General features: G+C 43.2%; 1 long non-coding RNA gene across 3 annotated transcripts; it reads right to left on the bottom strand.

The window, feature by feature from the left end:
- Positions 1-19,409: 19,409 nt before the first annotated feature.
- LOC143773557 (uncharacterized) lies at positions 19,410-47,926 on the bottom strand. 3 transcript variants are annotated; one of them, XR_013215231.1, is made up of 5 exons: positions 47,542-47,926; positions 25,756-25,819; positions 25,538-25,671; positions 25,358-25,438; positions 19,410-19,498 (listed from the first exon to the last, which is right to left on the bottom strand). It is a non-coding gene; the product is annotated as an uncharacterized LOC143773557 (long non-coding RNA). The 3 variants fall into 3 exon arrangements; XR_013215232.1 differs by lacking the exon at positions 19,410-19,498 and having other exon boundaries at positions 25,212-25,674; XR_013215230.1 differs by lacking the exon at positions 19,410-19,498 and having other exon boundaries at positions 25,212-25,671.
- Between the last annotated feature and the right edge of the window lie 13,022 nt (positions 47,927-60,948).

Raw genomic sequence — 60,948 nt, 5'->3', positions numbered from 1 at the left:
TCCTCTTTTTCTCTGAAGAGGAAATTTGCATATTATACTTCCAATGATTCATTCTAGATGGAAAATGCCTGTGTTGGTTTTATTCAAATTGGAGTAAAGTGACATTGTGTTCAAGCTTCAATTCTATAACACTGGGTGCAACATTTCTCATCTCCTATTATTATTATTATTATAAATTTTTATAGCACCGTTTATTCCATGGCGCTTTACATGTGAATATGGGGCAAATATAGACAAATACATTAAACATGAGCAAAAAACAAGGCACGCGGGTACATAAGGAGGGAGGACCCTGCCCGCGAGGGCTCACAGTCTGCAGGGGATGGGTGATGAAACACTAGAAGAGGGTAGGGCAAGTTGTGTGGCAGTTCAGTAAGTTCAGGATCACTGCAGTCTGTAGGCTTGTCGAAAGAGGTGAGTCTCCAGGTTCTTTTTGAAGGTTTCTATGGTAGGCGAGAGTCTGATGTGTTGGGGTAGAGCATTCCAGAGTATGGGGGAAGCATGGGAGAAGTCTTGGATGCGGTTGTGGGAAGAAGAGATGAGAGGGGAGTAGAGAAGGAGGTCTTGAGAGGATCGGAGGTTGCGTGTAGGTAGGTACCGGGAGACCATGTCACAGATGTATGGAGGAGACCGGTTGTGGATGGCTTTGTATGTCATTGTGAGGGTTTTGAACTGGAATCCCAATGGCCTCTATTATGGCCTTCATACAAATAGGGAGCCTCAAACCATGACTTTGCGGTTTGTCAAACGTCATGTTAGAGCTGTTAAGCGCTTTCACTATATAATAAAAGCACTTTCAAACAATCCACTGGGTCAGAAATTTCTTACTTTGAGATTACTGATCATGTGTCAGGCTACATCCTCAAAGCAGACAGAAATTGCAACTGCGCTGAGCCACTGCAATATTTAACTGCTTCTTAAACCATTATTTAATTTTGCAGGAAGCCTCTGTTCCGATCAGCCACAGTTTTGTAGGGAATGGTAGTTTCACCCTCAAAACCAAGTAATTAAGGAGCTGTTAGCAGAAGCACTGAGCCACTGTACTCTGTTGTTTTTCTCTTTTTTTCCCCCTTCACAAATGCAGTGTAATCTCAGCCTTAATAAAAAAAACTTTTTTTGAGAACCTCTACTTTTAAAATCAAAGTTTTGAGATGGTGCTGTGGTACACATATCTTTAATACATGCATACTAGTTTTCCACTTACGGATGACAATGTCCCACCTCTGTTCATAAAGATTTATGGTTTATGCTCACGGAGTAAGCCGATGCCGCACTATGGTCTTTCTAAGATCCCCATTTAAGTTATTCTTAGAAAAGGCAAATTCAAGAAAGGTACATTTTTCTTCTTAATGGACTTGTAGCAAAAGTGGCATTGAGCCTCCTACTACTATCAATTTTCTTTATGAACCTATTTTATAATGGATATGGCTGCAAAACTTAGACTCCATAAGAAGGGATATCTACATACTTTGGTCCATATGACCAGGGCTGCTATCAGGAATTTCAGGGCCCCATATTGGCAATTTTTTTGGGCCCCCCCTTGAGACTCCTCCCAGGCTCCACCCCAGCTTTACCTCCTCTCAAACATTCCACAGTCCCACCACCTACACTCGGAAAAACTCCACTTCTGCACCATGTAGTTCCCATTCACACATTAACCATTAACAGTTCCAGTTAAACACGATACCACATACATGGTCATCAGCTTTTGTTTTGGCCAAAAGATTTTTTTTTTAAACCGCCACCATGAAAAGGTAGACTCTTTTGGCAGGGTTCTACTCTACTCTATTAAAATTTTCTTAATATCCAATATTCTTTGACTTTTATTTTTCTTTAAGGGAATGTGCAGATTTTGTTTAAATGACCACTGATGCCACATACAAGGGACAAATACAGTCAAACCATGGCTGGACCACATGCTCCCACCACATAGCGACTGAATAATACCACATACAAGGAACAAAGCGACTGAATAATACCACATACAAGGAACAAATACTCCAACAACATGACCGGATCACATATTTCCATCACATAATAACCAAACAATACCATATGCAAAGGAACGAATACTGCCACACCATGACCAAACCACATATTACCTCCACATAGCAACTGAATAACACCACATACAAGGAACAAATACCGCCACACCATGACCAGACCACATATTTGCACCACATAGTGTCCAAATACTACAATACTGATCATTAATTAAAAAAACCCCACAATATAAAGTGCCATTATACACAGGACCTCTGTATATATTTTCAGTGTACAAGTAATACAGTGATCACCAGTGACATCATACACAGGAGCTCTGTACACAGTATAAAGAGTATAGTATAAGTCTACAGGTAACACACTGACTCACTAGTGACTTCTGTAGTTGAAGGCCTTCATCTTTGCTTTTCTTTTTCATCCAGCGCAGACTGCCATCACATTCAGCCAGGACTCGTTTCCAGAGCACATTCCATCATTTTTGAATTTCTTCTACACTACACAGCTGAATACAGATGTGCACCACCATTAATGTATAATTAGTTATAATGCAACCCTCCATTCCAAACCTAAATTGTAACCCACCACTGTCTCCACCAACTATAAATAGCATCTTTCTCCATCTAATAAATGTATAAATTAATTAGCACCCGTACTTTCCCCCAATTCAATACCAGTTACACTTCTGCTTACTCAACATCCCCACTATGTACCTCCCACTCCCCCGATTCATTATATTTACATGCCCCTTCCACCTTAATTCATTGTCATGTCTTCTCTCTCCCACCCCGACCCTCAATAAATTAACTGCTACCCCCACATTCAATAAATCATTTACTCTCCCACACCCTCAATTCACCATCATTTAAAGTCCCCATCCCCAGTCTCAATACATCATTTACTCCCCACCCTCAAAATTCATCATTATTTACTCTCGCCTAACCCCCTACAAGTCATTTGCTCTCCCCACCTTCAGTTCATCATTTTCTCTCTCTACCCCACCTTCAATTCATCATTTGCTTTCCCCACCTTCAATTCAATTACTGTAGCTGTCCTCCACCCTCAATTCATCATTTGCAGTGCTCCATCCCCCTTTCTTCATTTGCAGTCCCCTCCCCCTCACATCATAATCCGCAGTCCCCCCTCCCCTCACTTCATAATTTTCAGCTTCCCAACTTCATCATTTGCAGTCCGCCTCCTCACTTCATTTTTAGTCCTATTCCCACCTTAGGCTAGTTTCATACTAGCATTCAGCAGGGCTGCGGACTTCCTTCATAAAGCCCCACCCACTGCTGTGCATGCATTGTTTTGATGGTGCAACAACCTGTGCCGAACGCAACAAGTTGCAATTTTGTGCGGTCGTCACACCGTCAAAATGACGCATGCGGCAGTATCCGCATGCATCCTCATGGCCTGCATACCCAATGTTAAAGATAGGGTACGCATGCAGCCATAGGTGGAGTTGAATGAAGAGGCATGTGTTATGGTTACCCCAATGACCATGGGAAAAAAATGCAAAACGGACTAGCTCTCGGGTGATGGAAACTAAGGTCGACCGTGACCTGAACCTGACCCAACACTTACAGTAGCCGGGGGATGTACCTACGATGCCCTAGACACCACGCGCCAGCCGGAGATCTAACTACCCCTATAAGAGGAATATACAGGCCTGCCTTACCTCCAGTGAGGAACCCCAAAAGATGATAGTAGGCCCCCACAGATATTGACGGTGAGTTCAGAGGAAATGACATACGTAGGATGAACAGCAGATTTAGCACAGTGAGGTCCGCTTACTAGATAGCAGAAGGACAGGAAAGAGTTACTTCACGGTCGACCTAAAAATCACTATTCAAAAACACCATCCAGAAATTACTTTAAACTCCAGTGACAACTCATGCCACTGGAGTAGTAATTTTCTGTCCACAAGAGCTTCCAGCACTGAAGAGTCACATAGCAGATAGCTGGACAAAAATAGCAAAACAAGAAACAAAATTCAACTTAGCTGAACTGGAACTTGAGGCAGGTGAATGCAACAGAATGCTACTAGCACATTGTTGGCCGGCATGTGACTAACAGCCAAGCAGCCTTAAATAGGAAACTCCCCAAGAGGGTGGCGACAGGTAATCAGAGATGGAGGAAGGCACATAAGAGACACTACCATAACAGACCACCGGGGGAGCCCACAAACCGAATTCACAACAGTACCCCCCCCTTAAGGAGGGGGCACCGAACCCTCACCAGAACCACCAGGGCGACCTGGATGAGCACTATGAAATGCACGAACCAAATCGGGAGCATGAACATCGGATGCTGTCACCCAAGAATTATCCTCCTGGCCATAACCTTTCCACTTAACCAGATACTGAAGTTTCCGTCTGGAAACACGGGAGTCCAAGATCTTTTCCACCACATACTCCAATTCACCCTCAACCAACACAGGAGCAGGTGGATCAGCAGAAGGAACAACCGGTACCTCATACCTCCGCAATAATGACCGATGGAAAACATTATGGATATTAAAAGATGCTGGGAGGTCCAAACGAAAGGACACAGGATTAAGAACCTCCAGAATCCTATAAGGGCCGATAAACCGAGGCTTAAACTTAGGAGACGAGACCTTCATAGGAACAAATCGAGAAGACAGCCACACCAGGTCCCCAACACAAAGACGAGGACCAATACGCCGATGACGATTAGTGAACTGTTGAGTCTTCTCCTGGGACAACTTCAGATTGTCCACAACCTGTCCCCAAATCTGATGCATCCTATCAACCACAGCATCCACTCCAGGACAATCCGAAGACTCCAATTGACCGGACGAAAACCGAGGGTGAAACCCTGAATTACAAAAAAATGGAGAAACCAAAGTGGCAGAACTAGCCCGATTGTTAAGGGCAAACTCTGCCAATGGCAAAAAGTCAAGCCAATCATCCTGATCAGCGGACACAAAACACCTCAAGTAAGTCTCCAAGGTCTGATTAGTACGCTCAGTCTGGCCATTAGTCTGAGGATGGAATGCAGACGAAAAAGACAAATCGATACCCATCCTGGCACAGAACGTCCGCCAAAATCTAGACACAAACTGAGTACCCCTGTCAGACACTATATTCTCAGGAATACCATGCAAACGCACCACATTCTGAAAAAATAGAGGAACCAACTCAGAGGAGGAGGGCAATTTGGGTAAAGGTACCAAATGAACCATCTTGGAAAAACGGTCACAAATCACCCAGATGACAGACATCCTACGAGAAACCGGAAGGTCAGAAATAAAGTCCATAGAGATGTGCGTCCAAGGTCTCTTAGGAATAGGCAAGGGCAACAACAACCCACTGGCCCTAGAACAGCAGGGCTTGGCCCGAGCACAAACATCACAAGACTGCACAAACATGCGCACATCTCGAGACAAAGAAGGCCACCAGAAGGACCTAGACACCAAATCCCTGGTGCCAAAAATTCCAGGATGACCTGTCAACGCGGAAGAATGAACCTCCGAGATAACTCTACTGGTCCAATCATCAGGGACAAACAGTCTACCAGGCGGACAGCGATCAGGCCTATCCACCTGAAACTCCTGCAAAGAACGCCGCAGGTCTGGGGAGACAGCTGACAATATCACCCCATCCTTCAGGATGCCGGTAGGTTCGGAATCACCAGGCGAGTCAGGCTCAAAACTCCTAGAGAGGGCATCCGCCCTCACATTCTTGGACCCAGGCAGATATGACACCACAAAGTTAAATCGGGAGAAAAACAACGACCAGCGCGCCTGTCTAGGATTCAGACGCCTGGCCGACTCAAGATAAATTAGATTCTTGTGGTCAGTGAGGACCACCACCTGGTGTCTAGCACCCTCAAGCCAATGACGCCACTCCTCAAACGCCCACTTCATGGCCAGAAGTTCCCGATTTCCCACATCATAATTTCGCTCAGCGGGCGAAAACTTTCGGGAGAAAAACGCACATGGTCTCATTACTGAGCAGTCAGGATCTTTCTGCGACAAAACTGCACCTGCTCCGATCTCCGAAGCATCCACCTCAACCTGGAACGGAAGTAACACATCAGGTTGGCGCAACACAGGAGCGGAAGAAAAGCGGCGCTTAAGCTCTTGAAAGGCCTCCACAGCCGCAGAGGACCAATTAGCAACATCAGCACCCTTTTTGGTCAAATCAGTCAAAGGTTTAGCAATGGCAGAAAAACCCGCTATAAATCGGCGATAGAAATTAGCAAAACCCAAGAACTTTTGCAGACTCTTCAAAGAAGTAGGTTGCATCCAATCACAAATAGCCTGGACCTTGACAGGGTCCATCTCCATAGATGAAGGGGAAAAAATATATCCCAAAAAGGAAATTCTCTGAACTCCAAAACTACACTTTGAGCCCTTTACAAAAAGAGAATTAGCTCGCAAAACCTGAAAAACTCTCCTGACCTGTTGAACGTGAGATTCCCAGTCCTCCGAAAAAACAAGAATATCATCCAAATACACAATCATAAACTTATCCAGATATTCACGGAAAATATCGTGCATAAAGGACTGAAAAACGGAAGGGGCATTTGCGAGACCGAAAGGCATTACCAAATACTCAAAATGGCCTTCAGGCGTATTAAATGCGGTCTTCCACTCATCCCCCTGCTTAATCCGCACCAAATTATACGCACCACGTAGATCGATCTTAGTGAACCACTTAGCCCCCTTTATACGAGCAAACAGATCAGTCAGTAAAGGTAACGGGTACTGGTATTTAACTGTAATCTTATTCAAAAGTCGATAGTCGATACAAGGTCTCAATGAACCATCCTTTTTACCTACAAAGAAAAATCCTGCCCCTAGTGGAGACAACGAGGGGCGAATATGACCCTTTTCCAAGGATTCTCTGATATACTCCCGCATAGCAGTATGTTCAGGTACAGACAAATTAAACAAGCGACCCTTAGGAAACTTACTACCGGGGATCAATTCAATAGCGCAGTCACACTCTCTGTGGGGAGGGAGAGAATCAACTTTAGGCTCTTGAAAGACATCATAAAAATCTGACAGAAATGCTGGGATCTCAGAGGGAGTAGATGAAGAAATAGGAACCAAAGGTGCATCCCCATGAATACCCCGACATCCCCAGCTCAACACAGACATAGATTTCCAGTCCAAGACGGGATTATGAATCTGTAACCATGGTAATCCAAGCACTAAGACATCATGTAGGTTATATAATACAAGGAAACGAATAATCTCCTGATGGTCTGGGGTAAGACGCATAGTCACTTGTGTCCAATATTGTGGTTTATTGCTAGCCAAAGGTGTAGAATCAATACCCTTCAGGGGAATAGAAACTTCCAACGGCTCCAAATCAAACCCACAACGCTTGGCAAAGGACCAATCCATGAGACTCAGAGCGGCGCCAGAATCCACATAAGCATTCACAGTCACAGATGATAAGGTACAAATCAATGTCACGGACAAAAGAAATTTTGACTGCAAGGTACCTGTAGAAAAAGATTTATCAACCTTTTTATCAACCTTATTTATACGTTTAGAGCATGCTGATATAACATGAGCTGGATCTCCACAGTAGAAGCACAATCCATTTTTGCGCCTGTAATTTTGACGTTCGCCTCTAGACAAAACACGATCGCATTGCATATGCTCCAATGCCTTTTCAGAGGTCACCGCCAAATGGTGCACAGGTCTTTGCTCAGAAGACACCGCCATATGGTGCACAGGTTTGCGCTCCCGCAAACGCCGATCAATCTGGATAGCCAATTTCATGGCATCATTCAGACCTGTAGGCACAGGGAACCCCACCATGACATCCTTCACGGCATCAGAGAGACCTTCTCTGAAATTAGCTGCTAAAGCGCACTCATTCCATTTAGTAAGCACCGACCATTTACGGAATTTCTGGCAATATATCTCAGCTTCATCTTGCCCTTGGGAAAGAGCTATCAAGGCTTTCTCAGCCAAAATCTCTAAATTAGGTTCTTCATAAAGCAACCCCAAAGCCTGAAAAAACGCATCTACATTTAACAACGCAGGATCCCCTGGCGATAATGCAAATGCCCAACTTTGTGGGTCGCCGCGCAGTAGAGAGATAACAATTTTAACTTGTTGAGTCTGATCACCAGCAGAGTGAGATCTCAGAGACAAAAACAATTTGCAATTTTCTCTGAAACTCAAAAACCGGGATCTGTCTCCGGTAAAGTATTCAGGCAGAGGAATCTTAGGTTCAGACATTGGAGCACGTATAACAAAATCTTGTAGGTTCTGTACTTTTGTCGCAAGGTTATTCAAACCCGCAACTAAACTCTGTGGATCCATGTTTCAGATGGGTGTAACCCAAGCATTCAGAGGTTAAGAGGAGAGGAGAAAAAAAAAAAGGCTGAAGACTGCAGTTTAAGCAAGGAATACAAATGATCAAACTAAGGTGCACTTTCAAACACAGAAAAAAAAAAAAAACCTTTTCTTCTCCTTCCTACTTTAGTGCATATTTTAACACATAGATTTTTTATAGGCCGGCCAAACTGTTATGGTTACCCCAATGACCATGGGAAAAAAATGCAAAACGGACTAGCTCTCGGGTGATGGAAACTAAGGTCGACCGTGACCTGAACCTGACCCAACACTTACAGTAGCCGGGGGATGTACCTACGATGCCCTAGACACCACGCGCCAGCCGGAGATCTAACTACCCCTATAAGAGGAATATACAGGCCTGCCTTACCTCCAGTGAGGAACCCCAAAAGATGATAGTAGGCCCCCACAGATATTGACGGTGAGTTCAGAGGAAATGACATACGTAGGATGAACAGCAGATTTAGCACAGTGAGGTCCGCTTACTAGATAGCAGAAGGACAGGAAAGAGTTACTTCACGGTCAACCTAAAAATCACTATTCAAAAACACCATCCAGAAATTACTTTAAACTCCAGTGACAACTCATGCCACTGGAGTAGTAATTTTCTGTCCACAAGAGCTTCCAGCACTGAAGAGTCACATAGCAGATAGCTGGACAAAAATAGCAAAACAAGAAACAAAATTCAACTTAGCTGAACTGGAACTTGAGGCAGGTGAATGCAACAGAATGCTACTAGCACATTGTTGGCCGGCATGTGACTAACAGCCAAGCAGCCTTAAATAGGAAACTCCCCAAGAGGGTGGCGACAGGTAATCAGAGATGGAGGAAGGCACATAAGAGACACTACCATAACAGACCACCGGGGGAGCCCACAAACCGAATTCACAACAGGCATGGCAGTGGGTGGGGCTTCACGGAGGAAGTCCGCAGCCCTGCTGAACGCTAGTGTGAAACTAGCCTTAGTTCATAATTTGCAGTTCCCCCACTTCATCATTTGCAGTTCCCTCTGCCTTCATTTCATCATTTGCAGTCCCCCTCACCCATTTAATTAATCTTATAAAGAAAAAAAAACATTTTTCAAACTTACCTCACTGATGATCCCCTGCAGGTGCAGCTCTGCTTCTGGTGTCCTGGGAACGGCCAGTGGCGCTGGTACAATCAAACAAAGCAGCACTCTGTAGTGCTATAGCATGCCAACATGAAATATGAAAATTGAATTGCATTACTGCACTAGAAATATGAAAAATTGAGAATGCTTAGATGCATAAATTGGCCAATTCATGTGTACCTGGCAGCCATGATAAGGCGATTCACGTTGCCAGGACCTAATGCCTCTCTTAGACAGTCTACATCTCTTTGGGAACCTAATGTGAATCCTATCTATAGATGGGTAGGATCCTACTGCAATTAAAAACACCTGAGGCTAAGGGGCGGAGTGTTCAGTCAGAAGGCTAATACATACAAGTATCAAAAAAACTGACAGTCAAATCTAAACATAAATTAGTTCTGTACACGTGCTTACCTAGAGTCGCCAACTCATGTACAATCAAACAAATAAATCAGCACTCTGTAGCGCTATAGCATGTAAACATGAAATATGAAAATTGAATTGCATTACTGCACTAGAAATATGAAAAATGGAGTGCTTAGAGCATAAATTGGCCAATTCATGTGTACCTGGCAACCACGATAAGGTGATTCTCGTTGCCAGCACAAAATGTCCTTTCAAACCAAGCAGTCGTTTAGCGCACCCTTGGCGTGAGCAAACAATTCAGTGCATCTACCCAGGAGATGGATTAGGGTAGAGACGGATGAGAGACAAGTAAGTGGGAAAGTGTACTGAACTCTTTGGCCATGCCAAATGTGCCTGTGCTTGGTTTGGGCAGTCATTTTGTTTCAATAGATACCCCTTATAATTAGGTTTCTCCACACTGGTGCTCCTGATTGTATTTTAAAGGGCGTGGATGGCTGAAATTTTTTTTTTTTTTTTTTTTTTTATGATCATTCAGATGGGTGAGCAAAGGTTTAGCCCAACTCTGTGGCCTCATTCTAAGAGTTCAAGAGTTTTTCTTTTTATTTGCTTAATTAAGTCAACTTTCTACAAATACCGTTTGAGTGAAGATCATATAGTTGCACATATTAAAAAGGAAAGAATCACATAGCCTGTACTAAAGAAACATTTGTATGCCATGATGCACTACGCTGTTTGAATAGCTCGAACACAATGAGACAAAGTTAATGGGTGGCCTAGCTATGCAAATAGAGGAAGTACAATATGATTATTTATTTTGCACCAAAACTCGTTCGGCAATTGGAACCATTTAAAAAAAAAAGTACATTACGAAGTTAGAGTATGCTTAGTGCTGGCACTAGTTGCACCATTAGATGGGTTTTTTCTACAGAAAAAAAATATTTCCTGTGCCACTAAAAGCATTTTTCATCTTTAGATATTGAGCATTTCATAATAAATATTTTAGTTATGAACTGTTTCCAGGAAATTAGTGGTGGCATAAAGTATATTCAGCACATTGTTAAAATGTTTGTTTAACCTTAAAGGAAAACCACTTTAATGGCAGATTTTCTTTCCATGTTACGTCTAGATGTGACCTTTTCCTATTTTGAATGTGATTTGAAGTATTTGAGTCTCTTGTTGTTGTGAGACTTTTTACTTTACTTTGGCCTCTATGGCTTATTGGGGAATCAAAACTATTATTTTGCAAAAAAAAAAATTTGCATTTTATAGCAAATTAAGGCTATGTGCACACGATGCAGATTTGCTGCGGATCCGCAGTGGATTTTTCCTCGCAGAAACACTGCAGATCCGCACTGTGATTTACAGTACAATGAAAATCAATGGGTAAAAAAAAAAGTTGTGCAGATGGTGCGGAAAAATCAGTGTGGAATTGCTGTGGATTTAAAAGAAGTGTATGTCACTTCTTTTGTGTGGATCTGCAGCGTTTCTGCACCCCTCCATGATAGAAATCCGCAGTGGCAAAAACTGCAGAAAATCTGCACAAAATCCGCAGCAAGTCTGCACAAAATCCACATAAAAACCGTGGCAAATCCGCATCTGCGGATTCTGCCAGGAGATGCGGATTTTGTGCAGAAAATTCTGCACCACATTTTCTACGTGTGCACATAGCCTAATGAATCTTTGTAGAGGGTCTTCCAAATGAAGATTGTATTTGGTCTATAATGTATCATTGATTATATTGTCATTACAGACATGGTTGAATTTATTATTTATTGCATCTGTTATGGTCTATACATACTTGCATGTGAAATCAACTGAATTTTTGGTCTTTCAAAAAATATATTGTATTCTAAAATGAATAAGGCCGGGATCACACATACTCGAGATACGGCTGAGTCTTGCATGTTAAAACCAAGCTCTGGCGCCGGCACTCCGGAGCAGAGCATGCAGCTGCAAAGCAATACATGGAGCCGCACGCTCCGCTCAGGAGTGCCCGGCGCCAGAGCTGGGTTTTCACCTGCGAGACTCAGCTGTATCTCGTGTATGTGTGTTCCCGGCCTAATACTTACAAAATGTGAAAGTTAAAGGCATCCTGACACCTGATGCATGCTGACCCAATCCATGGACAACATCAGGCACTGGTCGTATGAACCCAACCAGGTAATGATGAGGGGGACACCCGACTGGCTGTCAGTCACTATGTACTGAGCAGTGTGTGAAGCTGCACTAGCCTACCCCTATGACTGAAAGCCAGAGGCTGCCGGCATTAATACAGTTAATTTCCTCCCAAAAGCAGGGTTTTCAGTGCAGCGGCTAGCATCTTCAGAACACTATTAACCTGCAGATTAACCCAATATCTACTTGTTAATAGCATTTTTTTTTATATGACAGGTTCACTATCCCTTTACAACTCACCCAGTTTGCTGTAAATGCTGGGTATTTTTCAGTTGTGTTAAAATTTAGGCACATTGAAGACTGTTCTGATCATTTTAATTTAAGTGAGATTCATAGAATTTCATGCATATGCTGCAATAACAATGAAAATTGGCTTTAGCTGCAGATATTTTAAGTGAACAACAATTAAAAGCAGACATTTCTCCCATTAGTAGCATAAGTATGAATAATAATTTCACTCCTCAACATTGAAATTGCAACAACAAGACAGAAAAGTCATGGAGTTATGCAACTGCTAAAAAAAAATAAATGGACACAATTCTAAAAATCTATTTATTCAGTATTGAGCATAAGCTCCATGCACTGAGATATAAACTTACCTGCCTGGGAATGCTATCAATTCGATTATTATAGGGGTGCTCTCAAGTTGTTAAATTGCTTTAATTAGCTAGAGAGCATGAAAATAAATTAGCAATAGGCTGGCTTTTTCTATCTACTGTTATTCTACTGTCATGAGAGATTTTCTCTGTTATTGTGTACAGCCCAGCCTCTAGCCAAGAGTGCTGCAGTAGTTACATTCCAGGAGGAGGGTTAACTCTTAACATACCAGTCACTTCTCTCAAGCCCATTGATTTACAATGGGAAAAAAAGTATTTAGTCAGCCACCAATTGTGCAAGTTCTCCCACTGAAAAAGATGAGAGAGGCTTGTAATTGACATTATAGGTAGACCACAACTATACTGAACTTCTTCTGCTCCCGCCTTCTACTAACCTCCCTAAATCTGACATTTCCCTCTCCGTGGGTGGCACCATAATAACACCTAGGCAGCAGGCACGCTGTCTGGGTGTCATGTTTGACTCCGATCTCTCCTTCACCTCCCACATACAATCTCTTGCCCGCTCGTGCCGCTTACACCTAAAGAACATCTCTAGAATCCGCCCTTTTCTCACCATGGAGACAACAAAAACTCTCACTGTCGCCCTAATCCACTCCCGCCTGGACTACTGCAACTCTCTTTTAATTGGCCTCCCCCTCACGCGACTTTCCCCTCTCCAGTCTATCCTTAATGCAGCAGCCAGGGTCGTCCATCTGGCTAATCGTTACTCGGACGTGTCCGTTCTTCGCCAGTCATTACACTGGCTGCCCATTCATTACAGGATACAATTCAAAGTACTTGTTCTCACCCACAAAGCTCTCCACAGTGCGGCACCCCCTTACATCTCCTCCCTCATTTCTGTCTATCGGCCTAGCCGACCGCTGCGCTCTGCAAACGACTTTCGACTAACCTCTGCACTAATCCGTACCTCCCACTCCCGACTCCAAGACTTCTCCCGCGCTGCGCCAATCCTCTGGAATGCTCTACCCCAAGATATTAGGACCATCCACAACTTGCATAGTTTTAGGCGCTCACTCAAAACTCATTTGTTCAGAGCGGCCTATCACGTTCCCTAATCAGTCATTTTATGTTTGGGTGTGTGTGTGTAGCCCATTCACTATCTCATCTACCCCCCACCCCCTGAAGATGGCTGCACCATCATTGTAAATACATCATTGTAAATACACACCTGTACTTTGTATCTCCCCACCTCATTGTAGATTGTAAGCTCTCACGAGCAGGGTCGTCTTATCTTGCTTTATTATTGTATTGTTAACGTTGTTACCTATGACTGTTGTTTGAAACTGTTAAATTGTAAAGCGCTGCGGAATATGTTGGCGCTATATAAATAAAGATTATTATTATTATTATTATTATAAGAGTCAAAATGAGGAAACAAATCCAGAAAATAATTTGTTTTGCAAATTATGGTAGAAAATAAGTATTTGGTCATTAAGAAAAGTTAATCTCAATATTTTGTTATATATCCTTTGTTGGCAATGACAGTGGTCAAAAGTTTTCTGTAAGTCTTCACAAAGTTGGCACTCACTGTTTGTGGTATGTTGGCCCATTTGTTCATGCAGATCTCCATTAGAGCAGTGATGTTTTGGGCCTGTCACTGGGCAACCCGGACTTTCAACTCCCTCCAAAGGTTTTCTATGGGGTTGAGATCTGGAGACTGGCTACGTTACTCCAGGACCTTCATATGCTTCTAACGAAGCCACTCCTTCGTTGCCCTGGTGGTGTGTTTGGGATCATTATCATGATGAAAGACCCATCCATGTTTCATCTTCAATGCCCTTGCTGATTGAAGGAGGTTTTCTCTCAAAATCTCACCATACATGGCCCCACTCACTGATTCATATACACGGATCAGTCATCCTGGTCCCTTTGCAGAGAAACAGCCCCAGAGCATGATGTTGCCACCCCCATGCTTCACAGTAGGTATTGTGTTCTTTGGAAGCAATTCCAAAACACAACGAGTTTTGTTTCTACCAAACAGTTCTACTTCACTAAGGACAACATCTGCAAAGAGTTTGTATGTTCTCTCCGTGTTTGCGTGGGTTTCCTCCGGGTACTCCGGTTTCCTCCCACATTCCAAAGAAATACTGATAGGGAATTGAGATTGTGAGCCCCAACGGGGACAGTGATGATAATGTGTGCAACCTGTAAAGTGCTGCGGAATATGTTAGCGCTATATAAAAATAAAGATTACTATTATTATTATTACTTTGGTTTCATCAGACCATATGACATTCTCCCAATACCCTTCTGGATAATCCAAATGCTCTCTAGCAAACTTCAGATGGGCCCGGACAAGTACTGGCTTAAGCAGGGGGACACAACTGGCACAGTAGGATCTGAGTCCCTGGTGGCGTAGTGTGTTACTGATGGTAGCCTTTGTTACGGTGGTCCCAGCTCTATGCAGGTCATTCACTAGGTCCCCCCATGTGGTTCTGGGATTTTTGCTCACTGTTCTTGTGATCATTTTGACCCCACTGGTGAGATCCTGCATTGAGCCCTAGATCGAGGGAGATTATCAGTGGTCTTGTATGTCTTCTATTTTCTTTTTATTGCTCCCACAGTTGATTTCATCTTCCCAGCCTGGTGCTGGGCTACAATTTTGTTTCTGGTGTCCTTTAACAGCTCATTGGTCTTCGCCATAGTGGAGTTTGGAGTGTGACTGTTTGAGGTTGTAGACAGGTGTCTTTTATACTGATAACAAGTTCAAACAGGTGCCATTACTACAGGTAATGAGTGGAGGACAGAGGAGCCTCCTAAAAAAAAAGTTACAGGTCTGTGTGATCCAGAAATTTTGGATGTTTGTAGTTGTCCAAATACTTATTTTCCACCATAATTTGCAAAATAAATCTTGCCAAATCAGACAAGGTGATTTTCTGGATTTGTTTTCTCATTTTGACTCTCATAGTTATGGTCTACCAATGATGTCAATTACAGGCCTCTCTCATCTTTTTAAGTGAGAGAGCTTGCACAATTGGTGGCTGACTAAATACTTCTTTCCCCACTGTATACAGCAGAGAAGATATGGCATTGGTCTTGTCAGATTGAAGAATGTCATGTACTGATCCATTTTGTACTGCAAGTGAAATTAGATGTCACACACACACACAAGTGAGAAGCATCAAACAGGGTCTATACAAACCAATAGAAGGTGTTTACACAACATTAGGCAATGAGTCAGATGTCCAGAAACATTTGTTGCATTGAACATACATCACAGCTCACAAAGGTTATCATTATGCAGAGCAAAATGCCAAAGGAGGCTGAATGGAGGTCTTTCGCATTTTGGAGGTTTTGTCCCACTTTTGTTTAGGACAAAATTGTAGCATGAAATCGGTCAAGTTATTATGTGGAAAAAGCTATGAAGGGGCATATACAAGAGAACATAAATGTTTTTCAGCATAACAACTCAAGGATGCATATTGCTCATGCAATTGAACACATGGAGTGGCAATAATGTGCTGTCATGGCCTGCATCGTCTCTGGAATTATATCCCATTGAGCACATCTGGGAGATATCATTGGTCTGCAATTGCAAAGGTAGCTGCCAGGAGTGGACCTTGATGATTTGCACTCCGAACTGCATTAAGCACAGCAGAACATTCCTCTGACAAATATTGATAACCTCACTAATAGCATTGCCAAGACATTTAACATATATTTCTGGGAACAATGCTTAACAATTCGAGATGTTTTGAAAATATTGTTTCCATTTGTTCATTATTTGCATATCTTTAACTTGTCTATTGATCTTGTGATTTTCATAATTCCGTGACTTTTCATTCATGGTGCTGCAATTTCATTAATGAAGGGTGTAGATATGATGAGATATGTCAGTGTAGATTTTCATAAATGAATGGAACAGATTGTATGTTTCATTTATTCTGCTGATCAAGTCTATTTTCCTAAAGTGGACTGGATAACTGTTTTGATTACATAACAACTCAGTGTGATGAATAAGCGATAACATGAGACATGGCAAGTTCCTTTTTCATAGGAAACCATCTAGATATGTTATGTGTCATTTATGCATCTGCATACTGTACATCACGAAAACTTGGCTACTTATAGGCTTATACTGACATGTAAAAGCCACCGGCAACGGAAATTAAGTGCAAGCAAAACACTAAAAACAGACTGAGAATTTGAGCTGTATTTTACTGTTTTTATTAATCTTATACTAGAAAAATAAAAAGAACCAGATCTGGAGAGCTTTCCAAGGCATAGTAATTTCCACCCTATAATATTATTGTGTAAAAAATCAGCGCTTAGCAGTAATTACACTCAACAACAATTGTTTTAATACTCAATTGAGGAACTTTAATCTAATAAATTGGGATATAGAGTTCCAGCAGGGACGTTCTTTAACAAATATTCTTTTCAGCGCTTGGATCATTTTACGTGAGTTGTTTAGTGTTTCTTGGTGAAGTTTTAGTATTTTAGTTAGATCAAGCAGAGGTTAAGTCACAAAGAGCTAAAGAGATGGCAAATCATCCTATGGCTCTTATCCCCATAGAGCAAACAATCACATAACCACGTCAATGCCAAAGAGTATTACATTGCATCACTTTAATCTTTCTTCTGTTACTCCCTATGTTTTTCTCTGGTTTCCGCAGACTTGTTCTGTTAGCAGCTGATACATTACATTCTTAACTCAAGTAACATTTTATGTTTTTATCAGACTACCATGGCAACCTATATTTCGGGTCCAAATGGAATGTTTTTCTTCTCTTCATCTGCTTTATTCCTCTAAGCTCTAAAATCTATTTCCTTGCATGCAACTAAATTGTTTTTTTTTTTTCTTCCTTTCATTGAATTTCTGGCGCTTGTGTGCAACTTTTCATTTTATCATGCTCACACTACATAGGATTAAGTATACTTTAAGAATGGCAGATCACTGTCCGTCTTATGTCACTTAGTTTATCTGTTTAGCAGTGTAGAGTGAATGTCGGTGGTCGCGAAGCCACCTCAGGAAAAAGACCTCCGATGTTCACCATAGAAAACTTGGCAGCTGCACAGGCATTTAAATGATGCCACACATTCCCTAGGGTAAAGTACACACAACTGTTTTGCTTTGTTTCTGGAGTGGAGAATGCCAAGTTTTTGAGGAGTTCTACATTTTTTAAGAGAATTTGGAAAGTTTCTGTTCAATTTCCGCTTCAGAAAGATGTTCAAGTTTTTAAGACGTACATTTAGAATTTCATTATTGTATGAAATATATTAGTTTGATTGATACTGTGCATTTTGCAAATTTGAAAGAGAAATGTACTGTCTGAATAGTATCTATTTTGGCTGCTGCTATTTAGGTGAAATATCTTTTTTGGCCAAAGCTACCAGATTATCTGTACACTTTTTTAATGCACTGTAGCCTCATGCCTTTTTGTTTTGCAAAGCAAAAGACCATTTTACATTTATTTATTTGATCCCTTTATATTATTCAGCATGATATTGTCCATTTTTTTTACCGCCTTCAACAAAAACTGAGCTGTTTTCTTTTTTGATAAAATCAGGTGTCTTGTTTGAGGCCATAAAATACTGTGTCCCAAGTATAACATATGTATGTTGTAAACTACATGTTTAAGAAAATCCAAGCTTCATTTTATTTTGTTCTTGACACTTCAGGTCCATGCCCACCCAAACCTGGTACAGTGACCAGACCCAAAGTGATGAAGGGTGGACAGCAGTGTGTCAGGTACTGTAGCTCGTGTGGTGTGGGTACCAAACATCAGCAATGGGTTATTGATATGTTATTATTAACTTATTTGTCCCATTGTTTTATTGTTTGCTTTTAATTTGGAGACAAAAGACCTTTCAAATTTTACAGCCTTTGCTTTTCCAAACAAATCAAGCAAACACCATATTAGGAAAGATGGACATGTTTTGTTTGATCTACTATCAATAAATTATCTGGATCTGTAGAATGATTTCATTTGTTTGGCCATCCAATTGTTTATTTTGATAAAAAACTGTGTTTTGCCAAGACTTTTGTGTATGCTTGAATAATTCTTGGGTATTTCTTTACATTTTATATGGACTTGGACATCAGAATATGTGGGGCGTCAGTGCAGGACTGCTTCAAGAAGCAGATGCAGAATTACCATTGAAGTGATGCCTCTCCCTCCTTGGCGCATCAAAAATTTTGAACAAATGAAGCCTGTTCTGCCCAGCAGTGGCCAGAGTGCATAAGTAATTAACTTTCTGTTTACAGACATGCATAGCTTAATTGACATGTTAGCCTTTTTTACTTTTCTCAGATATTCCAAAAATAGTGTACAGCACGTTGTTTAAAGTCACTCTGTAGAGGAATGTGTCGGTAACTTTTCCATAAGTCAAAGTTAATTAAATATGGAACTTCTTTCCAGATTATCTGACAATTTTAGAGTCTCCCATTTCAAGCTGGGGTAAACTACAGCCGAGAGAAAGTGATGCCACTCCACTAAGTAGTCTTACTCTTGAAGCGGAGGGGTCAGCACATGAAGAGCATGTAGTAGTTTTGTGGATGGCCAGGCCAGTGCCACCATCAACTTTGGTATCAGTTTCAGGTTCACCATCAATAACACCTCCTCCATCTGGGACTGCTTCCACACTGGCCACCCATACACACTGACACATTGCACCTAGCCCAACCAAGCTCTACTGTTGTCGGCACTATTGCAGAAACCTCCTGGAAATGGATACCCAAAAGCTTCAAGATGAAGCCCTGTTCTCTATCTGGAGGGAAGATGACTATTATGACCGTTTTGGATCACTATTGGCATAACCCTGCCAACTGATGCCAACACAATGATTGCGAGACAATTTCATTTCAAATGTTATACCCATGGCAGCAGTCTTCCAGCATGCCAGCCCCTTTCCTGATGTGGGTGACTCACACAGCTCCATCGACTGAAAAATAAAAATGTTACAGGTATCAGAAAATGGTGACATAACCCGAAAATTGTTTTTGAAAACATCTGATTTTTTTCATCACTAAAATAATAAAAAAACTGGAAATGTTTGCTATTGCTGCAATCATACTGATGTGCGGAATGTGAATGGTGCAATAAATGAGGAGTACGATGTCCATTGTGGTTTGGTCCTGATGAGGAAGCTTGAAAACCTTGAAACGCATTGACATAAACCACATTCATGCTTCACCTTTGTGTGTGATCATACCTTTGAACCTTGGGCAGTGCGGGCTCTGAACTACCCTACTCCTCATTTATTGCATCTTATTTCATTGGTGGTCCTGCAGCAACCATTTTTGTCCCTCCAGTTTACCATTTGATGCAAAATGAATGGTGTCATTCAAATGTTCAACTTGTCCCACAAAAAACAAGCACTCATGTCTATGTGGAGAGAAAAATAAGTGTCATGGCTGTCACGGGAGACCTAGGTATGCAAGAGCTAATGACCTGGGCCCCTGCGATTTCCCTCAGACTAGGGAAACCCTGACTGACCCTCTCCCAGAGTTTACACTGATGGTGTGCATGTCTGGGCCTCCATCCTCACCCTGTCTCCTGTTTCAGCCCTAGGCTGAAACCACACCCAACCACCCAGTGAAGAGACCACACACCAATACCCACAGTTAGCACAGACAAGGATAACGGAAAAATATGCAACACGCCGCAGTCACACAGGAATACACAATAAGTGCACAGGGTAAAATAAATACAAATATAGGAAGGAGAAAATAAGACAAAGGGAAATACACCACCAGCAACGATACTCCAACTCCTAGCTCACCACTCCAGACCGAGATAACCAAGCAAAAGACAGAAGCTATAGTTGGCGACGCCCAATGTTCAGAAGAACTATTTAAAGGCAGTGGGCGTGGCCCAGCTTCCAATCCGAGCACCAGCTAAATTAACCCCGGACCAGCTAGATAAAATCTAGCCGACGTCACTGAGCACATAGTGGACAAAAGCGGAATTACCGCTGTCTGTCGAACGCCCTGGTATGAACAGCATCCGACATGACAGTACCCCGCCTTCTACGAGGGACCCCAGGGCCCTCACGACTTATAGGACTCGGCTTGTCCGGATGACGGCGGTGAAACATACTGACCATTCGATCCGCATGAACGTCCGAGGCTGGTACCCAGGACCTTTCCTCAGGCCCATAACCCAGTACCAAGTACTGTAATGTGCGACACACTACACGAGAGTCAACCACCTTGGAGACTTCGAATTCCAAATTACCATCCACCAAGACTGGAGAAGGCATTGGTGTCGCGTCCACAAGACCCACCATCTTTTTTAGCAACGATCTATGGAGCACGTTGTGTATCTTATACACCGTAGGAAGCTCCAACCGGTACGCTACTGGGTTAATGATGGCGGTGACCCTAAATGGACCAATAAACCTTGGACCCAATTTAAGGGATGGTATTTTGAGTCTTATGTTTTTTGTGGATAACCACACCCAGTCATCCACACTCAGGTCTGGACCTGGCACATGTCTACTGTCAGCCACACGTTTGTACCTAGCACCCACACTCAACAGGCGCTGTTTAACTCTCCTCCAGACTGATGATAATTGTGCTCCTAACTGGTCTTCCTCCGGGATGCCGGAAGAGCCCCCCTGACTCAAAGTACAAAATTGAGGATGTAACCCGTAAACACAAAAAAACGGAGACTCCCCAGACGACTCCTGGCGGTGATTATTCATGGCAAACTCAGCCAAAGGAAGAACGTCGACCACTCCTCCTGGTTATCAGAAACAAAGCAGCGTAAGTACTGTTCCAAATTTTGGTTCATACGCTTGGTCTGACCATTTGACTGAGGATGAAACGCCGAAGAATGAGACAACTTGATCTCCAGCCGTGAGCAAAATGCTTTCCAAAATTTTGCCACAAACTGAGACCCCCTATCAGACACGATGTCAGACGGAACCCCATGAAGTCTGACCACCTCCTGCACAAATACCTGAGCCGGAGTCTTAGCGTTAGGTAACGAAGGCAAAGACAGAAAGTGTGACATTTTTGAGAACTGATCAACAATCACCAAGATGACCGTGTTCCCAGCTGAGGAGGGCAAGTCAGTGATAAAATCCATGGAGATTTCCGTCCATGGCTTACTAGGTACCTCGAGAGGAAGCAGTGTGCCAGCAGGATGGGAGCGGGGCGTCTTAGCCCTAGCGCACGTGGTGCAAGCTGACACGTATGAGACCACGTCCTGTCGGATCTTGGGCCACCAAAACCGACCTGACACCAACTCCAAGATACCCCTAACCCCTGGGTGGCCAGCCAGGACAGCATCATGATGCTCCGCCAAAACCTTTAAGCGGAGATGAAGCGGTACAAATGTTTTGTTGATGGGAAGCTCAGATGGTACCTCCTCCTGGGCCTCGGCAATCTCAGACTCAACCTTGGTAGTGAGAGCTGAAACCACAACACCCTTTTGGAGGATGGGTACTGGATCTTCCCGAGGTTCTCCCCCCAGAAGACACCTGGACAGAGCATCCGCCTTAGTGTTTTTAGACCCAGGTCTGTAAGTGACAACAAAGTTGAACCGCGTGAAAAACAATGCCCAGCGAGCCTGCCTGGGAGACAGACGCTTGGCAGATTCCAAATAAAGCAAATTCTTATGGTCGGTAATAAGAGTAACCTGATGAACCGACCCCTCCAAGAAGTGTCGCCATTCCTCAAAGGCCAATTTGATTGCCAACAACTCCCTGTTGCCGATATCGTAGTTACGTTCGGCGGGCGACAGTTTCTTGGAAAAATATGCGCATGGTCGCAAACCACTCAAGGATGAGCCTTGTGACAGCACCGCCCCCACACCAACCTCTGACGCATCGACTTCCACAACAAAAGGTTTCGATACGTCTGGCTGCACAAGAATGGGGGCCGAAACAAAACTGTTTTTAAGAAATTCAAATGCGCGCACAGCAGCCTCAGGCCAAACGGAGAAATTGGTACCCTTTTTAGTCATGTCAGTTAGCGGTTTAGCAATGATAGAAAAATCCTTGATAAACTTCCTATAGTAGTTAGAAAACACAAGGAACCGCTGAAGAGCTTTCAGGTTATCAGGTCGTTCCCAATGCAACACCGCTTGCACCTTAGCGGCGTCCATTTTGAAACCAGAAGCAGACACAATATAACCCAAGAAAGGCAACTCCTGAACCGAAAAAACACATTTCTCAAGTTTTGCATATAGCTTATTCTCTCTGAGAAGCTGTATCACCTGCCTGACATGATCTAAATGAGCATCACGGTCGCAAGAATATATGAGAATGTCATCTAGGTACACAATAATGAATTTCCCCAATACATGCGAGAACACATCATTTATGAAATGTTGAAACACTGCAGGTGCGTTTGTCAACCCAAATGGCATCACCAAATTTTCAAAATGACCCTCAGGGGTATTAAAAGCCGTCTTCCACTCATCACCTTGACGGACTCTTATGAGGTTGTACGCCCCCCTGAGGTCAAGCTTGGTAAACCACTTAGCACCTGCCACCTGGTTGAACAAATCCAGTATCAATGGCATAGGGTATGGATCACGAACCGTAATCTGGTTTAACTCCCTGAAATCCAGACACGGGCGTAATCCGCCATCTTTCTTCTTAACGAAGAAGAACCCTGCTGCCACTGGCAAAGATGAAGGCCTGATGTGCCCTTTGCTCAAACTTTCAGCAATGTAATCCTTTAGCGCTTGTCTCTCCGGACCGGAGATGTTAAACATCCTTGCTTTAGGCAATTTGGCCCCTGGTTTAAACCTGATAGTACAGTCATAGGGGCGATGTGGTGGCAACTCTGAACAACCCTTCTCAGAGAACACATCCACAAAATCCAGAAGTGACTCAGGAATGCTTGAAGTCACAGCAAAAGCACATGTGGCCAAGCAATTCTCCTGGCAGAATTCGCTCCACTGAATTATGTCCTGAGTTTTCCAGTCAATAACCGGGTTGTGCATGGACAACCATGGAAAACCCAGAACCAATTGTGCTGGAAGACTCTTGAGCTTACATGTAACCTGCTCGAAATGAAGAACCCCAATGTGGAGTTTCACCTCAGCCACAAACTCAGTAATCTCCCCCTGTGGGAGAGGAGCAGCATTGATGGTGACCACGCGGATAGGATGAGGCAGTTTTTCGACCCTAAAACCGGCTGTGCGCGCAAACTCCTCATCAATGAGATTTGTGGCAGAACCACTATCCACAAAAACCGTGATTGGCAGCTCTCTGCCAGCGACAAAAACTTTGGCAGGGGGCATGCATTGAGAAACCACCATGGAGTATATACATAAGCTCAGATTGGACTCCTCCACAACCTCTCAGCTTAGAAGCTTTCCGCCGTTGCATTTTTCTTTGACAGCAAAGGACAAATATTAACAAAATGACCAGTTTTACCACAGTAAAAACAGGCTCCCTGCTTCCTGAGCACAGGGGCTCGATGCTTAACATGTGACACCCCTGCGATTTGCATAGGCTCCGTGGGCTCACCTGCAGCAACCTCACGTGAACCTAAACCTTCTCCCACAGGTGGCGTCTCATGCTCCCCCAGATGCAAACGGCGATCAATGTGGACAACAAGACTCATAGCGGAATCTAGTGAAGCAGGAGTCTCGTACATCAGGAGGGCTTTTTTAACCCTTCCAGAAACCCCATGAATAAACTGACACCGCAGCGCGGGATCATTCCACTGAGTGTCGACCGCCCAGCGGCGAAATTCAGAACAGTAATCCTCTGCAACACGCTCCCCCTGGCGAATAGTGCGTATCTTAGATTCTGCTAGAGCCATTCTGTCAGGATCATCGTAAATGTGTCCAAGAACAGAAAAAAAACTCTCCACAGAGTTAAATGCAGCAGAATCAGATGGCAAAGAAAACGCCCATGCTTGGGGGTCCCCGTTTAATAATGACAACACCAGGCCCACACGCTGAGCCTCATTACCTGAGGAGATCGGACGCATCCGAAAATACAGTTTGCAAGCTTCACGAAAAGTAACAAATTTACTGCGTTCCCCAGTAAACTTTTCTGGCAAAGGAAACTTAGGCTCAGCAACTCTACCTGTCACTCCGGCTTGCACATTAGATACTGCTAGTCCCTGTAGCTGCACTGCCCCCCTCAACTCAGTGACCTGTAGGGACAGCGCCTCCAACTGGTGGGTTATGGAACTCATGGGATCCATGGAATTCAAATAATGTTGGCCGATTATAATGTCACGGGAGACCTAGGTATGCAAGAGCTAATGACCCGGGCCCCTGCGATTTCCCTCAGACTAGGGAAACTCTGACTGACCCTCTCCCAGAGTTTACACTGATGGTGTGCATGTCTGGGCCTCCATCCTCACCCTGTCTCCTGTTTCAACCCTAGGCTGAAACCACCACCCACCACCCAGTGAAGAGACCACACACCAATACCCACAGTTAGCACAGACAAGAAGGATAACGGAAAAATATGCAACACGCCGCAGTCACACAGGAATACACAATAAGTGCACAGGGCAAAATAAATACAAATATAGGAAGGAGAAAATAAGACAAAGGGAAATACACCACCAGCAACGATACTCCAACTCCTAGCTCACCACTCCAGACCGAGACTGTGAATCAACTATACTCTCCTGAAATTCATCTTAGCGGCAGCGCAGAATTTTAACTACAAATCTCCCTTTGAAGACATTAATTTGTAATTAAAGAAATGTGATCCTGATTACAGTGGCTAATGCACATGTAGGTACTTAGTATTGACAGGACGTATACAGTTGGAGAAATTGGCCACAGATTGAAATCCTGCTGCCATCTGCAAACAAACCTCCGGAGTCGGACTGCATCATTTGGAAACTGATTTTACTGCATGCGTAGTGGTGCATAATTTTTTCCTGTGGCAAAGAGTCTGCAAAGAGCATGTTGAAAACAAACAATTAAACCATATTAATTATATAACACGATACACAAAAGAAAACATAAAAAAAAATAAAGAAAATAATAATACCTCAAAGTAATTAGCAGCTGATGACCTGGAGAAATAGTGTCAAGCATGACAGTGTCTTGGTATTGAAGCGGATAAGAAACGGTCTCTAACAAATGGTCACGTGCCGTCATGGGAATTCAGACAAAGTTGTAAAACTTCTTGGGAAAACAAAAAAATTGTTATACAATGTACAAAATATAAAACACAAACTAAATTAAAATAAATACCAACAAAAATACCTCCTTGGCTTATGGTAGAGATGCCCTGTATATAGTGATGCCATCTGTGTCTTTTTTCGTGTTCCTTTAAAGAGTAATCATTGTAATTTGTATTCAATAAATCAATAAAGCACATCAAAATAAGCAACTTTGTAATATATCTTATCAGATAAATTTTCTTCTTTCTTTGTTAGGACTATCAATCGTGTTAAAAATTCTCAATTTATAGGTAAAATTCTGTATTCAATGAAGACAGATTTTTACATTAATGAGTAAGGAGATGACAGTTATGACAGATAAGTTTCTGTGTATAGATGACGGTGAAGAGGAGGGAGTAGTTCTACCTCTTGCTCCTCCCTTTTCCACCACCACTCCCTCTTCCACCACCACTCCCTCTACATAGATTTTAATCAGTAGCAACTGTCATTTCATATCTCAGCAATGAGAGCGTATGTCTTTAGATTTTACAGGGAATGGCGAATTTTGAAAATAAGTGATCAGTCTTGACTAGGGTTGAGCGACTTTCACTTTTTTAGGATCGAGTCGGGTTTCGCGAAACCCGACTTTGTCAAAAGTCGAGTCGAGTGAAATCGTCCGATTATCGCCAAAAGTCGGTGATCGACCGAAACACGAAACCCAATGCAAGTCAATGGGGAAGCCTAGTCGGCAGTGAGTGGAGGCCAGTAAAACACCTACAGTGCCCATTGTAATGGCAAAAACATCCATTCTTGTTACTGAAGCTTGTCAATCTTAATTTACTTTATAATAATAGTTAGGCATTGGAAATTGGGGGTCATTTGGCTAAAGTTGTGGGGGGTAGGGCTGGTTCAATTTTTTAGTGGGCCCAGGAAACGTGGATTACGTCACGGCGGTGGAGCAGGGAGAGGTAAGTATTTCAACTTTGCAAGTGCTGTGATCCTGAGCAAGCAGGGGGGGCCCACTAGTTCGCATTAGCACTGGCACAGGGCCCCTCAAAGTACGGCGGTGTGTTTGCACGCCGGGGGCGCCTCCCACCGGCAGCGACACTTTTGCGTACTCTGAGGGGCCCTGTGCCAGTGATGTCGCTAACGAGTATGCCCCCCCACCTGATGAAGGAACCTGCACTTTCATCTGCACCTTCCTCTTTTCCCTGTGTGAGGTGGTATAGTATGCGGGAAGGGGAACCTGACTTTCAGCAGAATCAGATTGTGGCTGTGTAGCGTGCAAAGGGAATGTAGTGGTCTGGGTCAATGTACCACAAGACTCATCTAGCACTGGCTGGGCAATGAGCAGGATGAGGAGGAAACACAGATATAGGCCCAAATAATAAAGTGGGCTAAATGCAGTTCAAAATTGGTAACAGGCCTAACCAGGCGGCATTGCTTTGTTCAGTGGAGTAGAAAACCCAGGAGCGGCAGACACCGTTTTAAGGGCCCAACCACACTAGTAGGCCCATATGCAGTTTAAAATTAAAAATATAGGCCGAAAGCCTGAAGATTGAAGCTCAGGAAAATAACACAGGACAACACCAAGGTGCGGCAGACACCGGTACTAGGCCCAACCAAAGTAGTAGGCCAAATGCAGTTACATTTTTAAAATGTAGGCCGAAAGCCTGAAGATTGAAGCTCAGGAAAACAAAACAGGAGAAAACCCAGGAGCGGCAGACACCGTTTTAAGGGCCCAACCACACTAGTAGGCCCAATGCAGTTTAATATTAAAAATATAGGCCGAAAGCCTGAAGATTGAAGCTCAGGAAAATAACACAGGACAACACCAAGGTGCAGCAGACACCGTTACTAAGCCCAACCAAAGTAGTAGGCCAAATGCAGTTTAATATTTAAAATGTAGGCCGAAAGCCTGAAGATTGAAGCTCAGGAAAACAAAACAGGAGAAAACCCAGGAGCGGCAGACACCGTTTTAAGGGCCCAACCAAACTAGTAGGCCCAATGCAGTTTAATATTAAAAATATAGGCCGAAAGCCTGAAGATTGAAGCTCAGGAAAATAACACAGGACAACACCAAGGTGCGGCAGACATCGTTACTTGGCCCAACCAAAGTAGTAGGCCAAATGCAGGTAAATTTTTAAAATGTAGGCCGAAAGCCTGAAGATTGAAGCTCAGGAAAACAAAACAGGAGAAAACCCAGGAGCGGCAGACACCGTTTTAAGGGCCCAACCACACTAGTAGGCCCAATGCAGTTTAATATTAAAAATATAGGCCTAAAGCCTGAAGATTGAAGCTCAGGAAAATAACACAGGACAACACCAAGGTGCAGCAGACACCATTACTAGGCCCAACCAAAGTAGTAAGCCAAATGCAGTTTAATATTTAAAATGTAGGCCGAAAGCCTGAAGATTGAAGCTCAGGAAAACAAAACAGGAGAAAACCCAGGAGCGGCAGACACCGTTTTAAGGGCCCAACCACACTAGTAGGCCCAATGCAGTTTAATATTAAAAATATAGGCCGAAAGCCTGAAGATTGAAGCTCAGGAAAATAACACAGGACAACACCAAGGTGTGGCAGACACCATTACTAGGCCCAACCAAAGTAGTAGGCCAAATGCAGTTTAAAAAATCCCTATAGGCCGAAAGCCTGAAGATTGAAGCTAAGCTTTATTCAGTGGAGGAGACAAGCAAGGAGTGGCAGACACCGTTACTAGGGCCCAACCAAAGTAGTAGGCCCACTGCAGTGTTATATTAACAACTACTTATTGAGAGCCTGAAGATTGAAGCTCAGGCAAGTAAACCTGGAGAACACCTTGGAGCGACAGACACCGTTAGTAGGCCCCAACCAAACTAGTAGGCCAACTGCAGTGTTATATTAACAACTACTTAATGAGAGCCTGAAGATTGAAGCTCAGCTTTGTTCAGTGGAGGAGAACACCAAGGAGCAGCAGACACCGTTAGTAGGCCCAATCCAACTAGTATCCCAAATCCAGTTTCATATTTCAAATATAGGCCGAAAGCCTGAAGATTGAAGCTCAGGCAAGTAAACCTGGGAAACACCTTGGAGCGGCAGACACCGATAGTAGGCCCACCCAAACTAGTAGCCCAAACGCAGTTTAATATTTAAAATGTAGGCCGAAAGCCTGAAGATTGAAGCTAAGCTTTATTCAGTGGAGGAGACAAGCAAGGAGTGGCAGACACCGTTACTAGGCCCAACCAATGTAGTAGGCCAAATGCAGTTTAATATTTAAAATGTAGGCCAAAAGCCTGAAAATTTAAGCTCTGGAAAACCAAACAGGAGAAAACCCTGGAGTGGCAGACACCGTTACTAGACCCACCCAAACTAGTAGCCCAAATGCAGTTTTAAATTCTAAATACAGGCCGAAAGCCTGAAGATTGAAGCTCAGCTTTTTCAGCGGAGGACTGCGGGATTGAGTGGTGCAGACAGACAAAGGTAGTATGTGTTAAATAAAAAAGTTGGCTCTATGCAGTTTTAAATTGGTTACAGGGGTACACAGGCAGCATTGGTGTGTTCAGCGGAGGACGATTGCAAGGAGGGACCGCAGACAGACTTCATAGGCCTAAAATGAAAAAGCAGGCTCTATGCAGTTTAAATTAGGCTACAAGGGTACACAGGCAGCATTGGTGTGCTCAGCAGAGAACGATTGCAAGGAGGGACCGCAGACAGACTTCCTAGGCCTAAAATAAAAAAGCAGGCTCTATGCAGTTTTAAATAGGTTACATGGGTACACAGGCAGCATTGGTGTGGTCAGCGGAGGACGATTGCAAGGAGGGACCGCAGACAGACTTACTAGGCCTAAAATAATAAAATAGGCTCAAGGCACTTAGAGATATCTCGCAGGGGTACACAGGCAGCATTGGTGTGGTCAGCGGAGGACGATTGCAAGGAGGGACCGCAGACAGACTTACTAGGCCTAAAATAAAAAAGTTGGCTCTATGCAGTTTTAAATTGGTTACAGGGGTACACAGGCAGCAATGGTGTGTTCAGCGGAGGACGATTGCAAGGAGGGACCGCAGACAGACTTCCTAGGCCTAAAATAAAAAAGCAGGCTCTATGCAGTTTTAAATAGGTTACATGGGTACACAGGCAGCATTGGTGTGGTCAGCGGAGGACGATTGCAAGGAGGGACCGCAGACAGACTTACTAGGCCTAAAATAAATAAAAATAGGCTCAAGGCACTTAGAGTTATCTCGCAGGGGTACACAGGCAGCATTGGTGTGGTCAGCGGAGGACGATTGCAAGGAGGGACCGCAGACAGACTTACTAGGCCTAAAATAATAAAATAGGCTCAAGGCACTTAGAGATATCTCGCAGGGGTACACAGGCAGCATTGGTGTGGTCAGCGGAGGACGATTGCAAGGAGGGACCGCAGACAGACTTACTAGGCCTAAAATAAAAAAGCAGGCTCTATGCAGTTTTAAATAGGTTACATGGGTACACAGGCAGCATTGGTGTCGTCAGCGGAGGACGATTGCAAGGAGGGACCGCAGACAGACTTACTAGGCCTAAAATAAAAAAGCAGGCTCTATGCAGTTTTAAATAGGTTACATGGGTACACAGGCAGCATTGGTGTGCTCAGCAGAGGACGATTGCAAGGAGGGACCGCAGAGAGACTTCCTAGGCCTAAAATAAAAAAGCAGGCTCTATGCAGTTTAAATTAGGCTACAGGGGCTACACAGGCAGCATTGGTGTGGTCAGCGGAGGACGATTGCACCGAGGGGCAGACACAGTTAGTAGGCCCAAAAAAGTAATAGGCAAAATGCAGTTAAAAATAGGTTACAGGAGCACGCAGGCGGCCTAGCTTTGTTCAGTGGAGGACAACTGTAAGGAGTGTCTGACACAGTTAGTAGGCCTAAATAATAAAGTGAGGTGAATGTCTGGCAAAAAAAAAATCACAAATAAACAGGTGGCATACCTAGGTACAGGGGTGGGCTCCTCTGCTGACTTGCCGACAGTGTTAGTTGGCACAAAGTATTAACTGGTGTAAATGTAGGGCAGGGCCCCTGAATATTTTTACTATCAACAATCATGTCAACAAATTGGTATTGGCAGTGCCATTGAAGGATTTATCAGCACAGACTAAACAGTGGTGGAGCAGTGAGAGGTAATTTTGAAAGTGGTAGAGCACTGTTTGAGCTGGGGGGGAACACTCTCTCGTGGGCAGCGGTACTGGCCCAGGGCCCCTCATGTTACGACGGTGTGTCTGACGTTGGGTGTGCACCACCACCGCCAGAGACACTTCATTGTACTATGAGGGACCCTGTGCCAGTGCCGTCGCCCAAAAGTGGGCACACCCACCTCTTCAGCCAAACAGCCCTCGCACGGGTGCGTGCGCCAAGTGGTGACCACAGCCCCGTAGGGGGAGTCAGCCCATTTAGGGAGGTGTAAAAAAGGCCTATGGTGGACATACAGCAGCTGCAAATGGAGAAATTGGAGCAGTCAGTAAGACGAGTTCAAAAGCAAGATCTTTTTACAGGAAAGCTAGGTGTCAGCAGGGAAAGGTGGAGCAAAATAATTAGAAATCCATGATTGGTTCATTTTAATGAAGGTTAGATCATCAACATTTTGGGTAGCCAGACGAGTCCTTTTTTCGGTCAGTATTGAACCAGCAGCTCCTGTAATGCATATTCTGCCAATTCAGGCCAGGTGTCTATTTTAGATGCCCAGTAATCAAAGGGGAATGAAGTGTGAGGGAGAACATCGATAAGGGAGGAAAAATAGTTAGTAACCATACTGGACAAATGTTGTCTCTTGTCACTTTGAATTGATGCTGCAGTACCTGTCGTGTCTGCGGTCATTGCGAAATCACTCCACAACCTGGTCATAAAACCCCTCTGTCCAACACCACTTCTGATTTGTGCCCCTCTAACACCTCTTGCATGTTGCCCCCTGCAGCTCGTGTGAGAACCATCACCGCCACTGTGTGCTGGGAATACCTGAACCAAACGGTCTACAAGAGTTGCTTGTCTGGTAGCCAATATTTGCTCAAGATTCTCATGTGGCATTATATTTTGCAATTTCCCTTTATAGCGTGGATCCAGGAGGCAGGCCAACCAGTAATCGTCATCGGTCATCATTTTGATAATGCGGGGGTCCCTTTTTAGGATACGCAATGCATAATCAGCCATGTGGGCCAATGTTCCAGGTGTCAAATCTATGTTTGTGCTGGGTTGAGGAGCACTTTCTGGCAAATCCACATCACTTGTCTCCCGCAAAAAACCTGTACCTGACCTTGCACCACCAACAATTTCTATTCCCCCTTGAGATGCTTCCTCCTCCCTTAAATAATCATCCCCATCTTCCTCCTCCTCCTCCTCTTTGTCCGCAACCTCGTCCCCGAGACTTCCCAGAGCAGACAATGGCTGACTGTCATCAAGGCTTCCCTCCTCTTCGGCTGCAGACGCCTGCTCCTTAATGTGCGTCAAACTTTGCATCAGCAGGCGCATTAGTGGAATGCTCATGCTTATGATGGCGTTGTCCGCACTGACCAGCCGTGTGCATTCCTCAAAACACTGAAGGACTTGACAGAGTCAAGTCAGAGCTTCGACCACTGCACAGCAGACAACTGCCTGCCCGTGTATGTATATCCTCCCACAAATACATGACAGCATGCCTCTGCTCGCACAGCCTCTGAAGCATGTGCAGTGTAGAGTTCCACCTTGTAGCAACGTCGATTATTAGGCGGTGCTGGGGAAGCTTCAACGATCGCTGATGGTTCTGCATACGGCTGGAGTGTACGGGCGAACGGCGGATGTGAGAGCAAAGTCGTCGCACCTTGAGGAGCAGGGCTGGTAACCCCAGATAACTTTTCAGGAAGCACTGCACCACCAGGTTCAAGGTGTGAGCCAGGCAAAGTATGTGTTTCAGTTCTGAAAGGGCTATGGCAGCCATAAAATTCCTCCCGTTATCACTGACTACCTTGCCTGCCTCAAGATGTACACTGCCCAGCCATGACTGAGTTTCTTGCTGCAAGAACTCGGCCAGAACTTCCGCGGTGTGTCTGTTGTCGCCCAAGCACTTCATTTCCAACACAGCCTGCTGACGCTTACCACTAGCTGTTCCATAATGGGACACCTCATGTGCAACACTGGCAGCTGCGGATGGAGTGGTCGTGCGACTGCGCTCTGTGGATGAGCTTTCGCTTCGGCTGGAAGAGGAGGAGGAGGGGTGGTGAACGCCTACAGCCAACTGTTTCCTAGACCGTGGGCTAGGCAGAACTGTCCCACTGTGGCTGTCCCCTGTGGACCCTGCATCCACCACATTAACCCAGTGTGCCATGATGGACACGTAACGTCCCTGACCATGCCTACTGGTCCATGCATCAGTTGTGAGGTGCACCTTTCTACTGAATGATTCCCTCAGTGCATGGAGAATGCGGTCTTTGACATGCTGGTGGAGGGCTGGGATGGCTTTTCTCAAAAAGAAGTGTCGACTGGGTAGCTCAGAGCGTGGTACTGCGTAGGCCATCAAGGCTTTGAAAGCTTCGCTTTCAACCAAGCGGTAGGGCATAATCTCTAACGATGTAAGTCTAGCAATGTGGGCGTTCAAACCCTGTGTACGCGGATGAGAGGGTGAGTACTTTCTTTTTCTAATGAGAGTCTCTTGGAGGGTGAGCTGGACTGGCGAGGTGCATATGGTGGGACTTGCATTGGTGGTGGTGGATATGGCAGATTGAGAGAGGGTTGGTGATGGTATTCTCGATGTAGGCCTACATGCTGTGTTTCCTACCAATAAACTTCTGATTCCCTGACTGCTTTGCCCTAGCGACGACACCTCCACATTTGCTGCTGTTGTTGTTCTAACCGGTGGGCTTACAGTGGGGGAAGTGATGTAGCGTTGCTGACTACCTGGATTCTGAGCAGGTGCACCAACAGTAGGGGACGTTTGGGAGTTATTCCAGGCTTGCAAGTACATGCTGGTTACATGTCTGAGCATGCACGTTGTATTTAAATTGTGGGGTTCTTCCCTCTGCTAAATGTTTTTGAGCATTTCTTACAGATAACTTTGCACTCATCATTCGGATCTTGGGTAAAAAATTGCCACACTACACTCTTCCTACTATGGAATACCTTTTCAGGCATTGCATGCTGTGTTACTTTCACCGGATGGCCACGCTGTCCTAAAACTGGTTTTGGTTTTGCCAAACTTTTTTGGCCAGAGACGGGACTGCCAGATGAAAGCAAATGTGATGTAGATGGCTGCTGCCGATCCTCCTCCTCCGCTTCTGAGCTACTGCCAGCGGCACCTTCTTCCCCCAATGGCTGCCAATTTAGGTCTACAACTGGGTCATCTATCACCTCCTCTTCAGTCTCATGTTCAGCTATCTCTGTGTCACCGTGTAAGGTGCTATAACGTTCGAGAATGGGCACCATCGTCTCATCAGGGTCAGTTTCTGGCTCAGTACACTGCGAGGGCAATGTAGTGATGTGAGTCGATGGAACAGCATGACAATCTAGCTGTGGCTGTGAATCAGTGCACTTTATGTCCGAATCATCTTCTAGTGGGCTGTTAACTATTTCCCTTTCTAACCCAGGCATGGTATGTGTAAAGAGCTCCATGGAGTAAATTGTTGTGTCGCCTGACGCATCCTTCACTGTTGTTTTGGGGGAAGGACACAAGGAATCAACTTGTTCCTGACCGGGAGCATCCATCGACGACTGGCTACTTTTCAATTTTGAACTATCCGAAGAGGAGGCGAAAGAGCTAGAGGCTGAGTCAGCAATGAAAGCCAAAACTTTTTCCTGCTGCTCCGGCTTTAACAGCGGTTTTCCTACTCCCAGAAAAGGTAGTGTTTGAGGCCTTGTGTAGCCGGATGATGAAGCTGGCTCAACAACTCGAGGTGCTATTTTAATTTTCCCTCTCCCACCCGATGCTCCACCAGCACCACCACCACCACCATCAGCATTACCAGATGGCAATGACTGCCCACGGCCACAACCTCTTCCACCAGCCTTCCTCATTTTTGGGAAAATGTAACCAAACTAACAACTGTTATATGGTACTGAAAAACAAGGTAGAAGGTGTATGTTAACTTGTTGTGAATATAAATCTCCTTTTTATGTTTTGGTGAGTGCTGAATAAATCAGGCCCCCTGTATGACAATACCACAGACATGACTGGCACAGATGCACAGATTTGGCAAAATTATTCTCCCTTTATTTATATTTTTTTATATGGGAGACTAGTGAATAAATCAGGCCCAATGTATGACAGTATAGTTTCTGTGGCTGAAAATGACTGACAGAGATACCACAGACACGACTGGCACAGATGCACAGATTTGGCAATATTATTCTCCCTTTATTTTTATTTTTTTATATGGGAGACTAGTGAATAAATCAGGCCCAATGTATGACAGTATAGTTTCTGTGGCACAAAATGACTGACAGAGATACCACAGACAGGACTGGCACAGATGCACAGATTTGGCAATATTATTCTCCCTTTATTTATTTTTTTTATATGGGAGACTAGTGATTAAATCAGGCCCAATGTATGACAGTATAGTTTGTGTGGCTGAAAATGACTGACAGAGATACCACAGACACAACTGGCACAGATGCACAGATTTGGCAATATTACTCTCCATTTATTTATATTTTTTTTATATGGGAGACTAGTGAATAAATCAGGCCCAATGTATGACAGTATAGTTTCTGTGGCTGAAAATGACTGACAGAGATACCACAGACACGACTGACACAGATGCACAGATTTGGCAATATTATTCTCCCTTTATTTTTATTTTTTTATAAGGGAGACTAGTGAATAAATCAGGCCCAATGTATGACAGTATAGGTTCTGTGGCACAAAATGACTGACAGAGATACCACAGACACGACTGGCACAGATGCACAGATTTGGCAATATTATTCTCCCTTTATTTTTATTTTTTTTATATGGGAGACTAGTGATTAAATCAGGCCCAATGTATGACAGTATAGTTTCTGTGGCACAAAATGACTGACAGAGATACCACAGACAGGACTGGCACAGATGCACAGATTTGGCAATATTATTCTCCCTTTATTTATATTTTTTATATGGGAGACTAGTGAATAAATCAGGCCCAATGTATGACCGTATAGTTTCTGTGGCTGAAAATGACTGACAGAGATACCACAGACACGACTGGCACAGATGCACAGATTTGGCAATATTATTCTCCCTTTATTTTTATTTTTTTATATGGGAGACTAGTGAATAAATCAGGGCCAATGTATGACAGTATAGTTTCTGTGCCTGAAAATGACTGACAGAGATACCACAGACATGACTCGCACAGATGCACAGATTTGGCAATATTATTCTCCCTTTATTTTTATTTTTTTCATATGGGAGACTAGTGATTAAATCAGGCCCAATGTATGACAGTATAGTTTCTGTGGCACAAAATGACTGACAGAGATACCACAGACAGGACTGGCACAGATGCACAGATTTGGCAATATTATTCACCCTTTATTTTTATTTTTTTATATGGGAGACTAGTGATTAAATCAGGCCCAATGTATGACAGTATAGTTTCTGTGGCTGAAAATGACTGACAGAGATACCACAGACACGACTGGCACAGATGCACAGATTTGGCAATATTATTCTCCCTTTATTTTTATTTTTTTATATGTGAGACTAGTGATTAAATCAGGCCCAATGTATGACAGTATAGTTTCTGTGGCTGAAAATGACTGACAGAGATACCACAGACATGGCTGGCACAGATGCACAGATTTGGCAATATTATTCTCCCTTTATTTTTATTTTTTTATGTGGGAGACTAGTGAATAAATCAGGGCCAATGTATGACAGTATAGTTTCTGTGGCTGAAAATGACTGACAGAGATACCACAGACACGACTGGCACAGATGCACAGATTTGGCAATATTATTCTCCCTTTATTTTTATTTTTTTCATATGGGAGACTAGTGATTAAATCAGGCCCAATGTATGACAGTATAGTTTCTGTGGCACAAAATGACTGACAGAGATACCACAGACAGGACTGGCACAGATGCACAGATTTGGCAATATTATTCACCCTTTATTTTTATTTTTTTATATGGGAGACTAGTGATTAAATCAGGCCCAATGTATGACAGTATAGTTTCTGTGGCACAAAATGACTGACAGAGATACCACAGACAGGACTGGCACAGATGCACAGATTTGGCAATATTATTCTCCCTTTATTTATATTTTTTTATATGGGAGACTAGTGAATAAATCAGGCCCAATGTATGACAGTATAGTTTCTGTGGCTGAAAATGACTGACAGAGATACCACAGACATGACTGGCACAGATGCACAGATTTGGCAATATTATTCTCCCTTTATTTTTATTTTTTTATATGGGAGACTAGTGAATAAATCAGGGCCAATGTATGACAGTATAGTTTCTGTGGCACAAAATGACTGACAGAGATACCACAGACAGGACTGGCACAGATGCACAGATTTGGCAATATTATTATCCCTTTATTTATATTTTTTTATATGGGAGACTAGTGAATAAATCAGGCCCAATGTATGACAGTATAGTTTCTGTGGCTGAAAATGACTGACAGAGATACCACAGACACGACTGGCACAGATGCACAGATTTGGCAATATTATTCTCCCTTTATTTTTATTTTTTTATATGTGAGACTAGTGATTAAATCAGGCCCAATGTATGACAGTATAGTTTCTGTGGCTGAAAATGACTGACAGAGATACCACAGACATGACTGGCACAGATGCACAGATTTGGCAATATTATTCTCCCTTTATTTTTATTTTTTTATATGGGAGACTAGTGAATAAATCAGGGCCAATGTATGACAGTATAGTTTCTGTGGCTGAAAATGACTGACAGAGATACCACAGACACGACTGGCACAGATGCACAGATTTGGCAATATTATTCTCCCTTTATTTTTATTTTTTTCATATGGGAGACTAGTGATTAAATCAGGCCCAATGTATGACAGTATAGTTTCTGTGGCACAAAATGACTGACAGATATACCACAGACACGACTGGCACAGATGCACAGATTTGGCAATATTATTCTCCCTTTATTTTTATTTTTTTATATGTGAGACTAGTGATTAAATCAGGCCCAATGTATGACAGTATAGTTTCTGTGGCTGAAAATGACTGACAGAGATACCACAGACACGACTGGCACAGATGCACAAATTTGGCAAAATTATTCTCCTTTTATTTTTATTTTTTTGGGGGGAGACTAGTGAATAAATCAGGCCCAATGTATGACAGTATAGTTTCTGTGGCACAAAATGACTGACAGAGATACCACAGACAGGACTGGCACAGATGCACAGATTTGGCAATATTATTCTCCCTTTATTTTTATTTTTTTATATGTGAGACTAGTGATTAAATCAGGCCCAATGTATGACAGTATAGTTTCTGTGGCTGAAAATGACTGACAGAGATACCACAGACATGACTGGCACAGATGCACAGATTTGGCAATATTATTCTCCCTTTATTTTTATTTTTTTATATGGGAGACTAGTGAATAAATCAGGGCCAATGTATGACAGTATAGTTTCTGTGGCTGAAAATGACTGACAGAGATACCACAGACACGACTGGCACAGATGCACAGATTTGGCAATATTATTCTCCCTTTATTTTTATTTTTTTCATATGGGAGACTAGTGATTAAATCAGGCCCAATGTATGACAGTATAGTTTCTGTGGCACAAAATGACTGACAGATATACCACAGACACGACTGGCACAGATGCACAGATTTGGCAATATTATTCTCCCTTTATTTTTATTTTTTTATATGTGAGACTAGTGATTAAATCAGGCCCAATGTATGACAGTATAGTTTCTGTGGCTGAAAATGACTGACAGAGATACCACAGACACGACTGGCACAGATGCACAAATTTGGCAAAATTATTCTCCTTTTATTTTTATTTTTTTGGGGGGAGACTAGTGAATAAATCAGGCCCACTATATTACAGTATAGTTTCTGTGGCACAAAATGACTGACAGAGATACCACAGACAGGACTGGCGCAGATGCACTGATTGACAATATTAATCTCCCTTTTCAGGTGTGGGACAGTGCAGAAAAATACAGGCCCACTGTTTTACACTACACAGTTTCAGGGGCTGAAAGTGGCTGGAAGATATATATATAAAAAAAATAAAAGGGACTGTACTACAATTACTATCTCCCTACAATAATCTCTGAAAAGTATGGCAGGCAGCAATAAAAAGGACTGCTGCACACAAAAAGTGTGGACAAACAAACAAGATAGCTGTGCAGAAAGGAAGGAGCAACAGGATTTGTGCTTTTAAAAAAGCAGTTGGTTTGCACAGCGGCGTACAAACACCAATGCAGCTATCAGGGAGCCTTCTAGGGCAGCCCAGTAAGCTACAGAGCTGATGAAGAGAAATCTAGCCTCCACTGTCCCTGCAAAGAAAAGGTGGTGTTGGACAGTGGAAATCGCTACAGCACAAGCGGTTTGGGGGTTAATGTGCCCTGCCTAACGCTATCCCTGCTTCTGACGAAGTGGCAGCAACCTCTCCCTATGCTCAGCTCGGCAGCAGTAAGATGGCAGTCGGCGTGCACGCCCCTTTATAGCCCCTGTGACGCCGCAGAAAGCAAGCCAATCACTGCAATGCCCTTCTCTAAGATGGTGGGGACCGAGAGCTATGTCATCACGCTGCCCACACTCTGCGTCCACCTTCATTGGCTGAGAAAAGGCGCTGAAAGCTTCATACGAAACGTGACTTTGGCGCGAAGATCGCCGACCGCTTGGCCGACCCCACACTGGGATCGGGTCGGGTTTCACGAAAAGTGAAAGTGCCAAAAGTCGGCGATTTATGAAAATGACCGATCCGTTTCGCTCAACCCTAGTCTTTACCAAGAAACAAGCAGATTTCTGTGATAAGATATATTTCAAAGCGGTTTATTTTTATGTGCACTATTAATTTATGACTTAAAAATTAAAACGACAGTCAAAAATACAGAAAAATACAGAAATGTAACAGTACACATGGTTCTTATTGTATTAATAAACAATATGTAAGAAAGATTAGACACACATATCTGACATCACATCAATAGCTCATGTCTACATCGGCCGAGCTGCTGTGCTCAGTGATTCGGTGGTACAATAATGAGAGCTGTTGATTGGACACTGACACAGCCAAAACACTTAGGCTATAGCAGTGGTTGAAATGGGGCTTGGACCCAGGGTAGGTGAGAATTACTTGGTTTGGTTTTGCTACCTGACAATAAACATTGAAGTCCACTTTTCTAAAAGTGGAAAACCCCTTTAAGACTTCTATCTTCATACGTTATTTTTCATTAGTCAAGTTTTGTGTCATTTTGCACTTCTTTTGAAAGTAAGTTTTAGGTTTTTCTGAAGAAGTATATGAATAAAAATACATAATAATGCCATAACTGGAGAATACTGCATCTTTGTAAAACTTCCACAAAAAACTGTGCATGTAGTCAATTTTACCATGCTAATGCTATATTCCCATGATGAGTATTTGATGTTGCAGATTTTCTGCACCTATGAAGTTAATTAGTGAAAGTTATAGATTTAGCACTCCAGGGGATTATGTGGAAATACAACGAAAGTTTATTTTATTACCCACAGGCAATTCATTGTATATGCAATGACTTTTCAGCCAGTAATTTGGCCTTCATCAGAACAGATTGCCACATAGTGTGACAAGTGATAAAACAAAGATTCACATGCTTGCAGCACTTAACAGATAAGATAAGCTCAGCACTGCAACATTGGAATTTTTTTCTTTCACTTGTCACACTGGGCTGTAATCTGTTCTGATGAAGGCCAAATTACTGGCTGAAACATTATTATATACTAGATGGTGGCCCGATTCTAACGCATTGGATATTCTAGAATATGTATGTCCACGTAATAGTAGTATGCCCAGCCACGTAGTATATTGCCCAGCCACGTAGTATATTGCCCAGCCACGTAGTATATTGCCCAGTCACGTAGTATATTGCCCAGTCACATAGTATATTGCCCAGTCACGTAGTATATTGCCCAGTCACGTAGTATATTGCCCAGTCACGTAGTATATTGCCCAGCCACGTAGTATATTGCCCAGCCATGTAGTATATTGCACAGTCACGTAGTATATTGCCCAGTCACGTAGTATATTGCCCAGCCACGTAGTATATTGCCCAGCCACGTAGTATATTGCCCAGTCATGTAGTATATTGCCCAGTCACGTAGTATATTGCCCAGTCACGTAGTATATTGCCCAGTCACGTAGTATATTGCCCAGCCACGTAGTATGTTGCCCAGCCACGTAGTATATTGCCCAGCCACATAGTATATTGCCCAGCCACGTAGTATATTGCCCAGCCACATAGTATATTGCCCAGCCACGTAGTATATTGCCCAGCCATGTAGTATATTGCCCAGCCATGTAGTATATTGCCCAGTCACATAGTATATTGCCCAGCCATGTAGTATGTTGCCCAGCCACGTAGTATATTGCCCAGCCATGTAGTATATTGCCCAGCCACGTAGTATATTGCCCAGCCATGTAGTATATTGCCCAGTGACATAGTATACAGCACAGAGCCACACAGTATATTGCCCAGTGGCGTAGTATACGGCACAGCCACGTAGTATATTGCCCAGCTATCTACTATATAATTGTCTAAGGGTCACTTCCGTCTGTCCTTCTGTCTGTCGCGGTTATTCGTTCGCTGATTGGTCTCGCCAGCTGCCTGTCATGGCTGCCGCGACCAATCAGCGACGCACACAGTCCGGAATAAAATGGCCGCTCCTTACTCCCCGCACTCACTGCCCAGCGCCTGCATATACCCCTCCGGTCAGCGCTCAGACACGTAGTATATTGCACAGCCCACGTAGTATATTGCTGAGTGACGTAGTATATTGTTCAGCGATGTAGTATATTGCCCAGCCACGTAGTATATTGCCCAGTCACGTTGTACATTGCCCAGCCACATTGTATACAGCACAGCCCACGTAGTATATTGCCGAGCCACGTAGTATACAGCACAGCCCACGTAGTATATTGCACAGCCCACGTAGTATATTGCCCAGCCACATAGTATACAGCACAGCCCACGTAGTATATTGCCCAGCCACGTAATATATTGCACAGCCACATAGTATATTGCACAGCCCACATAGTATATTGCCCAGCCATGTAGTATATTGCACAGCCACGTAGTAGTATATTGCACAGCCCACGTAGTATATTGCCAAGTGATGTAGTATATTGCTCAGCGACGTAGTATATTGCCCAGCCACGTAGTATATTGCCCAGCCACGTAGTATATTGCCCAGCCACGTAGTATACAGCAAAGCCCACGTAGTATATTGCCCAGCCACCTAGTATACAGCACAGCCCATGTAGTATATTGCCCAGCCACATAGTATATTGCACAGCCGCATAGTATATTGCACAGCCCACGTAGTATATTGCCCAGCCATGTAGTATATTGCACAGCCACGTAGTATATTGCACAGCCCACGTAGTATATTGCCCAGCCACATAGTATACAGCACAGCCCACGTAGTATATTGCCCAGCCACGTAATATATTGCACAGCCACATAGTATATTGCACAGCCCACATAGTATATTGCCCAGCCATGTAGTATATTGCACAGCCACGTAGTATATTGCACAGCCCACGTAGTATATTGCAGAGTGACGCAGTTTATTGCTCAGCGACGTAGTATATTGCCCAGCCGCATAGTATATTGCCCAGCCATGTAGTATATTGCCCAGCCACATAGTATACAGCACAGCCAACGTAGTATATTGTCCAGCCACGTAGTATACAGCACAGCCCACATAGTATATTGCCCAGCCACGTAGTATATTGCCCAGCCATGTAGTATATTGCCCAGCCACGTAGTATATTGCCCAGCCTTGTAGTATATTGCCCAGCCACGTACGTAGCATATTGCCCAGCCATGTAGTATATTGCCCAGGAATGGAGTATACAGCACAGACCCACGTAGTATACAGTGTTAAAATAAAAATAAACATATAATCACCCTCCGAAAGCCCGTTAAAGTCCTGGCCTTGTGCGTGGTGCAGGCGTCAGATTCCAGTCCCAGGGTGTGATGACATCACGGTCACATGACCGTGACGTCATGGCAGGTCCTTCTCGCGCAGGACCTGTGATGACGTCGCGGTCACATGACCGTGACGACCGCGGGCGGCAGCTTCCGGTCCCAGGATGGTATGCCAGAAGGACCTTCCATGACGTCACGGTCATGTGACCGCGACGTGATCACAGGCCCTGCGAGAAGGACCTTCCATGACGTCACGGTCATGTGACAGCGACGTCATGGAAGGTCCTTCTCGCAGGGCCTGTGATCACGTCGCGGTCACATGACCGTGACATCATGGAAGGTCCTTCTGGCAGACCATCCTTGGGCCTGGATTGTTCCGCTTACATGGACCGGCCGGAGCATCGCGAGGAGGGGGAAAGGCGGTGGAAGGTGAGTATATAATGATTTTTTATTTTTTTAAATTATTTTTAACATTAGATGTTTTTACTATTGACGCTGCATAGGCTGCGTCAATAGTGAAAACTTGGTCACACAGGGTTAATAGCGGCGGTAACGGAGTGCGTTACCCGTGGCATAACGCGGTCCGTTACTGCCGGCAATAACCCTGTGTGAGCGCTGACCGGAGGGGTGTCTGTTGTTGCATTTTATTGCAAAGTTGCAGCCACCAAAAAACGTAATTCTGGCATTTCGATTTTTTTTCTCGCTACGTCGTTTACTGTTTGGATTAATTATTTTTATATATTGATAGATCGAGCGATTCTGAATGCGGTGATACCAAATATGAGTATATTTGATTTTTTTATTGCTTTATTTTGAATGGGGTGAAAGGGGGGCGATTTGAACATTTTTTTTACTTCTTACTTGCTTCAATAGTCTCCATGAGAGGCTAGAAGCTGCAGTTGTCCGATCACCTCTGCTACATACAGCAGGGCTGCAGCCTTGCTCTATGTAGCAGATATGCTCACTTGCTATGAGCGCTGACCACCAGGCGGTGCTAATAGCAATCCAGCAATGACAACCACAGAGGTCTCCTGCTGACCCCGGGTTGTCATGCCAAGCCATTGGCGACCCGTGGTCATGTGACACGGGTGGGAGGAGGTAATGACATGCTTCCTGCACGTGCATGTTAAATGCTGCTTTCAGCATTTGACAGTGGCATTTAACATGTTAACAGCTGCGGGTGAATCGCGATTCCACCCGTGGCTGTTCCGGGCACATGTCAGCTGATCAGATCAGCCTTTTCCTCCCTTAAATGGAATGTCATTGAGGGGATGGGTTGTGACATCTCAACACCCCCCTTGCTTTATTTGCCACCCTGAAATGAGCGTCATCAATGACACTCGTTTCAGGATCTGGTCCCTGTCTGTCCCTTGTGCAGGGTCTCCCCATGAGCAGTCTCCCCCAGTGCCCTGTGCAATGAGTGCAGCATCCAGTCTGCTTAGATCAACTGTAATAAGCCAGCAGCAGGTTTGCAGGAGTACTAGTGCCGCACAGCAGGTGACGACATTGGTCTCTGTCGGGCATAATGACACCATTCTGCTGCCGGCTTATTACTATTCATCTAAGCAGACAGCAGACCGGATGCTGCGCTCATCACACAGGGCACAAGGGGAGACTGCGCACAAGGGAGACACTGCACAAGGGAGCAGGGACTAGCCCCTGAAATGAGGGTCACCAATGACACTTCATTTCTGGGTGACAATGAAGCAGGGGAGGGTCGAGGATGTTCCAACCCCCCCTCCCCCCGATGTTTTGTTTAAAGTCAGAAAGAGGAGTGACAGCAGTTTCAGTCAGCAGATGACAATTTATTTGATTACCTCATTATCTCAAACCAATCATCATAGTAAGTGGGTAATATAAATAGAACCCTAAGTTGCAGTACAGAATAAATGGTATGGAATCTTACCATGACTTAAATTACAAAAGTTACTAGTTTTTAAAGATTTATTCATTGAAATTTACTTTTGGGTTTTGGACTAACCCTTTAAAGGTAGCCAGTTCCCCAGGCAGTTTAGACTGGATGGGCCCCCTGGTCACCTGACAAGTAACATAATTCCTTTGAAGGGTGGCACCTATCAGATGATAGGTCATGTGATAAACATGCAGACTCTCTAGTGCACATTTCATAAACAATGATAAGGAGCATAATTACATTTTTAATAGAACATGATATTAATACTTTAATGGAGAATACTAAATAAAAAGAAAGAACAATCTGAAAATAAGTAAAGTGCTATAAATAATATGGAAAGACACTATTTAATTAGAAATGGCGCTTTACATAATAAGAGAGAAGAACATGTAGGAGACAGTGCTAGCTACACATTATTGGAGAGGACACTTAATAAGAGTGGAAAAACTGGAACACCCTTTAAATTAAATGAGTTGTATTGATAAAGGAAAATGGAGATTTTTTGTGGCTTTATAGACTACACAATTTTGTGCTTTATATTGTCATATAAGTGTTATTACTATTCACTGATTAAGATTAATATATTACATAACTTGCCTTAAATTTGGAATGAGATTATTGCAGCATCCAACAAAACGCTTTAGTTGTAAATGGAAACATCTTAAATTCCCACAGTCACTAAAAGAGTAAAAGGGGGAACACTTGACAGTCAGCTGTTTGGTTAGACCAATTTGGCAAAGTCTACTATAGGATTTTATGTAGCTGTTACTGCAAAGTGCCAGAAAACTATGTTTACATTTATAAATGCTTGCAGGTGGAAGGGGGGATTTATACCATTATTATGTGAATGTCAACCGTAGAAAAGCAATCTAATGTTCAACATTATTGCTAGTTCTGACCCTAAATTAAAGATAATTCACTAAGTAAAACAAGTATGAATTCTGCACTATGGTTTACATAACTGAAAGTAGGAAATGAATACTTAAAGTTTATGAAATAAAATTCTATTCTCTATAATTAAACAAGAAAGATGCCAAGAAGAGTAATTACATGTAGACATTAAATAATACTAAAATAATTTTCAGGTATATTAATGTGGAAAAATAAAAGAAAATAAAGTTTGGTACCGTGTTAGCCAGTTGAAAAAAGATTGATTGTTCTCAGTGAGAGAAACAAAATAATAATTTTGTAGTTATGATACCTTTTAAAAATAAAAAAATGTTACAAAGCAAACTTTTGAGACTACTTAAGTCTCTTCATCAAGCATGGTTTGACAAAGTATCTGAAGAAACAAACATATACACAAAAAGAGTAGAGACATGACATCATAAATGGACAGACAGTACTACACCAAACTGGTTGATGACCCAACTCCAAAATATATGAGAGAGTTGAAGAAAACCTTTTGGACTTTGTACCTGAGAATCCTAGGATAAGAATTTTCTATATGCTTCCCAAGATTCATAAGCCAGGAAATCCAAGGAGGCCAATCATCTTAGGACTGGGAACACTCACTGAAAAGATCTCAGGATGGATAAAGAATGTTCTTAAACCACTGGTAATAAAAACAGCCAGCTACTTACATGACCCCACAGACCTTTTGAAAAAGGAACCTACAATACTTCCCTCCCTCAAGGGTGTCATCATAGCCAACATGGATGCGGAATCCCTGTATTTCAACATCCCACATGAAGATGGACTAACCGCCTGCTAAATGTTTGTGGAAGCTATTAAGATTCCTTCTGAATCTGTATTAAAATTCACCAGATTTATCCTCACTCATAATTTTTTTTCTGTTTTGGTGAGGAGCAGTGTAGAACGAGCACTAAAATGCTCAAGTATTCGTTACTCAAGAAGACGAGGAGGTCAGACTCTTGGCCTTGCTCGACTTAAGTAACAAATATTGTGGAAGTTAATGGGAAACTCAAGCATTTTTCCGGCAGACCCTCTCAGAAGGTCTGGGGGTGAGCAGGAAAATCTCTGAAATGGATGAAAATAGCACTCAAATGGAATAGGAACAGCATGGGAAAGACATCTTTGACTCCCAGGTCGCTGCTGGTAACAAGGTTGTCAGAGTATTATGTCACTTTTATGGTGTGATATCAAAACATCCAAAACCGAAGATAAAATGGATTTTACAAGAAAAAATGTTAGGAAACATTCTTTCCCTTGTAATGACTAGTATATAAGGCAAAATTGAAAAGAGAAAAAAGAAAAGCCTCATCAACCCCTTAGGCTATGCTTACACGTATTGTTTTTGTACTTTCTCATTGCTTTCAATGGTTAAGAAACCATTCACCAGTAAATGTAATTTTAGCTTTTTAGTACCTTATCTTGGCATGCAGTGTGTGTGATATGGTCAGTCACATCCTGTTTAATTTATGAAGGAGGGACTCTGAAACTCACAAAGCCTATGCAGACAACGTAAGAACTGACAAAATTAGAGGAAGAGGGACTCCAATATACTGTTAAAATTATTAGGTAGTGGGACTCCTAGACTCATAAAACCTATGAACTAAGTGTGAGGCTGCCAAATATTTGAAGGAGGGACTCCAATACACCCTGTAAAACACGTAGAGGAGGGTCTCAAAAAACTTTTTTTTCCCATTATAAAGCAAAAAAACTGGTAAAACTGGTAAAGCCTATGCACTAGTTGCAAGGCCTAGCAAAAATTTCAAGGAGGGATTGCAAAACACTCTGGAAGACACAGAGTATAGCCTCAGAATATATTTTGCTAGAATTTTGTAAAGATTGTACAAAGAGAAATTGTCAATGAATTCATGGAACGAAGCTATCATGTTTTGAACTATGACTTGAATAAAACTAGAGGTGTCGACATGCTGTGTGAAGATTATGTGGAAAATGAAAATCCTACCACCATTGATGTGTCACGGTTCCACCCTTCAGTGTGTCTGGGATGCAGTTACTGACAGCTCATCAGTACTATCTAGTACAGGGTGTGTGCTGAAGCTGTCAGTACTTTCATTGACAGCTCAGTCGTTCAGTCTGGATGTGTGGCGTGCTGAACTCTCATTGGGTTGACTGACAGTTTGGCAGTCCAATCTGAGACTGGGAGATGCTGGCTGTCTCCAGCTTTTCAATTTTCAAGGCGATTTCCAGGCAACTTAATTGGGGTCTTTCTCCCTGACCTCTGCCAGAAATGCATTCAGCTATTATATGGTTTGTCTCTCTGAGTCTTGTGTTCTGTTTCTAGATATTTCATTGCTTGACCTTGGATCTTGTTCTAATCATCTGTCTAACTCCTTCTGCTTTGATCCGCTATCCTCCTGGTATTCTGATCTCGGAATGTTACCTGATGAAGCCTTTGTCTCTTCCTTTTGTTTATGATGTATGCTCCTTGCTTCTGGTCTTGGACTCCTTGACTCTCCCATCTCACAGCTTGGCCGTGAGAAGTGACTCAGTGTCACATTCCATATTAAAAATTGAAGAAACACACCAAAGTAATGATGGGATGGAGAAGGTTGCATTCACTCTAACTAGTGAAGAGCACAGGGTCAGAGCAGTTCAGTTGAAGAGAGTGACTGGCGGCACTTCACTGGACTGGCCCTGAAGAGGAGGAAGTGCGTGGTGAGTCACTGTCCGTGGCCATGTTCTCAGAGCCTTATGTCCTGAGCGAGAATTTTAAAATGAGTGGGACTCCTACACTGCTTAAGCCTATGGACATAATGCAAGGTCTAACAAAAATGTAACAGCGGGATTGCAATACACCCTGGAAAAATGTGGAAGAGGGGCTTAGAATTTTCTTTTTTACAATTTTAAAAAATCAGACTCCTAGACTCACTCCAGCAGCTAGCACAGCTAGCATTAGTTAGATAATAAATGCCTGAAAACCTTATGGTAATATTTGGGAAAATAAAATATGCAGCCCAGAAAAGGACTTTTGTCTTAAGCTTGATGCAGCAGTAGACCTATGAAAGGAGTGGAAGCCAATAAACCCTACTTATATGACTCTAATACTATTCTATCCTTCCTCAAGCAACTCTCCCTACAATCAATGCAGGTAACAGCAGTATAGATGTAGCCCGAAAAATGACTTTTGGTTATAGCTTACAGTAGCAAGTACTGTAAGGCAATGAACTCTACGTATATGCCTCTAATGCTAAACTATCCCTTATCCAGCAGCCAGTCCTACACTAATGAAGCCTAATAATAAAGCAGTACATAAAGTAAAAAAATGTTTTCCAGACTCCCAACAAGCAAGACTTCCCTGTCCCCACCAGGAGGACCACTCTCCATCTCCTACATGTCCCTCACCACCTCCTGCTCCTCATCTTCAGGCCATCCACGCCGAGTAGATGAGAATCTGGTGTTGTGGGGATGTAGGAACTGGTGTAGTAGATGGTGGAATCCTGATGGAACTAGGGCCCACAATTCTAAGTGTTGGTAGTGTATGTGCCATCCCAGGGTCTGCCTTGGTCCTGGCCTCCACAAGGTTTACCCAGTGTTTGAATGATGTGCTTGAGCACTCTGATGGTGGCCAGGCTGGTAGTAATCAGGCCCCTGTGATTTTAGTACAGCACATGTTGTAAACGACCATTAGTTTGTCACTGCACTTTCTTTAAAAAAGCACCAGCCTGGGGAACACCTAACCCTTGGCTTGAGAACTTCACGCGTGTGAGTGCTCTGGGGACCCCACTGCCTCTTCCTGCCAGGTGCTGTGGATCCCTCTCCCTCTGAGCGGCTGGTGTTGTTCTGAATAGCACCTACCTAGATCAGGTCAGTGACTTCATTGTCCAACACCTCATCTTCCACTTCCACTGTGGGTGCTCAAATATTTAGGCATCACTACACACAAGATTCTCATGTCCCTCTTGAAATGTGCATGATGAGAGGCCAGAATCAATAAATGGACATGTAAAGAGCTTCTCGGAGTGTCCGAAAGAGTGATCACTTATCTCCTAGGAGATGGCATGGTGAAAGCAAGGAAGATCAGGGTGAGGATTATGTTGTCTAGACTCTTTGCTAGTGAGTCTGGACTGTGTGGAAGACAGGGTGGTGCTGGGAAACATACTGGAAGCATTATCTTCCTTCCAACCGACCACCAGTTTGCACTGCTCTGGCTTCAAGAGTGGTGTCCCGTGCCCCCCTGCAAAATGGGAGAGGAAGCTAAGTCTTGTGGATAAGCATGTTTGTTGTGCTCCTGCAGCAGGCACAGTATTACCTGGCCCATGGCATTGGTCTTTGCGTGCATCATCAGCAGCACGTCCACTTCCTCGTCACTTACCTCACGCATTGAGCATATTAAATTAGGTTTGTAGCTCATAATTGTATTAATAGGGACTAGAATAGAATAGTTGTAGCCCTGATAAGGAGTTTTGGTTTTAGGTCTCAGCAACAAAGACAGTAAGCCTATAAACCCTTACAATAGGCCTGTAATGCACTGTTCTCTAGCAGCTATACCTACACTAAATACAGCTAACAGCGATATTAATACTGAATAGAATAGATAGAACTCTGAAAAGGACTATTTGGTTACAGGTTTTTGCAGGAAGGACTGCAAGGCAATGTTACCCTGACTATAGGCTTGTAATGCAAACTTTCCCTTCTCCAGCAGCTATCCTACAGTAAATAAATCTAATAGTACTTATATTGCATAGAATAGATGTAGCCCTGATAAGGACTTTTGGTTTTAGGTTTCAGAAGAAAGGCCTATAAGGCAATGTAAACCCTGACTATAGGCCTGTAATGCAAACTTTCAATATCTCCAGCAGCTATACATACACTACAGCTAACAGTAGTATTTATATTGAATAGAATACATGGAGCCCTGAAGAAAACTATTTCATTATAGGTTTCGGCAGTAAGGCGATATAACCAATGACTATAGGCCAGCAGTGCAAACATTCCCTTCTCCAGCACCAATCCCTACACTACAGCTAACAGCTGTATTTATATTGAATAGAATATATGGAGCCCTGAAATGGACTATTTGGTTATAGGTTTCAGCAGGAAGGACTGTAAGGCAATATAAACACTGACTATAGTCCTGTAATGCAAGCTTTCCCTTCTCCAGCAGCTATCCCTACTCTGTTTCTGGGGTACCGTGTGGCGAGCATCATATCACTGGATTTTATATAGATCCAATGATGTGATGCGGCCAACCAATCACGGTAATGTTTTTATCATTCTACTATACTAAACCTTTGGCTTATTTCCATTACATTGATTGATCTTAATAATCTGGGCTGAGTCTGAACAAGAACTTATAGAATTCCAAGAAAGATTCGCTACCTTTCATTCCACCATAAACTTGACAATGGAGCACTGAAATACCGAAATCAACTGTTAGAGTTGGCAGATTGCACTAAATTAAATTAAATTAAATTAAACTATTAAGTGCAATCGCAACCCAGGGCCCACCGTGCAGAGAAGTAAGGGTATGTGCACACGTCCGGATTTCTTGCAGAAATTTCCTGAAGAAAACCGGAAATTTTCTGCAAGAAATCCGCATTTTTTTTTGGCGTTTTATTTCCGTTTTTTTGCGTTTTTTTAGCATTCTGCAAGCGTAATTAGCTTGCAGAATGCTAAAGTGTTCCAAGCGATCTGTAGCATCGCTTGGAAAACTGACTGACAGGTTGGTCACACTTGTCAAACATAGCGTTTGACAAGTGTGACCATCTTTTTACTATAGATGCTGCTTATGCAGCATCTATAGTAAAAGATAGAATGTTTAAAAATAATAAAAAAAATAAAAAAAATGGTCATACTCACCTGCAGGCGTCCGTTCCTATAGATGCCGGTGTGGTTCAGGACCTTCCATGACGTCGCGGTCACGTGAGCGGTCACATGACCGGTCTCGACCAATCACAAGACCGTGACGTCATCGCAGGTCCTTCACCGCACACCAGCTATAGAAACCGAAGCGGCAGCATGCACCGGAGAGGCGGGAAGACATCGAAGGTGAGTATAGGACTATTTTTTATTTTAATTCTTTTTTTTGGACCAATTATATGGTGCTCAGTCCGTGGAGGAGAGTCTCCTCTCCTCCACCCTGGGTACCAACCGCACATAATCTGCTTACTTCCCGCATGGTGTGCACAGCCCCGTGCGGGAAGTAAGCAGATCAATGCACTTCCAGGTGTGCGGAATCCCCTGCAATTCCGCAGTTTAACCCCTTTCTGACATCTGACGTACTATCCCGTCGAGGTGGGGTGGGCCCGTATGACCACCGACGGGATAGTACGTCATATGCGATCGGCCGCGCTCACGGGGGGAGCGCGGCCGATCGCGGCCGGGTGTCAGCTGCCTATCGCAGCTGACATCCGGCACTATGTGCCAGGAGCGGTCACGGACCGCCCCCGGCACATTAACCCCCGGCACACCGCGATCAAACATGATCGCGGTGTACCGGCGGTACAGGGAAGCATCGTGCAGGGAGGGGGCTCCCTGCGGGCTTCCCTGAGACGATCGGTACAAGGTGATGTACTCACCTTGTACCGAGCGTCTTCTCCCTGCAGACCCCGGATCCAAAATGGCCACGGGGCTGCATCCGGGTCCTGCAGGGAGTACTTCCGGGTCAGGGTCAGGAGCAGGCTGCAGAGCAGCCTGCTCCGATGAAAGTAAGATCGCCCATCTGACAGAGTGCTGTGCAAACTGTCAGATGGGCAATCTGTGATGTCCCCCCTGGGACAAAGTAAAAAAGTAAAAAAAAAAATTTCCACAAGTGTAAAAAAAAAAAAAAAAAAAAATCCTAAATAAAGAAAAAAATATATATTATTCCCATAAATACATTTCTTTATCTTATAAAAAACAAAAAAAAAACAATAAAAGTACACATATTTAGTATCGCCACGTCTGTAATGACCCAACCTATAAAACTGTCCAACTAGTTAACCCCTTCAGTGAACACCATAAGGAAAAAAAAAAAAAACGAGCCAAAAAACGCTTTATTATCATACCGCGAAACAAAAAGTGGAATAACACGCGATCAAAAAGACGGATATAAATAACCATGGTACCGCTAAAAACGTCATCTTGTCCTGCAAAAAAACGAGCCGCCATACAGCATCATAAGCAAAAAATAAAAAAGTTATAGTCCTCAGAATAAAGCGATGCCAAAATAATTATTTTTTCTATAAAATAGCTTTTATCGTATAAAAGCGCCAAAACATAAAAAAATAATATAAATGAGATATCCCTGTAATTGTACTGACCCGAAGAATAAAACTGCTTTATCAATTTTACCAAACGTGGAACGGTATAAACGCCTCCCCCAAAAGAAATTCATGAATAGCTGGTTTTTGGTCATTCTGCCTCACAAAAATCGAAATAAAAAGTGATCAAAAACTGTCACATGTCCGAAAATGTTACCAATAAAAACGATAACTCGTCCCGCAAAAAACAAGACCTCACATGACTCTGTGGACCAAAATATGGAAAAATTATAGGTCTCAAAATGTGGTAACGCAAAAAATATTTTTTGCAATAAAAAGCGTCTTTCAGTGTGTGACGGCTGCCAATCATAAAAATCCGCTAAAAAACCCGCTATAAAAATCAAACCCCCCTTCATCACTCCCTTAGTTAGCAAAAAATAAAAAAAATTTAAAAATGTATTTATTTCCATTTTCCCATTAGGGCTAGGGTTAGGGTTAGGGCTAGGGTTAGGGCTAGGGTTAGGGCTAGGGTTAGGGCTAGGGTTAGGGTTAGGGTTAGGGCTAGGGTTAGGGCTAGGGTTAGGGCTAGGGCTAGGGCTAGGGTTAGAGCTAGGGTTAGGGCTAGGGTTAGAGCTGGGTTAGGGCTAGGGTTAGGGCTAGGGTTAGAGCTAGGGTTAGGGCTAGGGTTAGGGTTAGAGCTAGGGTTAGGGCTAGGGTTAGGGTTAGAGCTAGGGCTAGGGTTAGGGCTAGAGTTAGGGCTAGGGTTGGGGCTAGGGTTGGGGCTAAAGTTAGGGTTAGGGTTGGGGCTAAAGTTAGGGTTAGGGTTTGGATTACATTTACGGTTGGGATTAGGGTTGGGATTAGAGTTAGGGGTGTGTCAGGGTTAGGGGTGTGGTAAGGGTTACCATTGGGATTAGGGTTAGGGGTGTGTTTGGATTAGGGTTTCAGGTAGAATTGGGGGGTTTCCACTGTTTAGGCACATCAGGGGCTCTCAAAACGCGACATGGCGTCCGATCTCAATTCCAGACAATTCTGCGTTGAAAAAGTAAAACAGTGCTCCTTCCCTTCCGAGCTCTCCCGTGCACCCAAACAGGGGTTTACCCCAACATATGGGGTATCAGCATACTCGGAACACATTGGAGAACAACTTTTGTGGTCGAAGTTCTCTTCTTATCCTTGGGAAAATAAAAATTTGGGGGGCTAAAAATCATTTTTGTGGGAAAAAAAAGGATTTTTTATTTTCACGGCTCTGCGTTGTAAACTGTAGTGAAACACTTGGGGGTTTAAAGTTCTCACAACACAGCTAGATAAGTTCCTTGGGAGGTCTAGTTTCCAATATGGGGTCACTTGTGGGGGGTTTCTACTGTTTGGGTACATCAGGGGCTCTGCAAATGCAACGTGACGCCTGCAGACCAATCCATCTAAGTCTGCATTCCAAATGGCGCTCCTTCCCTTCCAAGCTCTGCCATGCGCCCAAACAGTGGTTCCCCCTCACATATGGGGTATCAGCGTACTCAGGACAAATTGGACAACAACTTTTGGTGTCCAAGTTATCCTGTTACCCTTGTGAAAATACAAAACTGGGGGCTAAAAAATCATTTTTGTGAAAAAAAAAGAATTTTTATTTTCATGGCTCTGCGTTATAAACTGTAGTGAAACACTTGGGGGTTCAAAGCTCTCAAAACACATCTAGATAAGTTCCTTAGGGGGTCTACTTTCCAAAATGGTGTCACTTGTGGGGGGTTTCAATGTTTAGGCACATCAGGGGCTCTCCAAACCCAACATGGCGTCCCATCTCAATTCCAGTCAATTTTGCATTGAAAAGTCAAATGGCGCTCCTTCCCTTCCGAGCTCTGCCATGCGCCCAAACAATGGTTTACACCCACATATGGGCTATCGGCGTACTCAGCACAAATTGCACAACAACTTTTAGGGTCCAATTTATCCTGTTACCCTTGTGAAAATAAAAAATTGGGGGCGAAAAGATCATTTGTGTGAAAAAATATGATTTTTTATTTTTACTGCTCTGCATTATAAACTTCTGTGAAGCACTTGGTGGGTCAAAGTGCTCACCACACATATAGATAAGTGCCTTAGGGGGTCTACTTTCCAAAATGATGTCACTTGTGGGGGGTTTCAATGTTTAGGCACATCAGGAGCTCTCCAAACGCAACATGGCGTCCCATCTCAATTCCAGTACATTTTGCATTGAAAAGTAAAATGGCGCTCCTTTCCTTCCGAGCTCTGCCATGCGCCCAAACAGTGGTTTACCCCCACATATTGGGCATCAGCGTACTCAGGACAAATTGTACAACAACTTTTGGGGTCCATTTTCTCCTGTTACCCTTGGTAAAATAAAACAAATTGGAGCTGAAATAAATTTTGTGTGAAAAAAAGTTAAATGTTCATTTTTATTTAAAAATTCCAAAAATTCCTGTGAAGCACGTAAAGGGTTAATAAACTTCTTGAATGTGGGTTTGAGCACCTTGAGGGGTGCAGTTTTTAGAATGGTGTCACACTTGGTTATTTCCTATCATATAGACCCCTCAAAATGACTTCAAATGAGATGTGGTCCCTAAAAAAAAATGGTGTTGTAAAAGTGAGAAATTTCTGGTCAACTTTTAACCCAAATAACTCCCTAACAAAAAAAAATGTTGGTTCCAAAATTGTGCTGACGTAAAGTAGACATGTGGGGAATGTTACTTATTAAGTATTTTGCATGACATATCTCTGTGATTTAAGGGCATAAAAATTCAAAGTTGGAAAATTGCTAAATTTTCTACATTTTCGCCAAATTTCCATTTTTTTCACAAATAAACGCAAGTTATATCGAATAAATTTTACCACTACCATGAAGTACAATATGTCACGAGAAAACAAAGTCAGAATCGCCAAGATCCGTTGAAGAGTTCCAGAGTTATAACCTCATAAAGGGACAGTGGTCAGAATTGTAAAAATTGGCCTGGTCATTAACGTGCAAACCACCCTTGGGGGTGAAGGGGTTAATGAACATGTTGCTTTTTTTTCCACGATGCGATTTTTTCGCGGAAAAAAAGGCTACATTTGCACAAAAAATGCGGAATACACTGAAAATAATGGGAGGCATATGTTAGCGTTTTTTTCGCGTTTTTATCACGTTTTTATAGCGAAAAAACGCGAAAAAAACGTGAAAAATACTGAACGTGTGCACATGGCCTTAAACTGTTGCTAGTGTAAATAATGACAGATAAAAAACTAATGAATACAGTGCGTTAAAACCACACAGAGGGAATGGGATGCAGAGTAACAAGCTCAGCAAATATAAGTACCAAGCTCAGCTAACCACCGAGAGGCACAGAAAATATAAGTACCAAACTCAGCTAAACAGCAAGCGGCACTGAAAAATGAGAAGTGTGCAATTCCCTGTTGAACCCGCAGGAAAATGCACGTGGGTTGAGCTTGGCACCAGAGAAAATAGGGAAAAAACATAACCTTTATTCCATCCTTTAAAAAAACACATGGTGAAATACAATTTAGGTAGATGAATGAAGAAACGTTTTGAACCAAAAGGGCTTTTTTCAAGCCAGAAGTGCAATTCAACTTTTTGGGGGTGAAACGTTGCTTCACTCATCTACCTCAATTGTATTTCACCATGTGATTTTTAAAGGACAGAATAAAGGTTTTGTTTTATCCCTATTTTCTCTGGTGCCTGGGAATCTTGGATTTTCAACCGGCCCACATAACTCAGATGGGACAGCTTTCACCTGAAACACATTCAAAAGTCCATTGTCTACAGCCAGGCCCTCAGATATAGTCGTATCTGCTCCAACCCAACCTATAGGGATGAACATTTAACTCTTCGTTAAAATACATTTTTAAACCAAGGCTACCACCTCACCTCCACTGATAATCAGATCAATAGAGACACAAGGATCCCTAGAAGTCAACTACTTCAATATGGAGGAAAATAGTTGTGTACCTCTGGTTGTAACCAACAGCCTAGAGCTTGAAGTGCTAAGAAAAACTGCCAAAAAACTTCACCATATGCTGCACAAAGATGACTGGCTTAAAATAATATTTAAAGACCCCTCCATGCTATGTTACAGACAACCTCAAAATGTAAGAAATATTGTAATCTTAAGCTCAATGTCCTCTGATACACCAAGAGGCACATATCCTTGCAATGTTAAGAGTTGCAAAACCTACACTTATTCATGTAATTAACACATACTGGATACAGATCCGCAGTGCACTTATATCCTATAAGATTAGAAATGGGGGAACCTGAAGAGTAAAGTTTGGGGTCAGTACCGAACACCTAGGGTTCATGCATGGACACAAAATATGGACTTCTCCAGGAAGTCGATTTTACTGTTCAGGTTTGGCACCCGCCAACCAACGCTTGTTTCTCACGCTGTCATCTGCATGAAGATAATTACTGCCAGTTAGAGAGCAGTGGTTCCTATGCTGTCAAATGACAGAGTGAGCCAGCAGCTGTGACAGGCAGTAAAAAGTACTACTCTCATCAGCCTATGCCTGATGTCACTGATAACAGCGAGAGCAGGTGCCGCTGATGGGAGTATTCATTAGCTGCTGCCTGTGTTATAAAGTAAAAAAAAATGACGTGGGGTCTCTTCTACTTTTGATAACCAGTGCAGGAAAGACTGACAGCTGCGGGCTGCAACCATCAACTGTCAGATTTACCATGGTTGATTATCAAGAATAGAAGAGTCCTGCAGCATTTTGATTTTAAATTATTTAAATAAATAATTTAACAAAATGGGGTGGGGTCCCTTACATTTTTTGACAACCAACCAAGCTAAAGCACCCAGCTCTTCCCACTTGTCTTGGTGTGGTGTCAAGTGGAGTAATGGTTGTGGGATTGATGACAACTGATTTATGGCCGCTGACATCAAACCCACAGGTTAGTAATAGAGAGAAGTCTATAAGATGCACCCATTACTAACCCCATAGTTTGACTGTAAAAACGACACAGCCAGAATAAAATCCTTTAATTGAAATAATGACACAGACTCCTTTATTTGAAGTAAAAATAAAAAAAGCACAGTTATACTCACCTTTACACCTAAACCATAGAAGACCATGTCACATGTAAAGGACAAAAAATAACAAACAACCAAAATACTCACCTTTACATATAATCCACCGATGCCCATGTCCCCTGGAAAATAATAACAATTAAAAACAACCATATTGCTCACCTGTCTGACGTGAAGTTAATCCATATTGTCCCATGACGATCTGGATGATTTGGTGAGCAGTTTTGTATCAGTGTGATCCGGCTGATATGTATAGCGGTCACATCACTGATTGCTATCCAAATTATCCATTTCATCATGTCACAGTATTGATTATCTTCACATCGGACAGGTGAGGGATAACTGTGCTTTTTTATTTTTATTTCAAATAAAGGTGTCAGTGTCTTTCTTACAATTTAAGGATTTTATTCTGGCTGTGTCTTTTTTACAATCTAACTATGGGGTTAGTCTCCATTACTAACCCCTGGGCTTGATGTCAGCTCCCAATACCCAGCTGACATCAACCCAACAACCATTACCCGACCTGCCACCGCATCAGGGCAAGTGGTAAGAGCGAGGCCAAGCACCAGATTTAGTGCATCTTATGAATGCGCCATTTATCGGGCGGTTGGGAGCTGATGTTTTAAGTATGGGAGGGGAACAATACTGGCCTTTTCCTAGGCTATTAATATTAGCCCACAGCTGTCTGCATAGCCTTTGCTGGTTATTGAATATAGGGGTCCCCACTTAAATTTTTTTGGGGGTCTCCCCTATAATAACTAATGAAGGCTAAGCAAACAGCTGCGAGTTGATATTAATAGCCTGGTATATTTAACGACTATTGGCTCCTTCCCAGAATATTTACACCAGCCCTCAGCCATCATCTTTTCCTCTTCTGCTTCTGAAAATTAAAGGGTACCCCATGCCATTTTTTTTTTATTTGTTAACAAGTACAGTAAAAGTAAACACCCGTTGTAACGTTAGTTCGCAGCCTTCTAGTATTCCAGCAGCTGAAAATTCCAGTAGCCTTAAAATGTCCTTCAAAGTTTCCCATGAGGTTTCTGGGGTTCACAGCTGCCTGGAGACTCAGCAGCTGTGAACGTTACCTGAGTTCATGCCACCGGGTCTCATGATAGCTTCAGTGTAGGACTGTTCAATGCCGGAGTGCCATGTGCCAGACTTGTGGGTATTGATGAGTGAACCTTTCAAGGTTCGGTTCAGATCTGCGAACTTCCTGATGTTCTCTGACAAGTTCTCCGAACAGTTCATAGAACATAACCGAACCCCACTGAATTCAATGGGAGGCAAAGCCAAACATATAGACAACACTTTCAGGGGGGTCCAAACAGCTCAAATTAGAGGCTGACATTAGGAAATGTGGCATCAATTAACTGACAGTAGAAATTTTATAATGGCACAGCCTCAGTCAGGCATGGGCCATGCATGAGACAGTGTCTGGGCCAGCATATACAGCTTTGAATTTAAGTTAAAATTAAGAGGTGGGTGAGGGACCAGTGTAGGCCTGCTGGGCTGAGAGCCTTGATACCTCATGCCACAGCTCAAACTGCTTTTCTACTCAGTCACACTCAGGTGGCACAAAAATCAGCTTCTTAAACTACTATTGTTAGAAAAATGTAAGGGTGGTTACACAGGTAGTTGACTAAAAGTAAGTGCAGGCCTGTTGATCTGGGAGCCCTACTGCTACAAGCAACACACATAAAAGAGACACAATATGGAGTCAAAACATTTCCAAAAATTAGGGGCACACACCAGGAGATGTGACATCAATTGACCCACAGTGGAAATTTTATAATGGCACACCAGCAGTCAGGCATGAGCCGTGCACGGGACAGGGTCTGGGCCAGCATTTACAGCTTTGAATTTAAGTTCAAATTAAGAGATGGGTGAGGGACCATTGTAGGCCTGCTGTGCTGCGAGCCCTGATACCTCATGCAACAGCTCAAACTGCTTTTATGCTCAGCCACACTCAGTTGGCATAAATATCAGCTACTTTTGTTAGAAAAATTTAAGGATAGTAACACAGGTAGTTGAGTGAAAGTAAGTGCAGGCCTGCCGGTCTGGTATCCCTACTTCTACAGGCAACACACTTGAAGGAGATCCAACTTGGAGTCCAAACATTTAAAAAATTACGGGCAGACACAACTTAAGTGGCATCAATTTCCCTAGAACAGAAATAGTATAATGGGGCTATGACACCCCTTCCACTACAGGCAACCCACCAGATGGACACCCAAATTGGAGTCTCCACATTTCAAAAAATTATTGCCGCCCACCACTGAAGTGACATCAATTTCCGCAGAGTAGAAAAGAATTGTTAGTAACGTCAGCAACAGTAGCAGCCACAGAAACCACGACAAAGGTGTCACAGACTGCAATAATGCAGAATCTATGCGGCACACTGAAAAGTACACCTGTAATAATTATAGGGGGTAATTCAGGAGACTCTTTGCGTGGAACAAGACAACAGGACACAGTTATATAAGTAGTAAAGTTTATATTATCACACGTTGATTCAAGCAGGTGCAGAGAGAAACTCAAGTCCACAACACTTGGTGCAAATAATAAATGCAGCTTAGCAGTCAATAGGAAACTTCAGAGGTAGATGCAAGCAAACAGAAAGTCTATGAAGCACAGTTATTCTTGAGGAAACTTGACACGAATAGATCCTTGACTTAGTCCAGACCCAGATAGATATGCTATTAGGCAGTTCAAATCATATCTTAGCTCAACCAGGGAGGCCTGGTTAATAGTCTCAGGTTTTGCAGAGCAGAAACAGCTTACATGTCCAGCAAATGCAGATGGAAGTAACACGAGCAGCAGATGAAGGAGGATTACTGAACACTGGTGTATGCAGCAGGAACTCAGAGCAGAGTGGCAGGATCTCCAACACAGGTTCACAGGAGCAGGTGCAGGTGCAAGGCCAGGGAGTAATCAGGAGCTGGATGCAAAGCAGAATAATCTAGCACAGACTGAAGGCTGGGGTGGAGTTTTATAGCAGGAAGATAAGTGCACATGAGACCAAAGACACCATGTTGGAAAAGGGCAGTAATGCACAAAAAGTAAAAAATGTTCAGAGTCCTGACATTACTCCCTCCTTAGAAGCGGCCTCAGGACGATCCTGGACCTGGT

The sequence above is a fragment of the Ranitomeya variabilis genome, chromosome 5 (assembly GCF_051348905.1).
Source record: "Ranitomeya variabilis isolate aRanVar5 chromosome 5, aRanVar5.hap1, whole genome shotgun sequence".
In the NCBI taxonomy this organism is placed as follows: Eukaryota; Metazoa; Chordata; class Amphibia; order Anura; family Dendrobatidae; genus Ranitomeya; species Ranitomeya variabilis.
This window is presented reverse-complemented; position numbering and strand designations above follow the sequence as displayed.